We start from the raw sequence: 62444 nt of genomic DNA, 5'->3' as shown, positions 1-62444 counted from the left end.
AGTGTGATTAATTGCGATGAATACAATTTTAAAAGAACCCATAATGAAAATCCTGAGATCACAGGACAGTGTGTGGGTGGGTATGTGCTCTTTCATCTGCCTTTATTTACAGAATGTAGATGTGCTGGGTAAGTGCTGGAGATAAAAATATCTCCTTTTAAAAGTGTATTTTAGCTTTTACAGGTATGTTTCAACCATCTAAACCTGGCTTTGTGTTGAAGGTGCAGCTGTAGGCACTTCCAGTTATTGTGAACGGTTGGTTGCAGAGGGGAAATCAAATTGACTGTGAACTTCAGCTCATATTTGGTTTGTCTCAATGGTTATTAAAATAGCTTGTGGGTGTTGGTATTGGGTGTTTACGGAAGTACACCAAATGTTGGTAGTGTTCATCTGCTTTATTCTTAGAAAAGTACATTTACTAACCAAAATACAGTTGGTACTGAATTAAATTGATAATGTAATTCTGAAATACATTGATTATTTTTATGATTTTTTTTTTGCGTCACCAATCATATAGGACCCTTTGTAGTTCTGTACTTCCAGCCCCCCTTTTATTTTATTTGTTTTACATACATTATTATCCTCCTTTCAACCAGTTCTTCAATTGTGAGGATCCCACAGAATAGACCACCACAGAGCAGCTATAATATGGGTGGTGGTTCATTCTCAGCACTGCAGTAACAGTGACGTGCTGGTATAAGTGGATCAGATACAGCAGTGCTGCTTTTTTAAAGTTTTTATAAGACCTCCACGTTATGTCCTCCACTATAAGACCTAGTTGCTCCACCTTGTAGATGTAAAGTCATAGGCAGAGGCTTTGTATCTGTTGCTGCACAGTTTGCGTATAGGTGACCATTATTCTGCTGTAAATGCCAGACATTCTTGACACCATTGTAAACAGTGCAAAAGGTCAAGGGGACCATGCTTCCTTTCCTGCAGTCCAACAATTTGGATTCTTTGAAGTTTGTCAACGTTGAGTGCATCATGTTTAGAGGTCAATGATCTCTCACAAGGAGGTACACTACCCAAGAGTAGTTTCTGAGAGCCTTTCTGTACGACAGCGGGGGAAGCATTTTTACACCCTCTTGTGGTAAGATAACCTTTTTTATTTTATCCCACATTCTCCTCAATTTGGAAGGCCAATTACCCAACCTGCTCGCTAGGACTCTCCTAGTAATGGTGAAAATCAGCACATACCTCGTCTGACACATGGAAATAGACTCTTTTCCATTTCCATTTGCAACTATGCTCTCGGACTCTGGCTGCTGATGCCAAGCAGCATTATCTGGGATTCAAACCACATTCTTTAGATTATAGTGGCAGCGCCTTAGTCTGCTGGACCACAATTTTTATTTTTTTTATTTATATTCCAAGTGTTATAAAAATTTGCATGAATTCCGATTTGATCGTTCACATTCATGTTGCATGTCCATGGATTAGTAACATATCTGATTTAAATCCATATACTAAAGTGACTCCAAACTGATTTGAAAAAAATGGATTTGACACATCATATAGCCATGAAAGAAATCAGATTTGAGTTACTTCAGGCTGGTAATGTTAATGTAGCCTTAGTGACATATTCCCAACTTCAACCAAATGGTCATTTTCACTGGAAATAAAAAAACTTCATTTTGAAAGGTTCATAGTAGCGTCCTACACACTTATAGGTTGCCAGTGCTTATGTCTTAGATAGTCTCAAACAGTCAATCCTAGAGGCGGGGCCACAAGGGCAACTGCCCCAGCTGAAATCTGATTGGCCCCCTGAAGTGACTCAGTCTTGCCATTTTTTTCTATAGAAATAATGCATGTAAAATTGGTAGAGATTTTAATGCAGTTAATTGTGTGCTTAAGGTTTTATACAAAAAAATAAAATCTGCAATCAAAATTGCCGATTATAAACAAAGAAGCCAAAAAAGATAAATGAATTAAACAGAAGCAAATGAGAGATTCCAGAAGACTAGCAAAATTATTTTTACATAATAGCAAAGAACAATAAAAAATATATTTAAAAATATATATTGGATATATTTCTCTAGTTGATCCTTAACATTTTCTTTGCAGATTATATATTTTTGTGTAAAACCTTTGGCACAAAAATTAACTCAACCAAAAGAAATCTTACCAATTTTACAAGCAGACAAAATCAGTGAGAAGACAGGGATACTCTTTAGAGACCCAATCAGATTTCAGCAGAACCAATGGTGTTTATAGGACCAGCAGCGATGGACGGCAACCTATGACTGTGTACGAACTCTTCCATGCATCAGAACCTTTTGGGACAAAATTAAGTTCATTGACTTTACTGTGTAAAGTTTAGTGTTTGAACATGGTGTGACTGGTGAAAAAAATACTTGGCCCCTCTATGGATCGATATTGTGGCCTTTAGATGGCCCATTACTCAAAATAAGCCAGTTGGAAGCTCTGGCTCGAGTGGCATCACGTGACCGCAGATTGTCCTGTAGATATACAGCTGTGGAAAAAATTAAATAAAAGAACAGTTTCTTTGATTTTACCAAATTGAATAATATATTCCTCTGGAATATAATCAAGAGGAAGATGGAAGATCACAAGCCATCAAACCAAGCTGAACTGCTTAAATTTTTGCACCAGGAGTGGAATAAAGTTATTCAAAAGCAGTGTGTAAGACTGGTGGAGGAGAATATGCCAAGATGCATGAAAACCGTGATTAAAAGGGTTATTCCACCAAATATTGATTTCTGAACTCTTTCTGAACTTTATGAATATAAACTTGTTTTATGTGCATTATTTGAGGTCTAAAGGCTCTGCATCTTTTTTTGTTATTTTAACCATTTCTCATTTTCTGTAAATAAATGCTCTAAATTACATATGTTTACTCAAACATATACCTATAAATAGCAAAATCAGAGAAACGGGATTTAGAAACTAAAGTGGTCTCCTCATTTATTCCAGAGCTGTATATAATCACTGAGCTGTTCATATCCTACATTTATTATAACATTCATTGGTAATGAGCAAAGAGCAGGAGTATACAGACTAGATAAATCCAGTTTATTCTCCATCAGCAGGGAAAAAAAAATAATCACAAAAATGATCAACATGCAAGACTCTTCACACACACACACACACACACTGCCACAGACCCTCCATCGAAAATAAGAAGGAATTTGCACAGACAAGCAAGTCAGTCACCAATAATCCACAAATGGTGAATGGTTTCACACACGGCACACACTTTATTCTCCCTCGCTTTCTCATACACACACACTCACTCACTCAGACACTCACTCACAGACTTTACACATAGACATCAATGTACCTCATAGAAAAACATCTGTGCGGTTGGCACAGTTCTGAACGAGTGGAGCGAGCCACATCTGTGTGAGAGAGAATGTTCTGAAGTTTGGGCTGGTCTGCTTTTCCACGGAACCTTCCCTTCATCTTTATTGAAGTCTTTCAGGTGCTGTTTCATAATCATATCTATCTATCTGCTTGTGCTTTCTTTGACGGCGGAGAACCCTCTGTGTATTGAACGCAGAGAACTTTCGTATGGTGCCTTCATTATTGCAGAAAAAAATGAGTGTGTTCTTTTGCTCTTACGCCACTCGTATACACCAACACCAATATTTCCATTATCATAAAAAAAGAAAGAAAAATGAATATTGAACATAGTGTAACATAGTGTATCTCTTGAGTCCATCTGAGTTGGTCATAAACAATAAAGTAAAACAAAAATAGAGTAAGAAAAAAGAAATAAAATAAAAAACATCCACCACCTAGAGTTTCTGTTTTTATATATATGTATATATATTCAGCTCCGATGAACACAAATGACGGGTGGCGAGAACAGTATAGAGTTTGTATAGTTAGTCTTCTTCATAAACATTTTAGACTATCTATGAACACTTTTCTTTATGGCACAAAGCTTAAAATTTCAAGTGTTTTTTTTTATATATATCATACATACAAAGAATAGAATAGAATAAGAGAGAGAGAACTGCAAAACAAATTAAAGCAATTTTAAAAAATATGAAAAAAAAAAAATGTATGTAATGAAGAGGAATGACAGAAAAAAAACGATTGGATGTATTAAAGTTGTATTAAGGTTGTATTCGGTCACAATGACACAACACCACAACTCCACAGTCCAATAACGAAGAAAAAAAAAGATTAAAAAAAAATATCTACATGCGTCTGAATCCTTTGGTATAGCCTACTGCTAAAGACTTCAAACTGATCCCACTGATACAGCTGTTAATGTAGTGAGGAGACCAAAAACAAGAAAAAACAAATAATAATAATAAAATAAAATAATCCACTCGTAAAGCACAACGTCCCATTATCTGTAGTGTTAATATCCAAATGTCCACAAAAAACTCAGAACAAAAAAAGTCTTTAGTTTAGCAACTGTAGTGTAGTCACAGGCCAATATCAATATATAAGGACACATCACCTTCTGACTTGCAGCAGCTTGCAGCAGTCGAGGAACGAGGAGAAGAGAAGGAGAGAGAAGAGAAGGTCATGTCATGTTTGTGCCCTGCTGTTCCTCTGTGAAAGCCAAGTGGAAACGAGGGCCATGGCAGCAGAAGGTGTCCTTTCTACTTCATTAAATTCCTACCATTCGTCCAGAGTGCAGGCAGTTCCCTGGAAAACGGCAAGTTAAGGGGGTGGGGCATACAGGGGTCATCACCACGATTGGAGTAAAAACCAGCACTGTGAATGTGTAGGAGGTGTTTCTGGGAAGGAAAGGTGCTATGAGATTCAAATTAAGACATGAAAAATGGTCCTTATAAGTCTTTAAGCCTATATATATAGATATAGATATATATTTATATTTATATCTCACATATCTCTTACAGCTTTCAGCCACAGTCACCGCATACATCGTTCACATCATACAACACCAGTCACCAGTGATGGAGCAAAGCCAAGTCAAGCCTTCCACTTCTACAGCTGACTACTACTTTTTCATCTTTCCTTCTGTTTAAAACTTCTCTCCATCCAAAAATGTTCGTCAATGTATGTATGTGTGTGTATTTAGTGATTTATATTTATGTATGTGTGTGTGTGCGCTTCACGTGCAAGTGTGTGTCAGTGTGTTATGCAGTCTCTGTTTGTGTGTGTGTTTATATATGTGTGAGTATGTTCTGGTGTGTATGAGGGAAGATTGAGATCAATGAGAAATAGTAAGATGAAAAGATGAAGAGAGAGAAATAGAGAGAGAGAGAGCAAGAGAGAGAGAGAGGGAGGAAGGGAGGAACAGCACCCCCTGCTGGATCAGTCGGCGTAGTGCATGATTGACTCGACGTAGTTTCCGGGGAAGAGACCCGTGGTGCCGTTCATCACCCCCTCATACCAGCCGTCGTCGTTCTTCTTAATGACGTAAATGATCGCCCCCTCTTGGAAGGACAGCTCATCCTCTTTGTCGCGTGCGTAATCGTAGATCGCCACCACTGACAAGATAAGAGAAGACAAGAGAAGGAAATTAAAAGAGAGAAAGAGAAAGGGGAGCGGGGGGGAGGGGGCATGGAGACATCTGACACTGGTGGTGATAATTATTCATTTATTTTTTATTTAAACTTTTTTTGTGTTGATTATATCGAGACCCTGAAACTCCAGACTTTTTGTAACTTTTTACACAACTATTCCAGAAGCATCCAAACTAGGCCAGTCAATACAAGATGATTTTGGACCAATATACTGTTCCAGAAATAATTGGGATAAACAGTGTTATTGTAATTTTAAGAATAATTTCGTAATTTTAAAATGTTCTGTATGGTTAAAATGGTCACAGGAAGAGCTCATCAGACAGGAGCCAACAGCGTTAGGAACAGCATAGCAGTTCGTTCCTGTACTATATGTGCAAATATCACATCAGTGTTTTATGCTTTGGCCAGTAATTCAGAGCTAAGGAACAACTTGTGAGAATTTGTCTATGTAACACATCACCAACCAGGTACAATTTAGACAGGTAGCTGTATTTTTAGAACAATTTTGTTTACACTAGTTAAAAGCAAAAATTGTGGGATCTGCTACGGCTCAGCCAACAAAACCCCGGGGTGGATTTTTACATTCTGGACCTGGAACTAGGTTTACGTAGAATCTCCGGTGGATTTTGCGTTTCACAGAGACTGTAAGACAGACTCTAGGTCAGTGGCTGAACTGCACTTAGAAGTAGGGGTGTGCCATATCATATCGTACACGATAATATCGCCAAAAAAAAAATAATATTGTGAATGATATTAAACCCTGAAATATCGTGCCATATCACCCACCTCTAATTATCACATCAGGGTACTACTTTTTTGCTGTTATTAGCTAAAGAAAAATTTCACACTGTTCTCATTTCCCATTATATATCTACTAGAGACAGATTATACCTGTCCAGTATCATTTATTTTTTAATTTAATACTGTATATGGAGATATGTGGATATATGGAGAGCGCATTATTAGTGCCATGACATTCTGGATCATTGACTTCTGTTATAAATCTGATCAATTTCTTGTATTTTTAAATATCTCAGTTAGGGGTGTGCCATATCACATCATATGCAATAAGAAAATTTAAATATTCATTTTGGTGCAGTAGTGTATTCTTGAAATCATTTTTAAATTCAGTATTTCGTCATATTGTCAAGAGTATTGTCATCGTGATAATACCATGAAATATCGTGATATTATTTTAGGGCCATATCGCCCACCCCTACTTAGCAGGGCATTAAACATGTTGTAAAGTAACATATGACATTGCAAAGACTGTTATAAGCGTAAAAACTGTTGTCCATCTTGATTCCTCGCAGTGCTGTTAGTCAATCAGAGGCAATATAGCTCACATGGCTCATTCATACTAAAGACCACAACTGGACATTTTAAAATGAATAAAAAAAACGATGGAATGACACCTGTAAGTGAGGCGGCCGCTTTGACAACAAACCACTACCCCACCGCGCACCCCTCCCAAAGCTGTGTGCCACAAAGGCCATTATATAATAAATATTTAGTTTTTTGCATGGTTATTGTGCTTTTTGGAAAAAAAGTTAGTCTAGAAGAGGATTTGTGCCAACTTTGATGCTTGTATCATGAAGTGAACGATTGTTTCACTAATCTGCAGCACTACGAGCTTAACTTCAACCCTCTTCCACATGCAGTGTAACCAGTAAACTGACTGTTTTTTGTTGAAGGGCAGGACTTTATCCATAAACAGGCATTTTATGCTGAGTGTTACTTCTCTACCTATTTCAAACAGTGACCAGTCTTCACATTTATAACAATACTTCCATCTCGAAGGCTTCCCCATAAGAGCTTATAAGGTCCTGTGTGTTATTTCTATAATAAAATAAATAAATAATAATAATAATAAAAAAACACTGTTGTGCAACCTTTCTCCATGTAGCTGCGTGGAGCCCATGGTGGATCCTCCTCAGCATAGGGGTCGCTGTACTCCACCACTGCTGACTCTTCATCTTCCTCACCCTCCTCATCCTCGTAGTCTTCTGGTGGAGGAGGGGGAGGCGCTGTGTCCACAAACTCCACCTCTTCTGAAGGGGGTGGAGGAGGAGGTGCATCTGAGACTGAGAGTGAAGAAATAATAGTTCAGCAATAATTTGAATGATGAAGTTTTCTGTTCAGCATCTGTTGTCATGCTGTGACATGTGGAGTGCATTAATGAAGCAGCACTGAAGCTCCAAAGTGAAGATCTCACCACTGATCACAGATCAGCCTTTTTCCTGCAGTTGGCCAAGCTGTCACAGTTTCAAAAGGAGTCAGGAAATATAAATCACGTCATGAAGCAGCAGTTTTCAAACCTGTTTAGTTTAAGCACCCATATACTGCATAATAAAAACCACTCAGTGGCCCAATGCAACCCACAGTTTGAGAACTGCTGTCATAAAGGACTACAAACTACAGAAATTCGGGATGCACCAAACATTTAGCCAAAAATGGCCAAAAAAAAAAAACCTATGGCATTTGTGTGAAAAGAGAGTGAATAATTTCAAATAATTTATATGATTATTATTAAACATATTGTGGTATTTCCTCAAACATTAGGATTTTTTTTAGTAGCAGGCTAACACCACACATCTCTGCCAATACCGCAACATTTCATATCATAGCGCAGCTGTTACCAATGCAGGGAGTGTGAGGGCAAAATCACCAGGGAGCCGACAAACAGCAGTTTCAATTTTATCTTTACTCTACACTCAAACAAAATACAGCATTCAGCATCTCTTATCATGCTTCAGCTTAGTATCTCACAAACTGTCTGTTTACAATTAAAGCAGGATAGTAACACAGAGCTCTAGAGCTAAAACATTTTCCTTAGGTGGCCCACCACAAAGGAGCACAAATTTAAGGTGGGAACTTAAAGTCGTTATAGTGCTTCACTGAGCTGAAATTTAAGCTTAAAACATCTCAAGATAAATTAAATAAAATGAAAATCTAAAAGTGCAAATGTTGTTAGGGCTTCAAACTAAACATCTCATGGCTCAAGGTTTCATTAACTGTTCTCCTTTGTTGTCAGATGCCCTTCAGATGGCCAACTCCTCTAATCTGGCCTTCTCACTACAGATTATTATTATTATTACTACTATTATTATTTATTAAAAGATCATTTTCTGTGATAATATTTATTTTAATATCTATACAGAGTAAAAAGAACAGAATTGGTACAGCCTTTATTTTCAAATAAACACAAAACATCATGTTGTTATCAACTGAGTGACACATATAGTTAGTGAGCCATCATTATCATCATATGTAGTCCTTTCTGTGATTACAGGAGTATTTAGAGTAAAAAATAATAGAAATTTCATACCTGAAAGAGTCTGTATTTTGACATATACCAGAATGTCTTATTTATATGCAGTGTGTCATACATCATAATGTTGTACTCACTTTATTACATATTCTTGATCTGTGGAATCAATGATGGCTCCAGTTGATCAAAGGGAAATAACTCAGATTACATTTTAGTAGACATTTTAAATAAAAAAAAGTTTTTCTTTTAAATACAATTTGGAAAAGTAAGAGACCAAATTTTAAATGTATTTCTTAATGCATTTATTTATTTGTTTATTTAATTAATATGATTATTTATACAATATGATTTTATAATAAGAGCAAATGCACTACTAAGCAACTACCGTATTTTTCGGACTATAAGGCGCACCGTATTATAAGACGCACTATCAAAGAACGCCTATTTTCTGCTATTTTTCCATACATAGGGCGCATCGCATTATAAGGCGCGTTAAGTGACACTAGAAAGGGTGCCTATATCAAAGTGAACAGGGGTGGCGCCATGTTTCCCTTCCCCCACCGGGGGGGTTGGCTTGCCGGTGGAGCGTCTCAGTATACAAATCTAGCTCAAACGAGTGCTGGATATTAATCTACACAGATTCCTCTCCTGAAAACTGTTTATTTGGGTGAGTAACGTGCTTCAGTTTATTTACAGTAAGCTTAGATTTCCAGATGTCCACTAAGGCTTGCTGCACCAGCGTTAGCATAGCTATCCGCTAGCGCGCTAGCTAGTCACCTAAACTAGTAAAGTTAACCCAAACTTAAACGACAGCGTTACACTGAGTAATCCTGCGTGTTCTGGTAAGACAGTGAGATATTAGCTAGCGATTCGTCCCCCGTAGCTTGTTTTAACACGGTAAACAAGCAGATTACAGGCTGATAAAACTCACCTCTGAGAGAGTTAGCGCTTAGCATCTAGCTAATGCTAGCCAGGCAAAGCAGCTCAGACTTACAGGCTGATAACTCACCTCTGAACGGTGAACGCTTAGCGATTAGCATCTAACTCTAATAATACTGCTCCAGCAGTATTAAAAGTGCTAAATTTAGAAAATACTGATCTCTGAACAGTGAAAAAGCTAGCTAGCTAAGCGGTTAGCATCTAGCTAATGCTATTGCTGCTCTGTGTGTTTACTGCTCCTTACACCTGACGGGTAAAATTTAGATAATACTGATCTCTGAACAGTGAATAAGCTAGCTAATGCTATTTGCTGCTCCAGCCTCGGAGCTGCACGGCTCTGGACTCTGTATAGCACTGAAACTCTGTATAACGCTGCACGGAGTGTGTGTTTACTGCTCCTTACAACCTGACGAGTAAAATTTAGATACTACTGATCTCAGTGAATAAGCTAGCTAGCTTAGCGGTTAGCATCTAGCTAATGCTATTGCTGCTCAGCCTCGGAGCTGCACGGCTCTGGACTCTGTATAGCACTGAAAAAGTGTGTGTTTACTGCTCCTTACAACCTGACGAGTAAAATCCATACAAAAGGCGCACCGTATTATAAGACGCACTGTCAATTTTTGTGAAAATTACAAGTTTTTAAGTGCGCCTTATAGTCCGAAAAATACGGTAGTTTATGTAGAACACATGCATTCAGACACACTGGTATGAGCATGCTGTCACACCTGCATGCAAACACACACATCAATACAAAATGCAGATTCTCCTCTGGTTTAAACTGGTGACTTACTGGTCTCCTGAACCCGAGCAACAAAGCCCATCAGAGGCAGCTGGGGAGTGATCTGTAATATGGTAGGGGGAGGAGGGGCCATAGGGGCTAAAGGCCCAATCCCAGAAGAGAGATGGAGGGGACATAAGCCAATATGGGGATGGAGAAAGGAATATGGATCCAAAACAATGAGAGGAAGAAAAACAGAAAGAAATCAGAATAGGCACTGGACTAGTTATGAATAAAGTGTGTTTTCCTTGATTGTGATGGTGGGTTACAGAAGCAGATACTATTTTATTGTATTAAGCAATACAGTATGTGTTTATTAAAAACCCACCTTGATTCTGGTTGTAGTGTGGGCCCCCGTTCAGCTGGTTCTGGCTCACGTTTGGGTTAGCGTTCTGAGGTGCGTTATTTGGCTGATTGGTGACAGAGGAAGGCCTGCGATAGGGCAGAGAGCCTCCCACCGAGGGCGTGGTCTGTCGCGTCATTGGTCGGTTCATACTGTAGAACTGAGGACCATTTCCTGCAAAACAGCATATGAGAACACTCAAACGCACTGTTGTAGTCTCTGTATCCATGCAGTTAAAATAAAAAGACAAATGCAAAAGAAACAAAAACAAAATCAAAAGCATGCAATACATGCAGAAAGAGGACTAACATAGTCCGACACGGTCCTCACATCTGATTTACTTAAATTACACAGACACAATTACATATCTGATTAAAAGCTGGACAAAGGAAAAAAAAGAGCGAAAATAACAACCAGGAAAAGACAAAAGTCTGCTGCAGCCTTCATTCATTATCAGATTTACCGCAAATACAAGATTCTGCACTGATATAAGACACCATTATTCTTAAATGCAAACAAACTGTATATCATAAAATGGAAGAACCATAAAAAAGCTTAAAAAGCCTCAGCATGTCTCAAAATGCTCAGTGACCAAAGCAATATAAAAGGAAAGGAATATAACTAGAGTGAATATTGGCAGTGAGTTCGAACAGTGGAGACTTAGAGCTCCAAAAGACTACAAGACCGACCCAGAGCTGCAGCTTTTCTCCTGAACAGGTAAGCTAACTGGCTAGCTAGTTCAGTCAGGTACTTAAGTGGAGCCGCGATCCGGCACACCGCGGAGCGAGCCACGCTGTGTGTCGGACCACGCGAGCCCCGCGATGTGTCGCGAAGCAGCGGTCAAACACATCGCGGAGCCTCGGTCCGGCATCCGGGCTTTAGCTCTCCCTCGTGTAACATACAGTCAATATAACTCTATATATGGTTTTAGATAAGAGTTTAGAATTGCTGTATTTCTCTCCTCTCGCTCGTACTCTCCTATTAGTCCTAAAGTTGTGTAGATTCAGGCTGCTGAATTTGGCAACCCAAATAAGTTTCGTGGCTGGGGAGGGGTGGGCGGAGCAAACTACTCTCTGTGGTGTTTTGAAATTGGACTGCTGTAGCCATTTCACACACTCGCACTCAGGTCTTGCATAATGCACCTTTAATAAACACTTTTCTTAAACAATAGGTATATGCTTCTTCAGTGTTGCATTGTTAATTAACATCATTCTGAACTGATTTTGCACATTCAAACAGCCCGCAAATGTTTTTAAAAAGATTAGTTTTAGTGCTCTGCTTACTAAAAAATTGTTGGGTTTCAATCAGGCTCGGGCTCATAATAACGGTTTACGGGGCGGATTGGGTCCGGCTCGGGCAGAACGTGCACGGGCCCAGGCCAGGTTGGTCACCTTTCAAATAACTAATCATGCACAGGTCCAATGTGGACAGGTTTGACACTCCTGGACTAAACAGACTTTTTTGTCAGAACTTTCTTGTTTATGGATCTAATAATTAAGGTTTATTTATATTAAAACAAATAATGCATCCTATCTAGCAAACATTAAGTTATCTGCAGTCCGAAATGTGCAGGATATGCTGGTAAACCATCCATTTTGAGCAACAGTAAACACTGATCCATCTGATAACCATCTGAAGGCAGCATTAGAAAGTAAAAGAGGAACACAAGGAAAAAAAGGACACAAGATCCAACAAAGGAAGCACAAGTGAGATGAGCTCGGAGCCTTGGAGCCTCGTGCCTCACGTTCAGCCAGCCGAGCCAGACTGAGGCATGGGGTGGAGCTGCTGACCGTACGGATGAACAAACAGTCTGACCGTGACTCAAACGCTGAAATGAGGATGGGGAGCATGGCATGAGACTGAGTGGAGGCACAGTTACAGGACGGGGGGGGACTCACCTTGTGCAGGGGTGCTGGTAGCAGCCGCAGTGTTTGTGGTGGAACTAACGGGCAAGGAGGGGGGCAGTTGTGGGGGAGGGGGGACCTCAGGAGGGGCCTCTGCAGGAGGGGCCACAGGGGCAGGGGGAACAGGGGGTGCAGGCTCGGGGGTGGGGGGAGGAGGTGGTGCTGGGGGAGTTGGGATGCTGGGAGGGAGCTTTGGGGGATTCGGGGGGCCGGAGGCTGTACCTGCTGCATCACGGTTGCGTAACAAGGGATAGCATAGCAGGAGCGGAAAAGAGAAGAGGAAGAAGAAGGAGGAGAAGACAAAGGGCAGAGACAGTATAGTAAGACAAAAGGAAGTAAGGCAAGAAAGAAAGAAGAGCTCAGGACCAGAGAGTTACTGATGAAGGTAAGTAATTTTCACTAATAGAAGAAATTTGTAAGTTAGCTATTATTAGTAGGAGACACAGAGGTGTACAAAGGAAAAAAGTACATCTTGTAGGGATGCATGGTGATATCGGAATTATATCGGTATTGGCTGACAATTTGGCCAATATTTTTAAACCAATATGTGCAGACATTTATTGTATGCTGAAAAAGGACCAAGTAACACTGGCTATGCCACTACAAATGGCCAACACTGCCCACTCTACTTTAAATGAAACCATTTATTTTAGCACTTTATTTGTATTCGTTTTAAAAGTTATAAGAATACATAACTAGGTTGTTTAACCCCTTTGTAAGACATAAATGTGTATATCATCATCGACTGATATATATGTGCAACATCTGATATCACATCTGTGCATCCCTTCATTCTTGTGAAACATATGAACATTATGGAGTCTGATCATCACACACCATGATTTTCTTGCACATCTTTTTCACATACAGCTAGGAAGAAATCTGGAGCATCACCAATAACCAGAAACTAGCTAGTCATCACTTATAGGAACATTAAGGGTTATATTTTCTGTAGTAAATGATAAAATGATCAGGATGTGTAATCATAAATAAAGGAAACTGCAAATGCAAATGCAAAATTGAAGCACTGTCATCTGTTGCTAAAGCAAGTATTTTATTACTAGAATGTGTGGTACATAATATGGACTATGCAGGCTAACACAGTCATGCTACACATACTAACATGAACTGCAATCAGTCACAGCGGAGGAGTAGACGTGTCCTATCTGATCACTATCTTGGCAGTGACGAGTATGTCAAAAATATACGCCAGTGTGACTAAGTTTTTTTTACCTGGTATAATGGACTTGGCTTAGACAAAAGCTAGCTAGCTAACAGCAGACAAAGTAATAATTAATAACTATTTGTTCTCACTATTAAATCAAGTTTATTTTATATTAGTTTCTTCCAAGCTTGGAAGACCAATTACCACCCATACCCCCCCCCCCCATCACAAGTAATGCCCCCAACACTAGGAGGGTGATGAATGGATCAGACAGAATACAGACAGAAAAGGGTCTTTATTTTGATGCACATTTAGGATTTCACTTTTGTCTTTTTGCTGTTTAAATTGCAGCAAATTTGCCCTGACAAACTGACAAATCAGATTCAAACTAATTAAATGTGATACGTTTGTAATGCTGGAGCTATAAGGCTAATATAGTGGATAACAAGAAAAAGAAATTTACACCCCACATTTTAGCACTGTGCAAACTGCATCCTCCATTAACCACTCGACTGAAGCCATGCTTAGTATAAATAATCTCTACAAAGAAAAACGAATAAATATAAATCAGGCTCTAAGGCAGCTACTACGTTCCTGATAAAACTTCTTGTCTTGTCTGTCCACATAAAATGTCTTGTCTTGTCTGGCATAATGTAAATTGTGTATATAAAATGTAAAATTGTGCAAAGTAACAGAAAGGGTGGTGCTTTTACCTGGGAAAGCAGAAGGTGGGGCAGGGGTTGGCACAGCAATAGGCACACCCACGCTCCCACTGCCACTGTTCTCTCTGCTGCTGCTCCGACTGCTGGGGTGACTGCCTCCACTACTGCCACTGCTGAGAGACAGAGAGAGAAAGAGAAAAAGAAAGAGAGAAAGGGAAACAGAGAACATAACAGGTAGAATCACACAGCCATTTTTTTTGTCTCTGTAACCAGGCACTCATTTACCAAAATTATATTTTGATAAAATATTTCATTAGAAAGTTGATGTGGATTTCCTACTGATGGAGAGTTTGGATTTACCTGACCCCAGAAGACCAAATTAAATGTTATTCAGTCCAGAAGGAATAACTTATTAAAAGGGAATTCCACCACATTGTCAACAAATAAAATAACTGTATGAAATGCTCCAACCAGAGTTGTTCACAGTGGTGGTGATATGAACCATGTCTGAAGGTGGGAGACAAACTTTGCTCTTCATTTATAGATAACTGGATGAATTTTACTTGTTTTACTGGTTGTCAGTCGTTCATTTGGGCGCATTTTACCAATTAATAATATCTATATGTATTTTTGTCTTGCTATTATTAAACTACTATTTAAAAATCATTGAACACAACAGAAAATAACAACAAAGCACATTCCATTTAAATAAGAATTGCAACTCAAATGAAGAATTTATGTCAGCAGGGCTGTTCTAATCATAGATTTACATTAGCAGTGCTGCTCAAGTCACACTTTGAGTGTGAATCCCTTACCACTGGGCAAAAAAGAAAAGATTTTTTTTTCTAATTCTTATTATTTTAATTAACAAAAATCAGCCATTTTGATGCTACTAATATACCAAACAGACACTGGATATGTGAGGAATTCAAGTGTACATCTTTAGTTTTTAAACTACACCACACAAAGCTGCAATATAAAAAGTATGCTGAAACACAGGTTTACAATACATTTCACATTAACACAGCATTATGTTAGAACTGTTATTTGCTGAATTTGCTCTTGGGCTTTTTAAGGTTGTGGAGTGCAATTCCCTTTTACTCCATTACTAGAGTCACGCTTTAAGCATCCCCTCATGGACAGCTCTACACATGCATTTGTTGATAAGCTGAGTACATAATATCCTTGATAAACAATAACAAGCTTAATAGATATTGCTAATATCAGTGTAAATATTTTACTTTTTTGCCACTTGTAACCTGTATCTTCCTGAATAGCACTGCAATCCCACACTTCCCTCTGCGTGCAACTATTTTTATGAGAGTATTCATGCCTTATTTCACAGAAAACTCATCAGTCGAGGTATCAACAAGCTGATATAAAAAGTAAAAAACAAAACAGAAACAGTGTGCTTTGTGACATTCTTATTAACAGGCTGCACTCGCGGTTCCCTTCAGTTCGATCCCCTGAGAGACTTAGAATAAAAATCGGCTGTTCAGCTCAGGATGCGAACAGCAAAGAGATGAAGAAGAAAAAGACTGAAATAGAAACGGAGAGAAAGAGGGAGTGAGTCAAAAAGAGAGCAAGCTAAAGAGAGGAAGAGAGAGCAAGAGCAAGAGGTCTTCTTAAAAGGAAGCTATGGCTATTTGAACTTGAATGAGAAGCTCCGAGGATGAAAGAGAAAAAGTGGAAGAGAGAAGGAAAGAGAGAGTTAGTGAGAGGCTGTTATTTGTTGCTGAGAGACACACAGACAGAGACGAGAGACAAACCGACAAAGACGGACAGAGTTTACAAACACACACAGAGCTCCAGGAGGAGCGGAAGGTGAAGAGACAGACTGAAAAAAGGGATGGGAAGGAGGTAGATGGTGTGGAAGGAGGGGCAGCTTGTCCTGTTTTCAGTGATCAAAGGAGAGGAGAAAGTGACCTCTGGCAAGAGTCTCAAAATACAAATGGCTGTAAAACGTGTGTGTGTGTGTGTATGATTGTATGAATCATGTGACTGAGAGAACAGGTGTCAGGAGAGATGTGTTCATTGTGTGATACTGATTGTGTGTGTGTGCTTGAGTGTGAGGGTACCTGTACGTGCGGGTCCTCTGATTAACGGAGGCGGTGCGTGCCGGGCTCTGGAGGGGCGGGGCCGTGTTGCGGGTCGGACTCTGCACGTAGTCGTTAGGGACGACAGGGGGACGCACGGGCTCGAGCGTCCGGTAGGGGGAGTGGCGCCTGCCGAGGGGGTGGTGGTTGGCAGGGTTATAGTTTAACATCCTGTAGGCACTGATGGCAGCAATACTAAACCCCCCTTCCCAATTACAAACTAGCACATTGGCACATGCCTACTTCATCTGAACACTGTGGCTGTGTCCCAAATTGTACACTAAACACTCCTTCTTGTTCACCATTTTCATCACTACTTTTCACAATTTGGCTTTAGATACGTTACCTTCCAGATAACTGTTCATTTAATTCTAGAAATTTCTAACAATTCTACCGTGGCTTGCAAAAGTATTCATACCCACTAAACCTTTCTCACATTTTGTCACCTTACAACCACAAACTTAAATGTATTTTAGTGAGATTTTAAGTGATAGACCAACCCAAAGTAGCACATCATTGTGAAGTGGAACAAAAAGGATACATGATTTAACATTTTAACATCATATAAAAATTAAAAAAAAAAAAAAAAAAGTGTGGGGTGCAAAAATATTCAGCTCCATTTCCATAGTGCAATCAACTGCTTTCAGAAGTCATTTAATTAGTTAATAGATTCCAGCTGTGTGTAATTTAGTCTCAGTATAAATACACCTGTTCTGTAAAAGCCTCGGTGGTTTGTTAAAGAACACCAGTGAACAAACAGCATCATAAAGAGCAAGGAACTCACTAGAAAGGTCAGAGATTAAGTTGTGGAGACATTTAAAGCAGGGTAAAGTTATAAAATCCCAAGCGTTGATCATTCCAAGGAGCACTGTTCAATTCATCACCCAAAAATGAAAAAGAAGAATTCTACAACTGCAAACCTACCAAGTCATGGCCATCCACCCAAATTGACAGATCAGAGAAGTAGCCAAGAGGTTCATGGTCACTCTGGACGAGTTGCAGAAATCCACAACTCGGATAATTTTCGTTTCACTTCACAATTATGTGCTACTTTTGAGCTGGTCTACCACTTAAAATCTCAATAAAATACATATAAATTTGTGGTTGTGAGGTGCCAAAATGTGAAAAAGGTATGACTACTTTTGCAAGCCAGTGTAACTGAAACAGTTACTCTTTACTGAAAAACTGTAGAAAGGTGAGAATTAAGCACACGCAAAATACTTTGCATCTTAAAACCTGTGCATAATTTTATGATTGCTTGAATTTTGCAACAGAAAAAAAACAAAAGTTAATTTATCAGGTGATCTGAAACCTAAAAAGTGAAGTGTAATGTCACAAATCCAGTGCCACTGATTTATTTTAAATTACTTGTCAATACTTAATAATATTTTTTAGTGTTCCATATACAATGTTGGACTTAACTGTTTACATTTCTCCCTATTAATTCAGGCCACAGTCCTGAATTATTGTGGCCCTAATGTGACCCTTATATAAGGAAATAAAGCAGATCAATAAACAATAATAGACATTTAGATTCAACTTGGGGAATCTCAGTTCAACACTGCTTGGTGCTGGTGATTGAAAGCTGTGTTACCATAATGACAGTGTGAAGGGGGAGGGGCATGAGAAGGGGTCACACAGTAAAGGGAGAGCAACAGAAACAAACATCAGCATTAAAACACAAGCACATAAAATCAACACGCTGCGTGAGACAATGACAGAGGTTTACGAGTTCTACTCCACAGAGTCCTGCCCAGGGAAGAAAAGCACAAGCGTTCAGGAGATAAGAGCACACGTCCCACACTGCCTCGTCACGCGAGTCCTCCAGATCAATATTAGAAAGCAATTAAACCAAATGAAGCAAAAGGAAACAGCAGTAAGCACAGCAAGGGGTCTTCGCAAGTTCATGGATTCTTGGTTTTAACACACTAGAAAGAGAAAGTGTGTTCTTTCCTAAAACTGCTGAAGGGAATCTGAAATCACTACAGTAATACAAATAATGCAAACACACGCTTACCCAAGGGTGCCTTTCCCAGGGCCTGGAGGACTGGGTGGTTTCTGGGTTGGGGCATTTGTACGTGTGGTTGTACCAGCCTTCATGTTCTGTGCATTAACCTGCAAATATAAACCATCAAATTTCACCAAAACACCAATTTTCTAATAGAATACATTTGCTTTTATCATAATCACTTAAAATATTACAAAGTTAAACATATAGGGATTTTTATGAGTTATTTAAATATAATTTATTTCAATGGCAATTACCAAACTACAGATGGTCAAACATTCTTTGTAATGTTTAAAAATGACCTAATAAATAGTTTATATCTGTTAAGAAACCGAGAAAGTCAGTCAGCTGTCCATATCGATCACCCATAGTTTCACTAGTGTTTTCCTGGGGAATAACTAATCACAGCTGATGTTGGTCTTCACATCTACCTGTTGGCTAGCTATAGGTTGTTACACCACTATTAAATACAGCTCTGGAAAAAAAAAACTACGGACATCATTTCTCCCAAATTTCAAACAAAAATATTGTCATTTAGAGCATTTATTTGCAGAAAATGAGAAATGGCAATAAAAGAGAAATAACAAAAAAGATGAAGAGCTTTCAGACCTAAAATAATGCAAAAGAAAACAAGTTTATATTTATAAAATTTTAGAGTTTAGAAATCAATATTTGGTGGAATAAGCCTGGTTTTTAATCACAGTTTTCATGAATCTTGGCATGTTCTCCTCCACCAGTCTTACACACTGCTTTTGGATAATTTTATGCCACTCCATTAAAAAGTTGGTTTGATGGCTTGTGTTCATTCATCTTCCTCTTGATTATATTCCAGAGGTTTTCAATTTAGTAAAATCAAAGAAACTCAATTTTTTGGTGGTCTTTAATTTTTTTTCAGAGCTGTATATTGGAGATGTACGAACAGGGGTTTTGGGGACAATCACAGATCACCAATTGTTGTTGATTGGCTGATCATCAATATCGTTCGAGGGTGGGGTTAGCTGCCAGATTAACCTTTAAACTTGGTAATGCATCATCATTCAGGGCTTCTGTATTGTGCCAAGGAAACAGTTAAATTGGAGAAATATCATCACATAATTTACCTGATAGATAGCCAAACTATCTTTCCATAACAGATAAATTCTAAGAATTTTAGCTGACAATAAAATGTCTCAAAAATACTTAGTATAATTATGGTCCTTATTCAGATGGTTAGTACTTCAAAGAGAACTGAAACTTTTACTTTGAACAGTAAATATGTCCAGACCAAAACATTTTTAATTAAACACATTAAAAAAGCTGATGAACATTCAATATTCAATATTATAAAAGTACTATTTTCAGGAGATCGCTAGTTCGAATCCTGTTCATGTAGCTTGCTATCGGCTACCGGAGCCCTAAGAGAGAGCACAATTGCCTTTGCTCTCTCTGGGTAGGTAGATGGCGCTCTCTACCCACATCACTCCAAATAATGATGTTGATCAGCATAAGGCGTCTGTAAACTGATGTATCGGAACAGAGTCGCTGGCTTTCCTCAGAGTGCGCTGTGATGCTACTCGGCAATGCTGAATCAGCAACAGTTTGAAAAGAGACAGTGCGCAGACTTCACATGAGTCGAAAGAGGCATGTGCTAGTCTTCACCCTCCTTGTGTTGGGGCATCACTAGTGATAGGGGAGTCCTAATGAGTGGGTTGGGTAATTGGCCATGTAAATTGGGAAAAATAAATAAACAAATAAATAAATAAATGTAATATTGTGATACTGAAGAGGAAACTGTTACAATACAGCGCACACATGCATACACACAGACACAAAATCCCATACCAAGCCTTACCTTGAATCTTAGTAACCACTACAATCAGTTAGGAAGCAGACAAGAAAGGATAAGAGAGGTACAAACTGTTAGTGTAAAGAGGTTTAGAAAAGCATGTACGAGTACACACACACGCAAACGCACACGCACAAAAAGACACAGTCAGTAAGCACTACCTTCACTCCGTGGCCTACATCATCCAGCAGGCTGTAGTCAATGGGTTTGCGTATGTAGCGCACAGGCCTCTCAGGATTGGCTGGTGCGATGATCTTGTGCGTGCGAGAAGTGTTCTTATTGGTGGTGAGGATGCCAATCTCACGCCTGGCAACCTTCTCTTTGTGGATGTCCACCGTCTAAAGCAGAGCAAAGTGGAAATTAAGAGTATATCCACAGTATATAAATAAATGAATTGCAACTAATTACATTTGTGATATGTGCTCCAATTTAAGCAACCAAGTAATCAGTGTTTAGCCCAGCCTGCTCTACATGAAGCTGTACAGACACAGGTCAGTCAAAGTGCCAAATGTCAACCTCTGTACAACCCTGTAAGCACCTACAGTGGATTCACAAGAGTCTGAACTAGAACTTGGAAGGGAAGAAAGTCGCCCGCCTGGTCTGATGAGGACCACCAGAGTATCATGTAGGTGGTCAATAGGCCTGGTGAAATTATTCCATTAATCAATTTATTATACAATATATGGATATAAACCCAAAGTATTGTTTACTAAATAAGGAGAGACCATTACAACGAACAATCCAGTATTCTGATTTTGTTTAGAAACACTGTATATTTTTTATGGTAATTTATCCTTTTTATTATTAAATATAATAATTTAATAATTGGACTAGGAATATAATAAAAAAAACCTATTTTTTTCTTCAGGGCGGGTCTGGCTCTGTTTTTTAATGATATTTTTAATTTTATATAAAGCTATGGCATAATAAATCACAATATAGTAGTAAGTAACATATCAAACTGTTTCAAAAAAAGTTTCAAGTTGCAAAAGTTATATAACAAGTTATGTTCTAATCATGCAGCTCTGGAACTGCGCAGTGAGCAGCTCCTCCACCTGTCCATATTACGCACACAAGCTTGTGTGTAGCAAGACCAACAAAATATATAAAGCTAGATACAACATTGCACTACTGTTATACGGGTTCTATTTATATTGTCACTTGATCTTAATCACCATTAATATTGCACTATTATCTTCTGTCTCACAAATGTCTATTGTGTTTTTGTTGTATTGTACATATAGTGTCTCCCACTCATTTAGATTTAGATTTTATATTTATTTCTTTTTATTTCTATTTATATATCTATTTCACCCCCACCACTACTGCACCTTGTTCTGTCTCATGTATGTCTGTGTCCCTGCTGCTGTATTGTACACATAGTGTCTCCCCTTTTTCTTTATTTTTCTTTATTATCCATTATCTGTACTTGCTGTAAAATTGGGAAGGAGAGTAACGTAATTTCAATTCTATGTATGTCCTGTACATATGCAGCATTGACAATAAAACTACTTGACTTGAAAATGAAGCCTTTGGAAGTGAGGAGAAAAATGACATCAGGTGAGCTAACTTTGACCCAAAGCGAAGGAAAGTCTGAGGCATGGAGCTACGTCAAGTTGTTGATCATAACACACGTGTGTCTGCTTCGTAGAGTGTGTTAATTCAGCATGCTCCTAGCATTCCACAGCAAAAAGACGACACGTAGCCTTACCGCTGTTTCGTACTTAGGCTGTATGCTTTAAAAAAAAAATTGTTCAGAAAGTATTTTATATTCTTAAACATTAATGTTAATTATATTAAAGTAGACAGGGAGGTCGGTTCTTAATAAACCAATTTTTTTAAATAAATAGGTCTATGCTTGTTCAGTGTTGCAAATGTTGGGTTTAAATCAGGCTCGGGCAGAACGTGTGGGCTCAGGCCAGGTTGGGCTGGATTTTTTGAGTCTCATCTAAGCTCTACTCAAGACCTGCCCCCAACCTGGATCGCTGCCTACACTTTGGAACACAGCTCAAGTTAATCAGGACAAGTTACAGTGGGCAAGAAGCCTGGTGCTATAAATGATTCAGTAAGTCAGATGTGTCAACAAATTCCTAATAACTTTTTATCAAAAGTAATTCTGCAACATCCTTTATAAACAATTGTTAGACTTCATGTGATTATTTTCATTAAAGGTGGAAGAATAAACATTAGTGTTGAATGGAGTGCTCTGTGTTATGGTGCAGGCAGAAGTTAAAACATCAACAACAATAGTAATAATTAAATGATTTATTAATTATTTATAATTATTATTATAATAATTAATCGCTATTGGTCCCACAGTGGGGACATTAAACATCCACAATATCATTGTGGCTCACTAGCGTGTAGGGGTGGGCGATATGGCTCTAAAATAATATCACAATATTTCAGGGTATTTTTGCGATAACGATATACTTGGCGATATAGGAAAACTTAAATAATTCATTCATTTCAGGAATAAAGTATAATGGTATAACAGTATAATTATAATGTGGCAAAATAAATAATACAGCATAAAATAATATAATGCAGCAAAAAATCTTGCAGAATATTTTGTACATGCATATCGTCGCTGTCCAATGAAAAACACTGATCTCCAAAACAGAAAAAAAACGTGTAAACTTTCAATGGAAGTCAATGTAAAAAGAGTTTATTTCAGGTCATTTTGAAGAGTTTCTATTGGTCTATGCACTAAGAAATTTTGGCACAGTGTAAGGGACAGTTTGTCTGTTCAAATTATGTAGTAACCTAAAAATGAACAAAAATTGAGAAGTTTTTCATAGGACAGGGACAATATAAACTGCTAACTAAAACAATTACACTATAAATACGCTTAAAACTTCACAGTAAATAATAAACTACTTTTAAGACAAAACATCCCTATTATAACAATATGGATTTTTAATATCATGATATTTCTGTGTCGCAATATATTGTATACAATATAATATTGCCCACCCCTACTAGCGTGTAACACGTGCCTGGATTGGTTAAGGGCCTCACACGTGGGCAAAACAGTAACTGCCCACCAAACCCATACATTAGTGCTCTAACTGCTGTCCCACCACTGCTGCTCTAAACCTATTTAAAGGAGTAAAAAGTGAAAAAGCTGCAGCTGTGATAAAGGTCTACTGAAGGACATCAACACTACACAAAATGTCAGACATGCTCAGTAATTACAGGTGAGTGCGTGTACTTACCTGTGAGATGTGGTTGATGGAGGACTCCATTCGGCGTAGCTGAGACGCCTGGATGTCCAGCATTTGCAACACATTGTTGGCTAATGTGTTGATCAGGTAGGCGACGCTGGCCAGAGACTGAGTAGTGTAGCTTTTTGTTTCCTCTAACGCTCTCTGCTTATCTGGAGACTGAAATCAGAAAGAAAGAGAGAAAGAGACATAAGTTTAATATTAGCTATATTAATAATCATCAATCACCATGATGCCAAGAATCAACAGAAAAACTTTTCTGATCTAAAGAGACATGATTTAATAGAAATAAATCAACAGCTTGAGTGTGAGGGCGTATTCACACTTGTCCTTGAGAAGAGGCTCAATCCAAAAGAGAATTTAATTCAAATCGTGGATCAATTACACAGTTCTATACATCACTTTTTTTGCTTTTTGTTATTTTGCTATAATACAAACACTGAAGTGGTGAGGAACAGGTTTTGGGATGCTCAGCATTTTACTGGAAAGGAAGTCCCCCAAACCAGCAGCAGTTTTGGCATGAGATTTTTTATTCATGCAGGCCGGCGTGAGAAGTGTGTACTACCATGCTGTCGATATAATCGACAATACCAATTATTTTAATTTACTGACCACAAATTTCATTGTGGACTTATCCTTAATTTGTAACAGTAACAGTACTGCATTACACAAAGTGTTGTGGACAGAAGCGCAATGGAATATGGGTAAATGGCTCACTCACACAGTTTACACTCAACTTAGTTTGTCTCCAAAACTGCCGAAACACAAAATATTACACGATTGCTTACTAAATATTAGTACTTTCGACATTTAAACGACATTCAGAGATTTAAGACATGGCAGAAATACTCATCAGATTAGTTGACTACCAAAATAATCATTAGTTGCAGCCCTAATGCTGCCAGTACCTGCACTCATTCCAAAAAGCTGAGCTTATTATAGCACCACTTATCATACCACAGTGTTGATTTATTACTATATACGGATGGTAAGGGAAGTAATGAAATAACTGGATATTACAAAATGAACCAATTACACAACCACACACACGGCACCAGGACTGGATAGCTTCCACACCTGCAGCTGACCGCACCAGAGTCTGCTCAAAGCAAACCTCTGAACCACTGACAGGCTCCAAAACAGCCTTCAAACTTGACCAAATGTACTGAACCCACAGAGCAAGCATATTCAGGTCCAGAGAAAAAAAAATCGTTAGTGTAAAAACAACCATGAAACCTGTAATGTCCACTTACATAAACTGCTAAAGAGGCAATAGATCACTTTGTTGCACCTCTCAAGCAGGCTAAGCCAACATCACAGAGATAAAGGTGGGGGGGGGGGAAAGGGAAAGATTTAATAAATAAATAAATTAATGAATTATCAGTAGCTTCACACCCACCTTCCTCTCTCTTTCTCCCTTACACATACACTTTCTCTCTTTTTCTCTCTCTCTCTCTCTCTCTCTCTCTCTCTCATTCATGACAAATCTGCTCGGTGTGAGAGACCATAAAGATAGACACTGCAGTAACCAATCACAGCAGAGGCTCCCATCATTAAACCCCCCTCAGGGTGTGCTTTACTGGATGGCTGAAGCCATCAATCATCTACTGTCGGCGTAACCATGGCAACAACATCCCAATTCAACGGCAAACTGAACGCCAAAAAAATGATGTGAAGGGACCGAGGGAGCGCGTGTGTGTGAGAAGCGTAAAGAAGGCTGAGGAAAACTACTGATTCAAAAGACAGCCCCCCCATCTGTGTGTGATGTTTGTGTATGTGTGGCATAGGTCTGAGCAATGAGACAATTTTACTGTATTTACTGTATTCAGGGCTGTACCTGACTCAGAATTTGGTCAGTCGAATCAGGCGCTCAGTGTGACGATTTGATGTTTTTTTCTCCCCTATGCATCATCTTGAAATCATTAAGTTAATTTGCATATATTTCAGATCTAATATTCATTTCAAAAAGAAAGTCAGCGGAGGCACAGAAACTAAAGCCTATCCGGACGGGATTCGTTTCTCAGGAAGTTTTTGAGGTAATTTTCTCTTCTAGGGTGGGGGTCCTCAATGATTTTAATTCCCGTCCAGAAGGACCATGTATGTGTTTTTCCTCCTTTTCTCTTTCGGAGTCACATCTCTGAGTTTTGTCACCTCGCACTTAATAAAATAGCTATTTGTCCACTGCTACAGACCGTAATTACACTCTGGGCGGGCATTTCCACAGAGATCCACGTAAACACAACAGCGAGTGGAAATCGAGGAGCTACTGAACGCGATGTCATGTAACTGAGAAAGCAAAAAAAAAAAATGTTTTACAGACGCCCCCCTGAGAAACTAATCCCATCTGGATAGGTCTTAAGTAAGCAATTAAAAATCAGCAGTGAACCAACTGCATTGCAGACTAATTTAATTACCGACATATCATGTCAGGTAGCACCCACATATTTATGCTATAAAAAATGCGCTCACGCTGCGTTTACACTGCTCCATTGCGTCAGCGCACAGCGATTTATCCTATTCATTTATAAATGGTGAGTGTCTGCTCCGTCAGACGCAATAGCGTGGTGCTTCATGGGTCTGACGCAATAGAGGATTTTAATATACTGGTAATTAATACATTACATTACATTACATTTTTAAGCAACTGACACCACTAACAAATATAATTTAATTTAGATTTAGCCAAACTAACACTGATTCTTTAATTTACATTTAAATACCCATTATTAAAAGCTTAAAAACAAATATGTGCACCATTAGTAAAAATTGCCTAAAATATATTGTTTCCATTAATATATATAGTAAGCAATAATTATCCTTCAAGAAGCTCAGGCTAGTACAATATAATACTTACACAAACAGGACATTATCTAAATAGCAGTTTTTATATCCAGTCAGTATCTTATCATCTCCTGATGCAGATACATTTTGTCTGCTTGTCATTTTCTTTGCTAAATACTGTATTTTGAAAACTGTACTAATATTTTAAAATTGTATAGTACTGTATAATAAAACATTATTACCATATCGCCCAACCCTAGTGTGGAGTACCACCCCACTCTACTTCCATTGGCTAGATGCAGACCAGCAACCATACTTTTTTCCATGAAGTTGAACTTTTCCGTCTCCTCTCGGCACAACACAACCAGTTGTGCACCGCGGCTTGCAGCAGCTCATGCCATTGAAGTAAAAAGCATGCACTGAGACAAGTAGACCGAGTGGACCAGTAGTGTGAGACTGTTCTCCAGCTTCTGTTAAATGTCAGGCTGCCCTCAGTCATACTGATCCAAAGGCCAACTCCTCCAATCCGAGGGTCTCTTGTGGGCTGCTGTGAAGCCTAATCAATCTTACACCCACCCCAGTCCTGATCTAACTTCCCTTGGTTTCTATTCACAATTTATATGGCGTAATTAGGAGAATCATTCAAGCTGGAGCTGATAATCAATGAGAACCTTAAAGGACTGGCTGAAAAAATAAATAAAATGTAGTAAGTAAGAAGCCAACTTTAGCATAGCATGCTATCTGCAGGGGTTGGACAACAAAACTGAAAAATCTGTCATTTTAGTGTGGGAGGTTTCATGGCTAAACTGGAGCAGCCTGGTGACCAATCATCATTAATTGCACATTGCACCAGTAAGAGCAGAGTGTGAAGGTTCAATTAGCAGGGTAAGAGCACAGTTTTGTTCAAAATATTGCAATGCACACAACATTATGGGCGACATACCAGAGTTCAAAAAAGGGCAAATTGTTGGTGCACGTCTTGCTGGTGCATCTGTGGCCAAGACAGCAAGTCTTTGTGATGTATCAAGAGCCACGGTATCCAGGGTAATGTCAGCATACCACCAAGAAGGACGAACCACATCCAACAGGATTAACTGTGGATGCAAGAGGAAGCTGTCTGAAAGGGATGTTCGGGTGCTAACCCGGATTGTATCCAAAAAACATAAAAACACGGCTGCCCAAATCACGGCAGAATTCAATGTGCACCTCAACTCTCCTGTTTCCACCAGAACTGTCCGTCGGGACAATAAATTATTGTGGTCTAAAACCAGGTGCTTTAGTTTCATTGTCCAACCCCTGTAGATATTGCAGTGAAAATTGTAAGATTTAATGCTTTAACACAGGTATGGCTAGCCTGTCGTAGTTTAATGAGCAGAGCTAAAACAGTTACAATCAAAAACCATTTTTTTTTATGGTAGAGCAAAAACTAAAAAAAAATTCATTTTCATTCTGGAAGTTACTTCAGCACTGAACTGCTCCTTATTTTGCATATACCAAGAAATGAATGAATATCTTCTGTCCCAAAAGGACGTTTTATGTGAAATCAGCTGCACAATCAGCTGCATTTTCACACCTCTAATCAGTCCAATTAAATACAAAGTTTTGTAAAGAATCAAATAAAACGTATTAAATGGAAGACGATAAACTAACACTTGTAACAAATACTATATTTAGACTCTTACACACTTGTATCTACATACATATACACCGAAATGTTAATTTACTTGCCTCAAAATATATACAAACAAAAAGCTATGTAGACTAGATTAAAATATCGAATAATTAGACCTTATTTAAACAACTAGTCTAAAACTGAAAAGGTTACTCAGAATGGTTCCACCATTAAGCCACAGGCATAATTTTAAGTTAATTTTGTTTCTGCAGACTAAAGTAACTCTTACTGTGCCCAAAACCACAACATTTTACCTGCACAAAACGAATTAATATCTGGATTTGATTTAAATGGCAATAAAACAACAAAGACACTCCTGTGAAACAGTAAATCACCTCACCTTCAAATTTCATCTCTTAACAAGCCTAGTGTTTGTTGGCAACATTAGCCAAGCATCTCCTGTTGTAAAATAGGATTAATGCAGTTTTCCTGGATGATCGACTGCATTAATTCCTTAGTAATATCAACATCTTAAACTGGTCTACGAAAAAACATGACCTCAGTAGGTGAGACAAGGATGTGGTTAAAAAAGGAAATATTGAGTTTCAGAAAAGCCACAACCGCAGACCACACACAGGCAGAAAATAACACTGAACTCTGGAGCTTAAATGATCCACAATGTAAAAGCGACATCTAGGAATCATAGGGAGGTGGGGATATGGGGTAAAATAAAAAAAAAATAAAAAAAAACAGTGTTGCCATGATCCACATATGTAGCCTTGTGGTATGGCCCTGGTCTGCAATGCATTTGTCATGCTGAGATATGGTCTCTTAACAAGCATCTCAAATACATCCATTTTTCTATTTCACTGAAAATCTAGTTCATATAATATAACCCGCCCCAGGTACTCGGGCTACCAATCGTACCCTTCAGCAAAGGTGCTAAGATACCTGTTTGATATATGCAACATTACAGATTTTTTTGCCCTTTCCATTTTCTAATCTTACATCACCGCGATCAGTATTAATCACATCGCTACTGTAGGAGATAAATTAGAAGATCTGCAATTATAGCAGTATGACAAGATAATTTTTTTTTGTTTAATTATCAGTATGAGGCAGATGAATTTAGAGTGTGTTGCTACATATATATCACTTGTGTTGAACTGTCAAGTCCACTAATAAAAGGTTCTCATTTATTATCAAATACATAGACAATAGTTGTATCAGCAAGAGCTAGGCGATATTGTAATAAAAAAAAATCTCTATTTTCCTTATATATGTGAGCGATTTTCAATTTTTTTTTTTGTTTTTACGTAACAGTTATGTAAACATTGTAAAGCACAAGCTATTGCTTCCTTTACGTTTAATTTCATTTTCATTTTTTTTTAAGGCAGCCCCTTTCAACTTTACATGCAGCTTTTATAGTAATCATGGTGCAAACATAACGTTTTTTAATTTTAGTAAAACTTTAAATTAAGGAAAACCTTAAAATCATTGCCACATAAAGGAATTTTCCATTTTCCAAGTAAATGTCCATCTACTAGGGGTGGGAGATTTGGCCCTAAAAATAATATTACAATATTTCAGGGTATTTTTGTGGTAATGATATTCTGGGCAATTTTTTAAATCAATTTTGCAGTAAAAACTTTTATTTAATATAAATATAACAGATTTAACCATTTAGTTTTTCTCATTCTCAACCAGTAACTTACCAAAACTCAAATTTTGTATAGTAAAAGTAACAAAAATAAAAATTTACCACAAAACTAAAGTACATGCATTTAAATAATTAATAACAACAAGTACAGTAAATAGCAAAACAAAAACAAAATACTGCTTTCAAGAATATCACGATATGGATTGCTTATTGTGTAAAACAATTTGCCAATATTACTGCATATGATATGGCATACCCCTACTATGTACTTATATTGCAGCTTCTATATGTAAAGATGCAGATTGTCCCATTTTGAAAATCGCATTAAAACAGCAATTCAATTAATAAAAATACTTGATTAATCTCCCAGTCCTAGTATCAGCCTGAGCTAAATCACCTTAAGGAACCATGGAACCAACAGCACTGTGCAAAATCAGGCTGTTTTGTCCATATCCTGAAGCTCCACACATTAGGACCATATTCTAGGGCACTGTGTGCTTGGAACACAACATTAAGAAAACCACGAAGCCCCTGGGTAGCCACCTATTTTCCTAAGGACAAAACGAGAAGCGGGAGTCTTTCAGTTCTGTGCATCTTTCCAAAAATAGTTTGTAGGCAAAAACAGAGGAGCTCTGAACTCTCCAGTTTCCAGAGTGAATCATAAGTCATTCTGCCAGAGGGGCAGCGAGCAGCCGCATTCATCTATCTGTTTTACAGCCCTGTAATGTACCAGAAACACACGGTACCCAACCTGGAATTACGTGTGTAATTATCTCAAGTTTTAATACACACACTTACGTCGAGATTTAAGGTTAGCTAGGCAGAAAACTCACACTGAAGCGAGCTTGAGAAATAACTAGGCAGCGCTATGCCAGTCAGACGTGACTGAGACAAATATCGACAGTTATGGACGCGGCTAACGAAGCTAGCGTAGCTATTTAGCTGGCTATAGCTATAGCTAACGTTCTCTGGAGCTTAACGTTAGGTAGCTAACGCTAACTAGCTAGTCTTAAAAGGCGCATAGTGAACGTTAACCACACGTTACTGAAGTACGTGTTTCGAGCTTGTGAGTTAACCTATAAAACAGAGCCCGGCTCAATATCACCGTACAAGCTGAAGGAAACGGAGGCGGACAGGCTAGCTAACCTAGCTAGGTTAGCTTAACACACAAGCTAATCAGCCTAGCCTAGCTATTGAGCTCGGTAACCGCTGTGTTTATAACATGTAGAGAAGCTCCAAACACAGGAGTTAAACTAACACGAATATGTACTACAAATGTGGCATAGTTCTGAGCTCCACGTATGTGTCTTTATACTTCTAATAAACGTTAACACTGGTGTGAAAATATGTGCTAGAGAGCTAGCTAGCTAGAGTTAGCTCAGCAGCAGCAGTAGTAGCAGCATTAGTAGTAGTATTAGTACTACACTCGCACAAGCCGAGCCGAGCGCTCCGGTAAAACAGCGCCTGCAGCCCCGCAGTAAACACCGTCTGTTTCAGGCTTTACCTGTATGTAGTTGCTCTCGCAGTATTCCGCCACTCGCTCCAAATTGGCATAGCTGTCCAGCAAAGCGCCTCGGCCAGCGGGAATCTCCTCTTCCAATAGCATTTGTAACTCCGCCATCTTCACATCTTCACCACCGCCTCGGCGATGCGTGAGCGATGAAGTGCGCAGGAGCCCAGCAGCCTTCTCCCTCGCTGGGTGGCAGATGTGCTGCTCTAATGGAAGCAAGCTACCTACCTACCTGCTATATTACACCACCAACACAAGCTTACTACATATATCCAGGAGGACACACCCTCTGTTCAGTAGCTAATTTCATCTACTCCTTTGATACAGGCGTCCACACAGTCAGCAAGCTGTACTGTCAATAGAAATACACTGATAAAAGAGTGGGAAGCTACCAAGTCAACATGATCATTGGGAGTAACATAGGTGGATCATGAGCTTGTTCTTTACTGGGACCCAGTTGGGCTTCACAAATGGGCCCAATCATTCCAGCCCTCCTTCATCTGAAACAGATCCCGTCTAGGACTGCCCAATATTGAAAAAATAGCTACAATCATTCCATCCCTCCTTTGTCTGAAATAGGTCCGATGTAAGGCTATGAGATGTTGGAAAAATCTTAATTTTCAGATTCTTAATCTGAAAGAGGTCCCATTATTTCATTCCTCCTATATCTAAAGTAAGGATGCATGATATTAGAAAAATGGGCCCCATCATTCCAACCAACCTTAATCTGAAATAGGTCCCATGTAGGGCTGCGCGGTATTGGAAGAATAAGCCCCATCATTCCAGCACTCCTTAATCTGTAACACGTCCCATGTTGGGCTGCACAATATTGGAAAAACTGCCCCATCATTCCAGCCCCCTTTAATCTGTAACAGCTTCCATGTAGGGCTGCTCGATATTGGAAAAATGGGCCCTGTCTTTTCAGCGTTCCTTAATCTGTCATAGGTCCCATGTAGGAGTGCACATTAATGAAAAAATGGGCCCCATCATTCCAGTAAACCTTAATCTGAAATGGGTTAATCTGTAAGACTGCTCGATATTGGAAAAAAACTGATATTGCGATATTCTGTTGTTCTGCAATATATTTAGCTATCTATTTAGAGTATTTTTCACCAGATTTCACAAATATTCAACAAAACTGCATGTCATACTATTAATGATATAATCTGTGTATCCAAATTTAGAGTAAAATTAAAGCTATTTACTAAATCTAATTTACCTGTCGTAGATATGTTATGAAAAATGAGAAAAGTGTCAATTTAGATTTTTGTACAAAGCAGTAATTCACAGACCCTATAAAACATGTAGAAAGCATTTTAATATAAAAATTTTAACACAATATAAAGTTAGCTAGCTAGGAAGCTGACCCTAGTCTGCCTCATCATTCTAGCAGTCCTTAATCTGAAATGGGTCTAATGTAGATTTTATGTGCAGTTTACAACCAGATCGGGCCCATGTTTTATTTCACTTGGTTCCATCATGGATGTGGTCCCAATATGGACACATACGGTTGTCAGTGTTGGGACCAGGATGCGTTAAACATGGGCTTCATTTGGGTTGAACCCTGTCTAGATGGGACCATGTGAGATAAAAAGGGCTGTACTGACGGGGCCCGAATGTGGAGCCAAAACGGGTCACAGTAAAAACAAACAACATTCATATAAAAACCCACTTAGAGCCATTGCCCTTGTGAACCCCATATGAGCACATTGGCTGGGATCCTCAGTGACAAGCCTCAGCTAGAGAAAAAGAAAACATCTTCTCTTGAACACAGGAGCTCTGTAAAACTGAGGCTAAATGCAAGCAAATCCTCAGATCAGTGTTTAAACGTCTTGTAAAAAAACTGGCAGAAAATGGGAATGCTCTGGTTGAGCCAAACGAGTCTTTGGTCACTATTTTCAAAACTAAGCCTTGTCTTAGGGTTTTAAAATACCTCCAGCATCAGTAATGTTTATTTAAAAAAGGTGCCACCAAATAAAGGTCACACCTTGGACAACTTTTAGCTTTGATTGCAGCATGCATTCTGTGTGGCATTGTTTCGATAATCTTTTGCAATGACACAAGATTTATTTCAATCCAATGTTGCATTCATTTTTTACCAAGATCTTGCATCATTAATGATGGTAGAGTCTGACCGCTGCACAAAGTCTTCTCCAGCACACCCCAAAAGATTCTCAAAAAGGTTAAGGTCTGGACTCTATGGTGAACAATCCATGTGTAAAAATGATGATCTCATGCTCCCTGAATCACTCTTTCACAATTCTATTGATGGAATAACCTGGTCTATATTCAGTAAGTTATATTCAGGTAGTCAGCTGACCTCATTCTTTCCACACATACTGTTGATCCCAGATCATTTGCTTAGTTAAATCCAGGTGGCGATTTTTAATTTTTGTAGCCAGGCAGTGTATGTTAAATTAATTTGGCCATATTGCAACCATTCACAAACAAAAGAGTCAATCTGTTAAAATCTTTTTTTTAATTATTATTATCATTAGTAGTAAAAAAAAAAATAGCTGTAAAGAAGACGTGTGGGTCCAAATCCAAATTCCTTTCCTAAAGAGAAGCATGTATATAACATTGAACATTCTAATAATCAAAAATTCTAATCAAAATCACATTAGAAATCACAAGTCTTCTGAGCCACAATACTGGTCTCTACCAACATTATGGGACAGTTTCCTAGACTCAGAGATTAAGCCTAGTCACAGACTATATTAAACTTTTAAAAGACAATATACATTCAAAATGCAAAATGTAGTTCAAAGCTAGGCTTAATCCCGGTCTGAGAAACTGACCCTGGAAGGAATTAAATCATCACACAACCATATCTGGATTTCCGGTAATAGGGGGCAGTATATGGAGACTCCAAAGTGATCTCAAGAAAATGTCCTTTGGGAGTGGCTGTGATTGAGGTGTACTGGTTTAGTTCCACTTGCTGACTGTGATCCAGGTGTCATCTTTGGGTGTGGTCACCAGTTCATATTTGGATTCCACCACCTGGCCCTCCACTCTGTGTAGCCGGAGTCTGCGCACCAGGGTGCTCAGCAGTACAGCAGCCACTGTGTAGGCAAATCTGTGTGTGGAAAAGAGGAAGCCAGCATTTACTGAGGGTGTTTTACCATCTGCACCACCTATGGAGTTTACAGGTATTTTCAGAACAGTGCTGCTATTACGGAGCATACATTAATTCAAAAATAAATAAACTAATAAATAAATCCATTTTGTATTAATAGCTTTATTGTTCCTACAAGCAGTCTATTTTGTATTTGTTTTGATATTTACTGTGACACTTTTTATAATGACTCTTACAGTACAGTACAGTTTTACAGGATATAACAGATTACATCCTATTAGGATAATTTTATACTTTTGTCTGCAACCAAACAGGGTTTCATATAACACTGCTTCAAAGCTTTGTATTACACTTTGTGTAAACACAGTATTAACAGCAATTGCCCAGAATAGGCTGGATATATGCAAAAGTTATGTTAGCATTTATGCATTTTCTGTGTTTACCTGAGCTCAGGGCAGGCCTGGTTTCCTGAAAATCCCAACAGTGAGAAGCTCTTCATAACCGACTCATCCGTAAATCTATCTGGGTCAAACCTGTAGAGGTAGAATTACATGGACAGACACTCAGACATAATAAATACTATTGTATTTACACTACACATATGCATATACACTCACCTGTATGGTAATGTCCACGTGTCTGCATCTTGAAGGACCACACCCAGAGCATAGATGACCAAGGTCTGATTGATAGAAAACAAATTAGAGTAAATAATTACAAAATTAATTACACTGCATCTTGAGAAATATTATGTTAGGTGATTCACTGACTATCTACCTAAAATGGACTAAAAATATAATTTACAAAAACAATCAATCAATCTTTAAAATCGAGGAACAGCATTTTCCAGAGGGTAAACTTGCACTAGACATACTCAGATATGTGATCATGCTAGTGCTGTCAACATTAATGCATGTGACATATCTGTGAACTTCAACAGCAAAATTAATAATTTGCACAAGTTTGTCTTAGCTACTTCCCTTAATTAATTAATTAATTAATTAATTTATTTATTTATTTGTTTTTACAGAGCATGTAAAAATGGTGGAGGGGGGGGATCAGGATTTTCATGAGCCCTCTCCTTACTCTGGCCCTGGGTAGTCAGGTCCACTTTTCCCCCCACTACCACGCCCATGGGTCCAGCGCCAAGTGGTCCAGCAGTCTAAAGTGCTGCTTCTATGATCGTGAGATGGCTGGTTTAAATCCCTTTCATGCAGCTTGACATCAGCTACTGGAGCCCTGAGAGAGCATAAGTGGCCTTACTTTCAACCACACTTCCTCCAAACTTTTGACACGTCACTACTGTGCTGAAGACTCTCAGCCTCTATCTGACTCGCTAGGGCTGTTCTCACACACACACACACACACACAATTTTTTTTCCATTAAACTTTCAGTTAAACTCAAAACATTACAATATTCTCATTTTAAAAGCATCAAAACTACCCCAAGACATTATAATACAGTAAAAAGCTCTAATCTAGCTTGCCAGGCCTAAACCACACTACACTATTATTACTTTCTCCCAAACATAATATATGAATAATGATTTTAATATTGCGATGATTAATACAATACATTTTTAAGTGACTGACACCACTAATAGAAATCTAAAATTAAAATTTCACCAATCTAATGCTGATTCTTTTATTTACATTTACATACCCATTATAAAAGTGTTAAAGCTGTCACTTTGGATTACACATACTGTATATATGCACACTGTTTGATATTTGCACTGGTGCTTTAAATGTTTTAGTTTATTTGAAGTAAATAAAAAATAGCCTTAAATATATATATTTTTACATTATTATCCTTTAAGAAGTACAGGCTAGTACAATATAAGACTTTTTGTGATAAAATGGTATGTTTTTCTTTGACAACTTGGATGTGTTTTTTTTTTTTTTTGGGGACTTGTAACGGATCGGGACTCACAACAAACAAATTTAATTGTGACATCCCTAGTAAAATATATATATATAAAAAAAGAAAACTGTCAGAATGTTGGCATGTAGAATACTCACTTCTTTAGGGATGACATGCTGATCCACCTTCCCCTCCACCTCCTGCAGTCTGGCTGCAATCGGGGTGAGTTTGGCCGTGCGTACAGTCTCATTCAGAACCTGCTGGCAGTATCTGCAGAGAGAGAGAGAGAGCAATACTACAGTTATAGACAGGGAATCCAAACAAAGACAAAAGTACCCTCTAGAGGTCAGAGTGCAGAACAGCAAGACACTATTATACAGTAATGACAGCATGCAAGCTTACGTGGGCTATATACAGTATAAAGCTCATGATCAAAACTCACCTGAGCTGTGGAATTTTGTCTAAGGAGACAGGTCCATCCCCCAGCACATCTATTAACTCCTGATGCAGTTTCTCCTGCACAGCTTCCGATATAGAGAGGAAGTGTACAGCCCAGATGCACACTGGGAGGAAACAATATAAGCACACAAAAGCAGGATGGGAACAATAGAGTTAGGTCAAACAGGAAGATGATGAACAAATCTGTAGCAGCATATGTTAATGATACTCTGTTATTACCATTACAACTGTGCATAATCATTTATAAACATCAAAATAAAGCTTTTACATTACAGAAATTAACCTCTGAATGTCTATGACCAAACCACAGTAATAAACATTTTGTCACAGTCAAACCAAGACGTGGTATCTCCATATTGGCAACTTTACAGGGAACAGAAAAAATGTTACATTATAAATATATGAAAATAGCTTTAGAAGGTATTCTGGATCATTTATATAAATCCATAAACATAACAACATGTTGACTGTACTTGTATGAGCAAGACTAAAAAAGACAGTCTGATTAAAGGGCGGGTAATATGGCCCTAAAATAATATCACAATATTTTAGGGTATTTATGTGATAATGGTCTACTTGGCTATATGAATAAACACTGAAAAAAGCAAACATTTGTCTCTTTTGTAAACAATAGTAAATTACAAAAACACAGATTTTGCATAAAATAATAATGTATCAAAATAAATAATGTAACAAAAATAAAGTAATGTAACACAATACTAAAGTGCAAAATATGTATTGCATTCATATAAACTGCAAACAAACAGTACGGCTAAAAGTGACCTTAAAGCTTCACAGTAAATAACAAAACAATATAACTGTTAATCACAGAATGAAAGTTTTATTTCATAATATTTTATTTTAGTCTCATACGATACGATATCGCACACCCCTAATCTGAATGTCTATGACCAAATGATTGTAATTACATACATACATTTTGTAACTGTCAAACAATGACCGTATACTGGCAACTTTACAAAAAACAAAAATCAAGTTCAAATCAAATCAAAGAAATAGGATTTTTACAACATTGTCCTTTGAGACAATGTATATTTGTAAAAGTAAGAAATGGAAATACGTGATTTTAGATGCAACATCAACAGTTCGCTTGCAGTGCAGAGTGCAGAGCTCTAGGAGAAAAAAGTGAAAAATTAAAAAACACTGCAGAACTGAGAAAAGCAACAGCTACTTACAATTTGCAGTGATGACACAGCCAGCGAGGGTGAATACCATGCTTTCCTCCATTACCTGCGGGGGTAAAAACAGAACACTAAGCTCAGTTCAAAAAAATGAAGACAGTACGAACTGACAAAAATAGCTATGAAATTCTTGGATGTTCTAGAAAGAGACCCTAGATCCCCTCTTAAAGAGAAGCCAGAGGTAAGTCTAAGACACAGATTTATCACTTTACCAATTTATTATCATCAGTGTTAGATATAAAAAAAACTCAGTCATCAATTTGGATTGTGAAATGAATTGATGTTATAGACATCACATACTGTTTTACATTGCCATGACTTACAGAAATCAAAGTTAGTTTAATTACAATTAATCATTACACAATTTCACAACCACTCCTTATAAGAAAATTTTTAATATACAAAAAAAAATATACAAAATCTCAAATTGATTGAAGTAACATCTGTGGCATGATTTACAAACTGCATGTAGAATAGTCTCTAAGCTCAACTGATTTAATGCATCATCACTAGGGGAATGAAAAAATCTTGATTTTGCAATAGATTTTGTATTGACTTTTTAAAAACACATTATGCATTTTCAAGTATAAGTTCATATGTAAGAATAACCCTGCCCACTACATAGCAGTGTTGTTACATCCCAATGCTCATTCAGGGGCTACTCTGGATATCCCCATCACTAGTGATGCCACAACACACGGAACATGAAGACTAACAATTGCCTCCTCAGACACATGTGAAGTCGCAGCATTGCTGAGTAGCCAGTGCGCTCGGAGGAAAGCGCAGCGACTCAGTTCTGGTACATTAGCTCACAGACCCTAGGAGTGATTAGGAAAAAAGAGCTCAATTTCCCCACCCAGAGAGAGCAAGGCCAATTGTGCTCTCTGAGGGCTCCAGTAGCTGATGGCAAGCTGCATGAACGGGATTCGAACCAGCGTTCTCCCATATATAATGTCAGCGCTTTATACTGCTGGACCACTCAGAGACCCATAGGTCCCACTGTTCTGATTTAAATAAAAAAAAATTATAAATATTATCTTATTTAAAGAATCGCTTACAGTATCGCAACTTATTGCAAAATATTACATCATAACCCTTGTGTATATGTATTGTATTACCAAGTTATTGCCAATACTTATCCCTAATCATCACCTGTCTTTCAGACAAATTAGCCTGCAGTAGAGAGTCCATAAAAGTTGACTTGCTGGAACCACGTCCACTTTTCTCCTTAATTACAGATTTTAGCACAGATTCCATCTCAGCAAGTGCTGTAGATAAAGCACACACATAGCACAAAATAGTACTAAAGTTATTAAATGTTTAGAAGGAAAATTTTGGTTTATTTATATTAATCATATAAAAACTCATAACAATAAAAGCAACTTTAAGTTATTGATGAATAAACAGTCTGTACAGTCTTTGTTCTCACCGCATTCATAATGAGCCTTTCTGCTGGAGCTTTTCTCAAGAGAGCCATCCAGAAAACCTTTACCAATCTCCGCCCAGATCTACTCATCACAAATATAATAAAGACAATTAACATTAGCGTTAATACAAAATACATAATCTCTTCACACAACCCCAGAATAATCACAGATATACTCACCGCTCCATGGTTCTTACGGAAGTTAATGACCTCAGTATCATTTGCAAAGCGACTGCCCATGGCGAGCTGAGTGACCGCCTTCATGGACAACCCCAGCAGGTGAGCACAGAGTGGGGTGTGCTGGGACTTGGGATATAACTCCCATTTTCCAACCAATTCTTCAACAAGCTGCAAATTTGAAAATAAATGAAATACATTTCTAATAAAAGTTCATCTGAAATTTAAATTTACATTACTCTACTATTTTTAATTAAGCATTTTAAACTGCCCTTATGAAATGTGTTACCTAAAAAAAAATTACTTGCCATGACCCTGGTAGTTCATATTTTTCAGAATCAGAATCACTTCATTTTGCCAAGAATATTATACACACAAGGAATTTGGCTTGGTAAGAGCAACACATGTATGACTTGTAACAGTTCACAGACTATTGACAAATATTACACTATGAATGAAGGTACAATAAAAAATAAATAGAATAATAATATAGTTAAAAGTACAAAAAAATAAAGAGCACTGAAGAGTGTTAGGAGCTCAGAGATAAATAAAATCTATACTGTACACATATGAATTTAAATGTGTCCTAATATATCCAGAGGTAGGTTTAGATTAAATATTGTTTACAGAAAGTTGCAGATGATGTTAACAAATGCAAGTGCAAATAAACATAGTGCAAGTGAGCAACAGATAAGCATAGTTATTATATAACTGGAATAGGGAACAGTCAAATTTATGTAGAATTCTGTGATAATTCTTCACTGCCTCAGTCCACAAATCTCTATCTCTTAACTTATCAGCAAATGCATCACTCAACGCTATGCTCACACAGTATGAGAAAGCTTCCAAATCCGATTTTCTCACCAAATCCGAAGTTTATTTTATGCTGTTCACACAATCTTTTTAAATGTGACCCATATACAGCTCTGGAAAAATAAGAGACAACTTAAGTTTTTTTATTGGAGTGGCATAAAGTTATCTAAATAAAATCCAGGGTTTTCCATCAAATATTGATTTCTGAATTCCTAAAACTCTATAAATATGAACTTGTTTTCTTTGCATTATTTAAGGTCTAAAAGCTCTGCATCCTATTTTGTAATTTTATTCATCTCTCATTTCTGCAAATAAATGCTCTAAATGACAATATTTTTATCAGGAATTTGGGAGAAATGCTGCAGACTAAATGTACGTAGTTTATAGAATAAAACAACAATGTACATTTTACTCAAACAGCTACCTATAAATAGCAAAATCAGAGAAACTGATTCAGAAACTAAACTGGTCTCTTAATTTTTTCCAGAGCTGTATTACATTTATCTGATCTGTTACTGCTGTGTAACTGACACACATATGCAAAAGAGCAATACTTAGCGCAAAGTTCTAGTGGCTGACAGCTGGGCTTGTCACCAAACATTATTGGAATAGGGACAGTGAGGTCTGCTACCTTACTACTCTACAACTGTAACCCTCACTCTCCCTGTTGCCCTATTTTCTCTCTGTCGCATCTCCTTACAACCTCGTTCAACCTTCTTATTAACATAAAAGTTGCATTAATACATCGCAATTTACATTGTATCAGTTTTGAGAAAGAAAAAAATAAGTGTTCACACTTGTACCTTAAGCAGAAGGGGGAAGTTACTCTCCAGTGTTTTGTTAATGGCACCTTCATAAACCTTCTTCCTCATCAGTGCCTCTGTCCCTCCTACGCCTGTCCCTGACTGGTACCCAAGCAATGATTTCAACATTGTCTCAAAGGAATCCGCTAAAGAACAAAAAGACAAATTAGATATTTATACCCTACAACAGAGCAGCATACTTTATTTTGGCTTGCAGTAAGTACAGTACATAAAGAAGATTAACACAACCCCCTACTGGTTTAATTGTGTAATAAATGGAACACATCTATTCCAGTAACTTATCTTATATCCTTTTTTTATCTTGGTATTTTTTTAATGTTTTGGGTCAATCTCAGCACTATCAAGAGTGGACAGTGAGTGGAAACAGTGTTTAAAACCTCCAGCAGAGCTGCTGTGTCTGATCCACTCGTGCCAACAAAACAAATGACAACACTGAGTGCTAAGAATGACCCACCACCAAAGTAATACCTGCCCTGTGATTGTCCTGTGAGGTCCTTAAGATCAGGGTAAAAGGAGAAACAGTTTACAGAGAAACAGACTCAGGGCCATAGTCTATTAATATAGAACGACTAAGCTTTCCTAAAAGCTCAGTTGAGCTGATAAGGAATGGATAATGGGTGCAGAAAAAAGGAGGGGATCAAAAAAATAATAATATTTGAGAACAAATGAGGATGAAGTACATGAAGCAAAAGAGACCAATAGCACTGGATCATTGGTTTAATCACATACATAATTTATCAAGTTTTACACAACCGATGTCCACATGTATTGTACTTACTGGTCCGGTTTGGGTTTATGTGCTGTCGCAACTGGCCAACCGAGCCGAGACTCACTACTGGTCTCCGGCCAAACCAGAAGGATGCCACTGAACCAAACTGGTCATGAAGACCAACCAGAAACTCATGCAGACTTCCCCTGTTTACAATGTCCTGTAGGTTACCATCCCTAAAGAACAACAAAAAAGAGAGTCGAAGCATCAAGAATTATCCAGACACATTAGAGAATTGTACAGTAGTACAACTTGAGAAATCCAACCAATATTCTTTCTTATTAGCAGTTTCGCACAAACAAAAAGCAACAGCTGTGCACTGAAAATAGGGTTCAATTGTGGTTACAGGGTTCAAAATAGGGTTCAATTGTGGTTATCAGTACAGACGCAGCTAGGTAAAAGCAGGTAATGAAGGCACCTGTAAACAGTGTTTCTCTGAGCTATAATCTTGTTGGTTCGTTTTTGGAAATAACAATTTTATTTATAAAAACATTTTTTTGTAAAAATACATTTGGGAGATGGGAAAGACATTTTAAGACTAATTAAGGTTTTTCCTTAGCTGAACAAATAAATGTCATCACAGTGAGGGAGGGAGAGAGTGTGAGACAAATGAAAGTGCAGGAGAGAGTGAGAAAGTGGAATTGAGAGTGATACAGAAAGAAAATAAGAGAGAGAGTAGAAGAGAGAGAGTGAGACAGTGTGTAAGTGAGAGTGAGAGAGTTCTACAGAAAGAAAGTGAGTGAGACAGAAATAAATTAAGTTTTGTGTTGTTACTCACTTCTCTTCAGTGGGATTGAGGCCTGGCACTCCGGAGGCTCTTCTAGAAGACTGAATAAACCCAGAACAGAGAGGAGAGAGAGGGAGCTGACATTAAACAATGACTAAACAACACCCTCCTTCTCCAGAACTTTTTGCTTCCACCTTCAGAATGTACAGTTTCTGACACACAGGCCGCAGAGCCGTCAACACATAACTAGTTACCTAGGGCTGCTGAGTGGACTGGTTAAGTTAGTTAATGAAACTAAAATGCAAAATATTTGCAGACTTAATAAATAAATCAACAAACGATGTAAAACTTCTTACCGGATACAAATACAGCACAGCACCCACCAAGATCACAACAAACGTCACCGCGAAAATAGCGAAATCCAGCATGTCTTCTCTTCAAAACTCTCACAATTCCTCATAAATACAGAATTACACACGGAGAGACTGTAGACCAGCCAGTTTATTAGCCGTTAGCTGTTCACAGCTCTTCACCACGTATACAGCACTCTGCCCATCTCAAGCCTGGCAATCGATTACACTGCTGAAACCAGACCCAAACAACCGATTACCGAGAGCATAGATCCATCCACATAGCCCATATGATGGGCTTATTTAAATATAAAAAATAACTACACATAAATAAACATCGTGTATCCACATCTTATTTTCTTAAATACATTTCTAACCTGTATGAAAACAATTATAGCAGTGTTATTTCTAAACTCTGGGATTACGTCATATTCATAATCTCTGATATGATTGTAATTCATATTGACAAAAATACATGTCTATGTTTATTGTGATAAGTGATGATAGTTCTTTCACCTTCACGAAAGCGATTGATATTTGCTGGCTTAATATCAGCTAAAATGCTATTATTATTTATATTATAAATGGTTTAATCCCACAACACGCCTGTGGGTAAACTTAATAACAAGTACAAACTTTTGTCAAATATCGCACCTTTATTCGTCCTCAGCATTCTGAAATACAGTGCTTTTAGTTGATGCTCCCAACATGCTTTCAATGCTGGTGATAGGGGCATAGCATTGCCCATGCAAAGAAATTACTATTTTACACCATTGACAAGCTCAAATTATCTCCACACTTCATTGGTAGAATTCTGAGGGCTCTAACATTTATGATGAGGCACTGGGAGCTTTGAAAGTTCACAGGTAGTTTAATAAAAACACTGTTTATCAGTACCTTGATGTAGATTAAGAGGTAGTTAATTCTGTGGAAATGCATGAACTCCAGCTGTTGCTGAAAATATCTCAATAATATTTGACCCTTATAAACTTTATTATTTACTTTGGTGAAAAAGAAATGTATCTGTTTTTTTCCCCCCAATCTTTAGTTTTCATTTCTGCCTTCCACTAACATAATCAGATAGTATAATGCAGTTTACTTTTGTTACAAGATGATAAAATTTGAAAATTGAGACAAGATTCTTTTTTAATTCCTGAAATTCTAGTTGTGATGTACAAAAATATTCAAATTCGAAAAATGGATGAAAACCCATTTATGTTATACTACAACAAATGGTAAGATTTAAATAATAAATATGGTTTACCCTCAATTTTCTATTTTCGAATTTAGCCTTAAATTGTCAGACAATTGAATTGATAAACGTTACACTGACTGGTTACACTCCAAAAGAAGGGGCGGGGTAAGTGGTAGGGACAAGGGGTGAAATGGGATTGGGCCTTGTGAGCTTGAACACCTCCTCCTAGCAGATCAGCACTTAATGTTGACTCAGCTCTCACTATTGGCCAATCAGAAATGGTAAAATCCTAATTAGCCTAATTGTGCCTAAATTGACAGGTGGGGCTGTTGTTAAGTGACTCATGAGAGTCTCTTTAAATGTGCTCTGTTAGGGTTGGTGTAAAGCTTTGTTTAACTAGGTTAAAGATAGTTAGACAGTAGAAGATGTTGAATGTTGTTATAATAACATTATTTAGCTCGTTTGTTGCTTTCTGTAGAGCTCAGGAGCAGAAGGACCCGTGGCAGATGGCCAGAGGTAACAGTTTACCCAGTTTTCCACAGCAGCTCCGACAGGACACGATACAGCCCGGCGGCTACCCGCTCCTCCAGTCCTCCCCGAACAGCGTGTATTATCAGCCCCCAGCCCAGCAGCAGCTCCCAGACCGCGGGGACCCGCAGCGCTGTGCGGTGGAGGACTCCTCACGGGTGGAGTGCGGGGAGCCCGGGATCAGCCCGGCTGACTGCGAGGCCCTGGAGTGCTGTTACGATACTCGACAGTATATTCGAGCTCCTGATGGACCCCTGTGCTACTATGGAAAAACGGGTGAGGATTCTTTTTCCCAGTAATTTCACATCATCAACCCAACTAATCTTCCATTTATTTCATTATTTTCTTATTTATTTATTGTTTTATCAGCGAGTCTCCACTTCAGAATCTCTGTAGCTTTTATCAGACACTTGAGGGCGCCCCGGGTGAATTTAAAATGAGTGTCCATATGGAGCCTTTGAGTAAAATCATAGTTTATACATTTTCTGATTCTACGTCATACCTGTCAAGTTTTAGATTTAAAAATAAGGGATATTTTCCTCTGTCCGCTTAAAGCCGTCCCACCAGCCCAACGAAGGTTCAGTATCTCTTACATTTTAAAACAGGTTTACAAAAAATCTAAAATAACCACATGTGAACCACTTACACACTACAATTAGATTATCAGAATCTGAACATGTTGTGGACATTCCTACATATGTCATTCTTTTAATACAGCCAAATTAAAAACCCTTTTCTATATCTTTTTTTTATTATTTAAGATTTCATGTCTTTTTTTGTAATAAATGCACTCTTTTATATGATATATTTTTTATTTATTTAATGGATTTAAAATTGAACAAAGAGTGCACAAATTCTGCAAAATGACTGTTGGTGACCTAAAAATGGTATTATGAGCTTTTACTAAAAGGACATGGACCAGATATATTCCATCAGTAAAAATTAGTCCTAAGGGACACACAATAATTTTTAATTAATACTTCTTCCTTTTGATCACTCCACCCCTGATCAGTTCAGTTAATGTCGGTCCTCTCCACATTTCTAGTTAAACTGAGTCACAAGCTGTAATTTTTTATTTATTTTAAAAGGTTTAATCTGTGTGTTTTATTTCGGAGTATTTTTAAGCAGCTATCAGAAAAATCTCATCAGTTTCCATGATTAGACTACCGTTACCTTTCTTTTAGAAAAATCGCTGCATGTATGTTTTAACATCAGCAGCTCCAATAATATATATTTTTTAATTTTAATAAAATACGGGAAATTTACGGGAAAATACTACTACGGGAGGACGGCAGGAAAGAGGAGTAAAATACGTAGTTTCCCGGCCAAAACGGGAGACTTGACAGGTATGTTCTACGTTCACACTAAAATTGTAACAGTTACTCAATTATTGTGGGTAAAATAAGTGATTGAGTGCCCCTTCTTGCAATAAATTATCTATGATGGTGTGCACTCTAAAGTAAGATTATTTGATTGTGTTAAAGGCAGTGATTAGTGGCCATCAAAGGACAACAGTATTTACGTATAGAGGGACTGAGTATTATTTGATGAGTTACACCATATTCAAACACTTAATATGGAACTTAAAGTTTAGAGTAAAATCTATGAAGTTAATTTTGTGCCACAAAAAATGCAAACACCAAAAAAAAACTAATCTCAATTAAATTTTTAAGAATAAAAATAAAAATTGTATTTTGCAAATTCAAAACAGAAAAATATTAACATGCACTTGCTTTATTATTCTTTGCAATTATGTGTTTGAAAAATATTGTTTTTACCCATTTAGGGGTCTGCCCCCCCCCCCCCCCTCCCCCCAATACTCCCTGTAGTTTGCATCCTGGTCTGTATATTGCTAGTCTTTCCTTTTATTTTTGTGGCTTTTTTCTGTGGATTTTTAAAGTCATTTGCCTCTGGAGTCTCTTGTTTGCTTCTGCTTCATTTGTTTTCCTTTTATATGTATATAATCTGTAATTTTGATTGCAGATTTTATTTTTGTGTAAAACTTTTGACACAAAATTAGCTAAAATCTCCATCCTAATTAAGTTGGCTTGTCAAAGCCAACTTATAGTTCTTCTTATTCTTCTTATTAAGTTGGCTTGGAAAAGCCAACTTACTGTTCTTCTTATTCTTCTTATTATTATTATTATTATTCTACGCTAAAATTTCTCAACGCTACTCCTCCTACAGTTTTCGAGCTAGAACCACCAAACTTCACAGGATGGTAGAACCCATAGCCACTTAAGTTGCTTGTGCTTTTCTAAGCGATCGGAGAACCAGGGTTCTAGCACGGTTCCGTCAAAGTCACTTTTTTCCCCATAGACTTCCATTCACACTTTTTTCAAACTGCTGTAAAAGTCACAATTTTCAAGCTAGAACCACGAAATTCACAAGACATACAGAACTTGCAGAGACGTTTCAGACGATATGCTGATCTCACCGATACGATTTACGGTTTTCGTAAAATTATCGTACGAACTTTCCCCATAGGAATGAATGGGCGGAATGTTGGCCATCTCACACACACCAGCCGATCCTGCGCACGGCCCCCCTCTCTGCCCTGCTCCTCAGTACTGTATCTGTATGGAGAAGAGACTGCTGAACACAACCCACACCAGAACCAATACAACACTACACACACCCCACACCGCACACACCACACACACTTCAAACCACACATACCCCACACCACACACACACCCCACACCACACACTTCACACCACACACCACACACACTCCACACACTCACCACACGACACACAGTCCACTCCCCACACTCACTCCACACCACACATACTCCACACCACACAAACTCCACAGTTCACACCACACACACACCCCACACCACACACAGTCTACACCCCACACTACACACACTCCACACCACACCCTACACACATTCCACACCACACATACCCCACACCACACACATACCCCACACTTCACACCCCACACCACACACACTCCACTCACTCACCACACGACACACAGTCCACTCCCCACACTCACTCCACACCACACATACTCCACACCACACAAACTCCACAGTCCACACCACACACACACCCCACACCACACACAGTCTACACCCCACACTACACACATTCCACACCACACATACCCCACACCAAACACACTCCACCCCACACACTCCACACAACACATACCCCACACCAAACACACTCCACACCACACACACCCCACACCACACACAGTCTACACCCCACACTACACACACTCCACACCACACCCTACACACATTCCACACCACACATACCCCACACCACACACAGTCTACACCCCACACTACACACACTCCACACCACACCCTACACACATTCCACACCACACATACCCCACACCACACACAGTCTACACCCCACACTACACACACTCCACACCACACCCTACACACATTCCACACCACACACATACCCCACACCACACACATACCCCGCACCACACACTTCACACCCCACACCACACACACTCCACTCACTCACCACACGACACACAGTCCACTCCCCACACTCACTCCACACCACACATACTCCACACCGCACAAACTCCACAGTCCACACCACACACACACCCCACACCACACACAGTCTACACCCCACACTACACACATTCCACACCACACATACCCCACACCAAACACACTCCACCCCACACACTCCACACCACACATACCCCACACCAAACACACTCCACACCACACACCCCACACCACACACAGTCTACACCCCACACTACACACACTCCACACCACACCCTACACACATTCCACACCACACATACCCCACACCACACACAGTCTACACCCCACACTCCACACCACACCCTACACACATTCCACACCACACATACCCCACACCACACACATACCCCACACCACACACTTCACACCCCACACCACACACACTCCACTCACTCACCATACGACACACAGTCCACTCCCCACATTCACTCCACACCACACATACTCCACACCACACAAACTCCACAGTCCACACCACACACACACCCCACACCACACACAGTCTACACCCCACACTACACACATTCCACACCACACATACCCCACACCAAACACACTCCACCCCACACACTCCACACCACACATACCCCACACCAAACACACTCCACACCACACACACCCCACACCACACACAGTCTACACCCCACACTACACACACTCCACACCACACCCTACACACATTCCACACCACACATACCCCACACCACACACAGTCTACACCCCACACTACACACACTCCACACCACACCCTACACACATTCCACACCACACATACCCCACACCACACACAGTCTACACCCCACACTACACACACTCCACACCACACCCTACACACATTCCACACCACACACATACCCCACACCACACACATACCCCGCACCACACACTTCACACCCCACACCACACACACTCCACTCACTCACCACACGACACACAGTCCACTCCCCACACTCACTCCACACCACACATACTCCACACCGCACAAACTCCACAGTCCACACCACACACACACCCCACACCACACACAGTCTACACCCCACACTACACACATTCCACACCACACATACCCCACACCAAACACACTCCACCCCACACACTCCACACCACACATACCCCACACCAAACACACTCCACACCACACACCCCACACCACACACAGTCTACACCCCACACTACACACACTCCACACCACACCCTACACACATTCCACACCACACATACCCCACACCACACACAGTCTACACCCCACACTCCACACCACACCCTACACACATTCCACACCACACATACCCCACACCACACACATACCCCACACCACACACTTCACACCCCACACCACACACACTCCACTCACTCACCATACGACACACAGTCCACTCCCCACATTCACTCCACACCACACATACTCCACACCACACAAACTCCACAGTCCACACCACACACACACCCCACACCACACACAGTCTACACCCCACACTACACACATTCCACACCACACATACCCCACACCAAACACACTCCACCCCACACACTCCACACCACACATACCCCACACCAAACACACTCCACACCACACACACCCCACACCACACACAGTCTACACCCCACACTACACACTCCACACCACACCCTACACACATTCCACACCACACATACCCCACACCAAACACACTCCACCCCACACACTCCACACCACACATACCCCACACCAAACACACTCCACACCACACACACCCCACACCACACACAGTCTACACCCCACACTACACACACTCCACACCACACCCTACACACATTCCACACCACACATACCCCACACCAAACACACTCCACCCCACACACACTACACACCACACACACCCCACACCACAAACAGTCTACACCCCACACTACACACACTCCACACCACACCCTACACACATTCCACACCACAAATACCCCACACCAAACACACTCCACCCCACACACCACACATACCCCACACCACACACACTTCAAACCACACATACCCCACACCACACACAATCCACACCACACAAACCCCACACCACACACACTTTAAACCACACACACTCCACAGCTCACATACCCCACACCACACACACTCCACCCCAAACATACCACACACTTCACACCCCACACCACACATACCCCACACTCTCCATACCACACACACACTCCACAGCTCACATACCCAACACCATACACACTCCACCCCACACACACTTCACACCACACATACCCCACACCACACACACTCCACACCTGACACAAACCCCACACTCCACCACACATACACCACACCACACACACTCCACACCACACATACTCCACACACCACACCACACTCTCTACACACCCCACACTCCACCACACATACACCACACTCCACACCACATTCCAAACACACCACACCAAACACACTCCACAACCCACTCCACACCCCACACACTCCACACCACACACACACTACACAACTTAGTAACTATTTGACAAGCCAACTTAAAGTTCGTTCACGAACTTTGCCTTTTCTAGTTATTATTATTATTCTACGCTAAAATTTCTCAACGCTACTCCTCCTACAGTTTTCGAGCTAGAACCACCAAACTTCACAAGATGGTAGAACCCATAGCCACTTAAGTTGCTTGTGCTTTTCTAAGCGATCGGAGAACCAGGGTTCTAGCATGGTTCCGTCAAAGTCACTTTTTTCCCCATAGACTTCCATTCACACTTTTTTCAAACTGCTCTAAAAGTCACAATTTTCAAGCTAGAACCACGAAATTCACAAGACATACAGAACTTGCAAAGACGTTTCAGACGATATGCTGATCTCACCGATACGATTTACGGTTTTCGTAAAATTATCGTACGAACTTTCCCCATAGGAATGAATGGGCGGAATGTTGGCCATCTCACACACACCAGCCGATCCTGCGCACGGCCCCCCTCTCTGCCCTGCTCCTCAGTACTGTATCTGTATGGAGAAGAGACTGCTGAACACAACCCACACCAGAACCAATACAACACTACACACACACCACACCACACATACACCACACCACACACATCAAACCACACATACCCCACACCACACATACCCCACACCACACACACCAAACCCCACACACCACACCCCACCACACTATACACCCCACCACACACACTCCACACACCACACCACACTCTACACAACACACACTCCACACCACACATACCCCACACCACACATACCCCACACCACACACACCAAACCCCACACACACTATACACCCCACCACACACACTCCACACACCACACCACACTCTACACAACACACACTCCACACCACACATACCCCACACCACACACACTCCACACCACACAAACTCCACAGCCCACACCACACACACACACGCACACACCACACATACACCACACCACACACACTTCAAACCACACATACCCCACACCACACACACTCCACATCACACATACCCCACACCACACACTTCACACCCCACATCACACACACTTACCACATGACACAAAGTCCACTCCCCACACTCACTCCACACAAAACATACTCCACACCACACAAACTCCACAGTCCACACCACACACACTCTACACACCACACACACCCCACACCACACACAGTCTACACCCCACACTACACACACTCCACACCACACCCTACACACATTCCACACCACACATACCCCACACCAAACACACTCCACCACACACACTACACACCACACACACCACACACAGTCTACACCCCACACTACACACACTCCACACCACACCCTACACACATTCCACACCACACATACCCCACACCAAACACACTCCACCACACACACTACACACCACACACACCCCACACCACACACAGTGTACACCCCACACTACACACACTCCACACCCTACACACATTCCACACCACACATACCCCACACCAAACACACTCCACCCCACACACCACACATACCCCACACCACACACACTTCAAACCACACATACCCCACACCACACATAATCCACACCACAAAAACCCCACACCACACACACTTTAAACCACACACACTCCACAGCTCACATAGCCCACACCACGCACACTCCACCCCACACACACTTCATACCCCACACCAACACACTTTAAACCACACACACTCCACAGCTCACATACCCCACACCACACACACTCCACCCCACACATACCACACACAATTCACACAACACCACACACTCCACACCACACATACCCCACACCACACACACTCCATACCACACACACACTCCACAGCTCACATACCCCACACCACACACACTCCACACCACACACACCCCACACCACACACAGTCTACACCCCACACTACACACACTCCACACCACACATACCCCACACCAAACACACTCCACCACACACACTACACACCACACACACCACACACAGTCTACACCCCACACTACACACACTCCACACCACACCCTACACACATTCCACACCACACATACCCCACACCAAACACACTCCACCCCACACACTCCACACCACACATACCCCACACCAAACACACTCCACACCACACACACCCCACACCACACACAATCTACACCCCACACTACACACACTCCACACCACACCCTACACACATTCCACACCACACATACCCCACACCAAACACACTCCACCCCACACACACTACACACCACACACACCCCACACCACACACAGTCTACACCCCACACTACACACACTCCACACCACACCCTACACACATTCCACACCACACATACCCCACACCAAACACACTCCACCACACATACCCCACACCACACACACTTCAAACCACACATACCCCACACCACACACAATCCACACCACACAAACCCCACACACACTTTAAACCACACACACTCCACAGCTCACATACCCCACACCACACACACTCCACCCCACACATACCACACACAATTCACACAACACCACACACTCCACACCACACATACCCCACACCACACACACTTTAAACCACACACACACTCGATACCTCATATACCCCACACCACACACACTTCACACCACACATACCCCACACCCCACACACTCCATAACACACACACACTCCACAGCTCACATACCTCACACCACGCACACTCCACCCCAAACATACCACACACTTCACACCCCACACCACACATACCCCACACTCTCCATACCACACACACACTCCACAGCTCACATACCCCACACCATACACACTCCACCCCACAGACACTTCACACCACACATACCCCACACCACACACACTCCACACCTGACACAAACCCCACACTCCACCACACATACACCACACCACACACACTCCACACCACACATACTCCACACACCACAACACACTCTCTACACACCACACCACACACACTCCATAACACACACACTCCACACCTGATACACACAACTCACCCCACACTCCACCACACATACATCACTCCACACCACATTCCAAACACACAACACCAAACACACTCCACAACCCACTCCACACCCCACACACTCCACACCACACACACACACTACTCAACTTAGTAACTATTTGACAAGCCAACTTAAAGTTCGTTCACGAACTTTGCCTTTTCTAGTTTTACTTGCATTTTTACTGTACAGAAAAATTTGGCCATACAAAGAAATCAATATTTCTACATCATTAACAAGCTCAAACTTTACACTTCATTACAAAATTGATTCTTGGAAAGTATTAGAAATATTAGATTTTTAGTGAATATTAGGTTTTTACAGCAGCGGGAATTCATGCTTTTTCACTGAATTGATTTTGCAATCTGCTCCCTTGTCCTTTCAAGTTGAAGTCACGCTAGGAGAACTACCCCAAGATACTGTGTATAAACAGTTTTTAATATCTATCTGTGCACTTTTTAAAGTTCTCAGTGCCTCATTTTAAATGTCCGGGCCCTCAGAATTCTACCAGTGAAGTGTGGAGCTATTTTGAATTTGTTAATGGTGTAATTTTTTTTTTTTTAGTGATTTTAGGGGCATAGCGTTGCCCATGCAAATATCACTAGCACTGTAAGCATTGGCTAAAAACAATGTATTTTGGAATGCTGTGGGTAAATGAGGTGTGCTATTTGACAAGTTTCATTGTCATGTTCCACTACACCCCAAGCCAGTTCACACCGGAGTTCTCCTGCACTTCTGCCATTAAAATAGAAAATGGTTCCATTATAAAGTGCCTATGTCAGTGATTGCAAAACAAGTCAAACTTTTTCCAGTTGTTAACCATTATTTTGTCCATAAGTATTCAGTTTTGGCCAAACCTCCTCTAGAATGTTCAGGTTGTGTTGTGAATGTACGCAGTTTGAGCTGCAGTGTGAGAGAAGGAAAGTTTTTTTTTTTTTTTTTTTTTTTTTTGCAGGTGTAAAGACCAATTGGGTGTTCCTAAAGTATCAAGTTAGAAAAAATTCATGCAATCTTTTCCCTCAGAATTATTAGAATGATTTATGAAAGCAAGGTACATTTTAAGTCTTTAAAACAATTTTTGTACTATTTAGGTGTGCCACAGGGACATGCAAACTTTGCATGCTTTTATATTTCCACCTAGGTCTCCTCTGCATCTGTAAGCATGAAATATCAGTTGTCTGTGAATCAGTTGAAGGATTTTGGTGTCAGGAATCATGCTATGAGCTGTTTGGAGGACTCCGTTATTGTGATTTCGCAATAAGGAAATGTGCATAGATCCACCCTGGCACCACCCTTCAACTCAGATCCCCACCCAGATCTGCCATTTCACTATGTTTGATTTACAACCACAGTGCTTCATCTGATGGAGGGATCTGTAACTACCAGATGTAAACTAGATTGTTAGTTTGTGGTAAATGGCGAAACTCAAAACACTAACGTGTGATAAACGCTCAGTGTAAACATGGTGTGTGGCCAGCAACAGCTTATTTGGATGGAAGTGATGGAGCCCTTAAATAGCTCATGCTGAAAGGGACTTAAAACAAACAAGAGCTTTGAGTGTGGTTTTGTGTAAAGAACAAGTCCTAGTCTAACCTGTGTAAAAAAAATAATATATAGTGTCCCCTTTAAACATCTTGCTTAATTTAACACTAGTGTTTCGGGCCTGTTTAACTAGCTCCTTTTTTATGTAGTCACTGTACAGTGCACCAAAGACGGGCAGTTTGTGGTGGTTGTGGCCAGAGACACCACCGTACCTCGGATCAGCCTGGACAACATCAGACTGCTGGAGGCCGGTGGAGAACTTTGCACTGCCATCGACAGTAATATTGACTTCGCCATCTACCAGTTTCCAGTGACGACCTGTGGGACAAGGGCGAAGGTGTGGTGATGAGTCCTTAGATATGATTCTTATATTGTGGCAGCCCTACTTTCCATAATCTGTTTTTGTTTGGTCAATATAGTGGCCTTTAAACAACTGCGATAAACAATTACTGGAACTTGCTGCTACTAAAATAAAATCATAAAAACCCTCCATCCATTTAAAGAGCAATGAACTTTTCATTAAGAATATTCACTGAAATATCTTAAACCGAATAAAACAATAGAAAACAGGCTCATTCACAGCAACTGGCTTTTCTTGAAAAATAGAAAAGCCAGTGTTGATGTGAAGTCATGTCATATCCATATTGTACTGTAAGTTTATTGATGTAATTATCAGTTTATTTTATTTTTTGTTTTAAATATCTATACTAAAATATATAAACGCTACCAATTTAAGCAGGCAAATGCTCTGATAACCATAATGACTTCCAATCCAGTAGTAGAGGTGGTGCTGCAAAGGTATTGAGGTTGGCTAAACTCAACTACTTTTATCCACCCCCCTCCAGGTTGATGGTGATTATGTTGTTTATGAGAACATGATGGCGTCCTCATATGAAGTTGGATTCGGTCAACATGGTGCCATCACAAGGGACAGCTCGTTTGAGTAAGTGTCCTTTATTGAAGTGTAATCGATTAACCTTCAGCTAATCTTTTGTTCTGACATTTTTTTCTTGTTTGTTTTGCAGGCTAACTTTCCAGTGTAGATATCTGGCTACAGCAGTGGAGGCTTTAAGGGTGGATGTGAACACTGTTCCTGCACCAGCTCCAGTGTTTCAGCAGGGTCCCCTACGAGTGGCCCTCAGGCTTGCTAATGGCATCTGTGTCACTAAAGGATGCTCTGATGGTAAGGGAGTACACTGACCAAGCCTAATATTATGACCACCTTGTTTCTACACCTGTTCATTATTAGTTTTCAGCTCTATTGATCGTATAGAACACTTTTTGTAGTTTGAACATTTAATACAGAGTGTAGTCCTTTTATTTCTGTGTATTTTATCCTCCTTTCACACTGTTCTTCAGTGGTCAGGATCCCACAGGATCACCACAGTGCATATATTTGGGTGGTGGTTTATTTTCAGCACTGCAGTGACACTAATTTATTTATTTTGCAGTGACACTTTTATATTTTTAAATCTTAAATTCCTCAACATGAACATTTTAGTATTTGTTAAACATTTCAATATAACTTTCACTCCAAACTGGAATTGTTTTGTACTGTTATTTTGACAACACAATATTAATCTAATGACAAGGCTACTTCCATATACAGAATGTGGTACCGATTCATAGTTACATTGTGGTGATCTGGACCGTGACAAGAATTTTCTCTTGACTGACTTCAGTACATTTAAATTAAATTCCCCTGATCTTGACTGTCACAAAATAGGGTGCAATGCCATGTAAGCCAAATTAAACACATTGGTGTGCAACAACCTGGGAGGAAATTTTTAATTAATTATGTAAATGATCACAATATTAAATATTTTCTCAATACGTGTGATCTGTCAGAATTTACCAGCAGCATCAGATCCCTGAACTGCCAATTACATGTTTAGTAATGAAATTTGCTGTTTTGATCAGTGTTTATGATAAAAAAAAAATTGCCCACCTCTAGTAAACGTTTTAGCTGTTTGGAACAAAAGGGGAAAACTTACAATTATTACCTATGTATCTACTGGATACAGTTTTTATTGGCCGACTATCATTTATACTTTAGGCTTGGGGATATGGAGTGCAGTTTAGTGTCATCACATGCTGGATAACTTGCATCTGTTAAAATCTGGTACACAAAATGTATTATATATTTGTATTTACTACGTTTGTCAATTTAATATTAAAGATGTAAGCTATGAAGGACAAACACCTGACAGAAACCCAACACCAGGTAGTTTGGGACAAGTTGAAGCAAAGAGTGAAGGAAAAGCACACTAGGTACTCCATTAAGGCCGATTGAGGAAAGTGGGGCATACTGAAATTAAAGCAAAAGGTGCTACTTTGAGGAATCTAAAATATATAAAGCATTTTCCCCCATACGTGTTCCTTAATAGTTTTGATGTCTTGATTGTTAATCTACAATGCAAGCTAGAAACAAAATAAAAGGGAGTGTTTAAACTTTTGACTGGTACTATACATTACAAGCTATTTGCAATCCCTGTTTCTCAAAGCTTTTGTTGGTGGCAAGGTAAGTTTATTTATAGCACCTTTCATACACAACGGTCATTCAAAGAGCTTTACAAATAAGAAAATATAAAGAAGTAAAATAAAAAAAAAACATGTAAGAAATAAACAATGAAGAAATAAATACGAATTAAACATGATTCAAACAATATATTTTAAAAGAAGGAAAATGAACAAAATGGATTAGAATCTGCTGTTACAGAATGAACGCTGTGTGGAACTGCAGTGTCTTACACTGACTAATTGAGCTATAAAACAGGATTAAAAAGAATTATCTATCTTCATTAATAATCCTATTTTATTTAAAAAGATTGTATGTGGATTTGAGCAAGTATTAACTTGGGATTTTTACGGTAAGTTTTGGCAACACTAGCTTAGCGTCTCCAATTATGAACTAAAGAAGCACGTGTGGAATATATAAAATATAAAATATGTTTTGGATGATGGACTGCTTCTTGGTATACTTTAAACTTTTTATCTAGAGCTTAAAAACAGTCTGAAACATGGAATTAAAACTGGAAATCTGGAAACTATAATGGTGTTAAATGTTTTGTATCTAGTGGACATATACAGCTCCTACTACACTGAGGCAGATTACCCTGTCACCAAGGCACTGAGGGAACCAGTGTATGTGGAGGTGCGCATGCTGGAGAGAACAGACCCGAGCATCGCCCTGGTGCTGAGCCACTGCTGGGCCACTTCCACCCCAAATCCATTAAGCCTGACTCAGTGGGACCTGCTGGTTAATGGGTAAGCAAACTTCAGTCAGTTTCTGTCTACATTTTAATCCTTTGCTGCATATATTCAGGTTCTTTCTGTTCCTCTGGTAGGTGCCCGTATGAAGATGACCGTTATCAGACCACTGTGATTCCAGTTGGCCCCTCTTCTGGCCTGCAGTACCCAACCCACTACAAGCGCTTTGTTGTGGAGATGTTTGCCTTCGTGGACCAAACATCCCTCATTCCACAACAGGAACAGGTGGGTCATTATCAGAATACTGAGCCCTTGGCCCTCATGATCTTTATTTAAGATTAAGTATCTTGACTAGTGGTGTTGATCTATCAAAAGAAAAAGATCAACTGCAATTAATCTAAATAGTTCTTAAGACAAGTTAAATGCATATTTAGTAGTGATGTCCGTGAAAATACCAGTATATCCTTGTATGTTTGAGGGGAGATAATACCAACCTTGCTTACCTGTCGCTGACTGATCGCTGACAAGTCGCAGATACCCAGCAAATGTTCAACATGTTTAATATCCGACTCAGTCGGCGACTAGGAGTCAAGAGCAGGCAGCTACATACAGCCAATAGGATCACAGAAAGAGAACCACAGGTCCAAAACACATCTCCTGCTTTACCAGAGCCGTTTATGGAGAGTCTAACCACGGACTCAGTCATGTAGTGTGAACCTGTTATAACAAGTTGGATAGAGGAAACCTTGTGTGAAGCTGCTTTAACACAGAACGCTAAAAATTCGCTGCTACCTATTTATTCATACTATTCAGTCAATATTCCAAGACTTAATTTTAAGATGGTGGTGCCTGGAGAACTACTTTGAGCTACTGTGTATATAAACAGTCTTTATAATAAACTACCTGTGCACTTTCAAAGCTCTCAGGCCCATCAGAACTTTACCAGTGAAGAGTGGAGCTGCTTGAAGCTTTTTAAAGGTGTAAAAATAGTAATTTTGGGCTATTTGATAAGTTTGTACTTGTTGTTTTACGACGACCCTAGTCTATTTCACTCCCGATTTCTCCTTAAAGCATTACCTTAGCTAAATAGCTTTATTTTTAGGAAAAAATCTACAAGATCCCAGACGGCAAACTGTCCGGCAATTTAATTACTGAAAGTTTAAAAGTTCAATTATTGACCATGTATTGTCGCACAAAACAAATTACAAAGGACAGTTTACTGATTTCTGATGTCCAGATTTGAAGACATGGGCTCTGTTACTTGAAGTGTAACTTGTAGAGTGTGAACAGAATAACTTTTGATCTTTTGATGTTTCAGATCTTCATCCACTGTACCACAGCAGTGTGTCAAGTCTCTGCTCTGGACACCTGTGAACCAAGTTGTGGCAGAACAAGTAAGTTTGACCTAAGTGTGGGTAGGCGTGTACTTGAGTTTGTCTAAAATATGCAGTGATCCTGCACTATATTGGCAAATAAATGCACATACACATGCAGACAAACTGCATTTATTAAAAAAAAATAATAAAATAATAATATTCTGTCAAACAAATTATTAAAAAGACCTTCTTTGCCTATTTGGTGCATCCTTAGAAAAACAAAGCACTAATAAAGCTATGATGCACCATGTATGATGGATTGAGAGTATTTACACTACAGTAAGTATTCAAATCTTAATTTTCACATTGAATTTAACCTTCTGTGTGGTGCTTTTTACCCAGAGCAAATTTTACACTTACCACTAGCTCTCTAGCCTTGATTAGAATCAGAGATTTTTTTTGTGAAATGATAATTGGTCATGTTTCTGATGCATAAGCACTTTTCTATTGGAAGGTCAACCAAATAAGGTCACTTACATTATTGAAGTATTGTGCGCTAGAGGGCACACAACTTACTGAATTATTGCGCATTATCTGCATTCTGTTCACCAGTTCAAAAATCTTTTCCAGTGTTTTAAAGGGCCGTATGTGGTTTTCTTGAAGGAATCCTTAAGTGTGGATAGGTCCCAAGTCATTAAAGATCATGCTAGCTGAAGACTACAAAATGCAATAATGCCTTTATTTACAGCAGTTTTGTGTTACTGTCTAAAAAGCTACCTTTTTTTCAGAGAGAGCAGTTTCAACAACACAAGATCTAGAGAAGGTCCTAGTGTCCAGTGAGGAGGTCATCCTCCTTTCTGACCTGCCAGTTTCAGCTAAAAGCCGAGGGGACAGTAATGAAGGTAAGGGCTGTAATCTAGCAGGAACTATGGAACTATGTCCTGTTCCTTTACGAGAACTGAAGACTGCTTCTGGGTTTCTTTGTCTAGGGTCTTGGGATTCAAGCTTTGGTCTGGTTGGAGTAGCTGCACTGGCTGTGTTGAGCATCTGTGGACTGCTTACTGCTGCTCTCTGCTGGAGACGGCGGTTAAAACCTCGTCCTCTTCAGACAACAAGACTATGATGAATAAAGTTGTCTTGTGTCAATCTCCTGCCTCCTTTTGGGTTTTTGTGATCTTGCTTTCAAGCTGTTCTTTTCTAGTCATTGACTTCAACTTTATTCAAATTTATTCAAACCCACATACACATGTTTAAAGAACAAATATAGATTTTTAGTTTTGAAGATGTTTTTATTAATGTAGACATTTTAAATGGTCATTTTCATAAAAATATCAAGGTATTTAAATGTGTCCAAGAAGTCTCTGTGCACCCTGTTTTGAGATGCCCCCCTTTAGAACCCCCCCCCCCACTTTAAGTTGCTTGGTGCATGTTAATAAATATTTTTACTTAATATTTGAGCCTATAACGGTACAACCATGTTATTTCCAACAGTTTGGCCCAAACCCATTTTGATTGTGCACATCTAGGGGTAGATCTCGCTATCTTTAAGGAACTCCTGAAGACAGAGCTCTTCAAAGAGCACTTACTCTCCTAACACCTCTAACAAACTAACTAATTCTAACCTCATCTCCTTCTTCCTCTTCTCTACTCCTCTATCCCATTATTTCCCTCTGACCTCCTTAAGGCCCTATCTATAGATGTTTTATTTTTAACTTCTATTATTTTTGTACTTAACCTCTTCTATTATTTGCACTTCAATATTGTAAGCCGCTTTGGACAAAAGCGTCTGCCAAATGTAATGTAATGTAATGTAATGTAATGTAATGTAGGGTGATCCTTATTCTTGTTAGGCTGGAGGGGGAAGATTTTTCAGAGGCATACTCAAAACAGAGGACTGTAAGAATCACTGGCAAGATGGCAGCAGAAGCAACCAAAGAAACAAACATATTCTACTTTTAGTTTAATATGTAATTTAAATGTTTTATGAGCAAGCATTTAAATTGATAGTAGTTCTTCTTGCTAAATTGATTAGTTCATCTCTCTAGATTTCTCGTTCCACCTTAAATTGAGCAAAAAGGGCAAAGACAGCAACCCTTAATAAGAACTTGTTGCTCAGACAGGCTGGGGCTGATCACGTCATTGGAACTGGGCAACAAACTGTTAACTGGACTCTGCTGACGTAATAAGTTCTGTCCAGTCACATGTCATTTGCACAAATTATACTGCTTGGATGAAGTCTGAGGAGTTCTCTCTGTCCCTCCACTGGCTTCAGTTTCTCTCTCTCTCTCGCTCCCTCTCTCGCTCGCTCCCTCTCTCTCGCTCCCTCCCTCTCTCTCGCTCCCTCCCTCTCTCTCGCTCCCTCCCTCCCTCTCGCTCCCTCTCTCTCGCTCCCTCTCCCTCTCTCTCCCTCCCTCTCCGGGTTGTGAATGTGTTGATCTATCGAGATTTTATTACACTATGTGTTGACTCGTTGCTGTACTTTTACTCTTTTCTAATATATATCTATTCATTTTTGTTCCTTTATATATATCTGTAATGCTGAAACTATTTTTCCAGTAAACTTTAATATATTTTAAATTCTAAGCTCTGACTCATTGGTCATCATTTCATGTTCTGGGATTTCTCACATCCGAGTTTTATTTAAGTCATGCTCTGGTAAATTACCCTACAGGTGGAACAGAAAAAATAAAAAATAAAAGCTATTTTCAGTTC

General features: G+C 39.5%; 3 protein-coding genes across 14 annotated transcripts; 1 reads left to right on the top strand and 2 right to left on the bottom strand.

Moving 5' to 3' along the window:
* Positions 1-3014: 3014 nt before the first annotated feature.
* On the bottom strand, positions 3015-31601 carry abi2b (abl-interactor 2b). 12 transcript variants are annotated; one of them, XM_022673465.2, is made up of 12 exons: positions 31247-31594; positions 23681-23848; positions 20624-20800; positions 20469-20486; positions 18647-18744; positions 16612-16758; positions 14585-14706; positions 12701-12931; positions 10788-10976; positions 10472-10558; positions 7364-7555; positions 3015-5435 (listed from the first exon to the last, which is right to left on the bottom strand). In XM_022673465.2, the coding sequence occupies exons 1-12, from the start codon at positions 31361-31363 to the stop codon at positions 5260-5262; spliced, it is 1722 nt and encodes a 573-aa protein (XP_022529186.2). In that variant the 5' UTR covers positions 31364-31594; the 3' UTR covers positions 3015-5259. The 12 variants fall into 12 exon arrangements, with proteins under 12 accessions (XP_022529186.2, XP_022529188.2, XP_049335281.1 ...); XM_022673467.2 differs by lacking the exon at positions 16612-16758 and having other exon boundaries at positions 31247-31598; XM_049479324.1 differs by lacking the exon at positions 10472-10558 and having other exon boundaries at positions 31247-31597.
* A 949-nt stretch (positions 31602-32550) lies between these two features.
* Positions 32551-43176, bottom strand: LOC103022662 (cytochrome P450 20A1). The gene is made up of 13 exons (XM_007248868.4): positions 42946-43176; positions 42641-42690; positions 41872-42038; positions 41073-41218; positions 39460-39627; positions 39283-39361; positions 39006-39121; positions 37848-37902; positions 36635-36755; positions 36351-36462; positions 34946-35010; positions 34772-34861; positions 32551-34328 (listed from the first exon to the last, which is right to left on the bottom strand). The coding sequence occupies exons 1-13, from the start codon at positions 43015-43017 to the stop codon at positions 34178-34180; spliced, it is 1392 nt and encodes a 463-aa protein (XP_007248930.2). The 5' UTR covers positions 43018-43176; the 3' UTR covers positions 32551-34177.
* A 1322-nt stretch (positions 43177-44498) lies between these two features.
* On the top strand, positions 44499-60878 carry zp2l2 (zona pellucida glycoprotein 2, like 2). The gene is made up of 9 exons (XM_007248899.3): positions 44499-44938; positions 55356-55543; positions 56052-56149; positions 56232-56389; positions 58284-58473; positions 58554-58701; positions 59735-59810; positions 60521-60634; positions 60722-60878. The coding sequence occupies exons 1-9, from the start codon at positions 44560-44562 to the stop codon at positions 60853-60855; spliced, it is 1485 nt and encodes a 494-aa protein (XP_007248961.3). The 5' UTR covers positions 44499-44559; the 3' UTR covers positions 60856-60878.
* Positions 60879-62444: the final 1566 nt, after the last annotated feature.

Source organism: Astyanax mexicanus, chromosome 5 (genome assembly GCF_023375975.1).
Source record: "Astyanax mexicanus isolate ESR-SI-001 chromosome 5, AstMex3_surface, whole genome shotgun sequence".
Classification (NCBI taxonomy): Eukaryota; Metazoa; Chordata; class Actinopteri; order Characiformes; family Acestrorhamphidae; genus Astyanax; species Astyanax mexicanus.
This window is presented reverse-complemented; position numbering and strand designations above follow the sequence as displayed.

Coding starts and splice junctions, on each gene's coding strand:
- abi2b (XM_022673465.2), bottom strand. CDS start 31,363: ATGGCGGAGTTACAAATGCTATTGGAAGAGGAGATTCCCGCTGGCCGA. Junction 10,559..10,787: donor ACACTACAACCAGAATCAAG/GTGGGTTTTTAA, acceptor TTGGGCCTTTAG/CCCCTATGGCCCCTCCTCCC. Junction 7,556..10,471: donor TGCTCGGGTTCAGGAGACCA/GTAAGTCACCAG, acceptor CTTCACTCTCAG/TCTCAGATGCACCTCCTCCT.
- LOC103022662 (XM_007248868.4), bottom strand. CDS start 43,017: ATGCTGGATTTCGCTATTTTCGCGGTGACGTTTGTTGTGATCTTGGTG. Junction 41,219..41,871: donor CATAAACCCAAACCGGACCA/GTAAGTACAATA, acceptor TTTGTTCTTTAG/CGGATTCCTTTGAGACAATG. Junction 34,862..34,945: donor ACGTGGACATTACCATACAG/GTGAGTGTATAT, acceptor CTACCTCTACAG/GTTTGACCCAGATAGATTTA.
- zp2l2 (XM_007248899.3), top strand. CDS start 44,560: ATGTTGAATGTTGTTATAATAACATTATTTAGCTCGTTTGTTGCTTTC. Junction 55,544..56,051: donor CCTGTGGGACAAGGGCGAAG/GTGTGGTGATGA, acceptor ACCCCCCTCCAG/GTTGATGGTGATTATGTTGT. Junction 59,811..60,520: donor ACCAAGTTGTGGCAGAACAA/GTAAGTTTGACC, acceptor CCTTTTTTTCAG/AGAGAGCAGTTTCAACAACA.